Source organism: Hakea prostrata, chromosome 9 (assembly GCF_041222555.1).
Source record: "Hakea prostrata isolate BN-2017 chromosome 9, UWA_Hpros_2, whole genome shotgun sequence".
Classification (NCBI taxonomy): Eukaryota; Viridiplantae; Streptophyta; class Magnoliopsida; order Proteales; family Proteaceae; genus Hakea; species Hakea prostrata.
The window spans coordinates 52,300,057-52,372,145 of record NC_142608.1 but is presented as its reverse complement, the minus strand read 5'-3'; the positions used below and the strand labels follow the sequence as shown (position 1 = coordinate 52,372,145).

Sequence of the window (72,089 nt, the reverse complement as noted above, 5' to 3'; positions counted from 1 at the left end):
TGGGAACCGAGCTCCAACAACCATGCCCATAGGTGGAAATGTAGTCGATGAGTTTCTCGTCTTCCTCAGGTGACCACAGTCCCCTTCTAACCTTCTGTTTGTTGCAGCATGAATGATGGCCCATTCTCTCTCTCTCCCCAAACTAAAGACAAAGAGGGGAATTATATTAGAAAAATGATCATTAGAAGTATGAGCAGATCAACAAAGGAAGACAAGTCATGGCGAAGGGGGCTTGGAGAAGAGGCGTGAGAGATTCCAGAGAGAGTGTGGGATGACGGAGGGTAGTACACAGTAGTTGTGAATTTAATATGGGTGGTGTACCACCACCTCCATGATTACTCTGAACTTGTTTTATGAAAGGAACTGCAGAGCTTTTACACCAAGAAAGGAAGATCAGTCGAGACTATCTGAAGTCCAAGGCTCTTATTGATTACTAGATCCGGTAGGATTGGAGATACTTATAAACACATGGTGCAAACCAGAAGGACAGGCCCCACCTAGATTTTTTTTGGAAGGGGGGATTTTTAAATATTGGGACGGGAATATTAAATAGAAAAAATTGCACTGGCAAATAGAGGCCTCTTAAAGCATTGGACCCCATTTTATGTTTAAAAACACAAAGACCCCAAAATTGAATTTTCATTGAATATATTTGTCAAACTTATCACTAAAAATAGTTAAATTATTATTTATTTTAAAAAATAACCCTAAAATAAATAGTGTCTGAAAGGTTTTTAGTGATAAATTGAACAAATATATCCAATGAAAATCTAATTTTGGGGTCTCTGTGCTTTTTAAAAATAAAGTGGGGTGTCAGTGCTTTAAGGCTTCCATTTTGGGGTGCCAGGGCAGTTTGCTCTATTAAATAATATACCATCAAGCACAGTTTAACTAGCGGCCTCTTCACTAAGAGGTGTTTGTCTTACCAATTAAACAACCATAATGGTAAGATATTCTGGAATTCAGATTCTCTCCATCCCGAGTTGTCCTCTATCTTGTCAATCCAACCATCAAATGGTCAACCCGTGGACGGGTAAAATTTGAACCTTAGATGGATAGCCTGAAACGAAATCAGTCCTCCTAGAAATGACTAACACGAAATTAGTCTGTTTTCAAAAGATGTGATCCTCTCCATCCAACGGTTGTAGTTTTATTTTTCCACACGTCGCGAATCTAACGATTGTACTCACAAACAAAGGCAACTTCAGATAGAAAGGATCAAAATCTGATATCTTGCAACACCAAAAAGCTTATCAATGAAGATGCATATAAAACTTTGATCATATCATTATTATTATAGCAAAATAGATTTTCACCCCTTGTGTTTATAAACAATTATATTTATATCCATAGAATTTATTCTTTATACTATGTTTACAGCCCTTATGTCTTGAATTATATAACAACAATACCCCTACTCTTAGAATAATAAGGTAAAGTGATGAGCTAGCATACATTGTATTTTCAAAATTTTCAACATTATCCTTCTTTGTTTCAAAACCTATTAAAAAGAGAGGAAAAAAAAAAAAGTAGAAGAAGAAGAAGAAAAGAAAGAGGAAGAAAGAAAAATTAAAGAAATGAAAACGACTAAGTTTTTTTTTTTTTCCCCCCTTTCTGAAGCAGTTCACTAAAGATCTCCTAAAAAAGATGGATTCACCATAACAATTTGAGTTGTTGCAATTAATTAGATCTTGTCTGGAAACGGATCCTTGTATATGGATAAACGATAGATCTAATCGAAGGAGATAATTGGAATAATGAATCATTAGAATTTGAGGGTTTTATTTCGAGTTTGTGTTGTAAGCTCCTTAAGGATGAAATTCGAATTTAAATCTCCTCAAAATTGAATTAAAATTGGGAGATCAAAAGTCGGAATTTCGGACTTAGAAGTAGTCTGGAACATGGGCGATCACTTGACCCAACCAACTGCCCCAAGCGACCGACTGGGTCACAGTAGCTCTGTGAAGTTGGTCTTTGCTCTGATTTGACTCAATGTTGTTAATGATGTACTTTGTTAATTTGTGATATAGAATGAATGATTATGTTATAGTGGTTGGTGATGTGATGTAATTGTGATGAAAGGTTATCCATTTGGGTATCCGTTGCTCGGGATATCAGGAGGTTGTGGTATGGGACACATGCTTACTGATGCCCCCAGCACAATCATGATTGTTGAATGACATACCTAGGGAGTGTAGATTGCATGGCTAGGTACCCATACATGCTACTACTCTTTCAGTAGGAGAATTGAAGCCGAATGACCAGTGATAATAGTGATGTGACTTTGTTTCATCCTACAACGGTAACTAGTCCGTGAGGAGATTCAGTGGTCCATTATTGATTATGCATTGGTATGGTTGCATATATTAGGGTTTGGGCTCATGGACATTCAAGGAGCGGCCGGGTGTCATGAGGGGGTCATGAGAGCATCCACCCCAACAATATGTGGATGACCATAGGGTTAGGGAATAGAGTCCAACAATGGTAGCCAGTCCGTGAGGGTTCTCATTCCTAGGTAGATAAAGATACTGAATCGAGTTGGTTGGTGCCATAGGGAAAGTATCTAAACTACATGTAGTATGTTATTGTATGACCTTACATTGGATTATAAACCCTAACATGCGCCAGTACTCATGCTAATGGTCGTGGTAAGAGAATGTTGACCTAAACCCCAACCATGGATGATTGACGAGGACTTAACCCCTTTGCCCGGGATCCCAACAGAGATAACCAGTCCGTGAGGGATTAGAGTGACTAGACCTACCCAAAGGAGGGCTGGTGTTAATCTTAAAGCATGTCAACCATGTAGAGACTTGCATAGTTAAATTCTAGCTGCGTTCATATAATTGCATATCATTTTTTACATATGTGCTTACTTTGATATACTGTTGATATGTATGTGAGATGTGTTTTCCCTAATTGAGTTCGTCAAAACTCATGCCTCTCTTTGTATGTTAAATTATATTGTATAGATGGTATTCCAGAATCAGGAAAAGTTCTGTATGACTGGAGCAACTCTTGTGAAGAAGCTGTGGCGGTGTCAGTGGGAGACGAAGATGTATGTCATGAAGCCTCCTGCGGATGCTTGGAGTGTGCTTATAGTACCCATTGATGGCAGAAGGAGACAGATCACCCAGCACTTCGAGAGGTCGGTGGAGGAGAGTTGAATGGCTCCCCTCGTTGCTAGATTAGAAGAGAAGACTCTCGCTTAGGAGAGAAAAATAATAAAACTGAATTAGTTTAATATTGCTTCCACTGAACTTGATAAATTTTGGAACTTGGTTACTTTGATTCCTTTTCTTTGATTCATTTTGTATGGAGTATTTGGACTCATGTAATCCTTTTTAATTAATTATTCGAACTTTTTCTTGCTTATGATTATTATTACTTGCATTTATTATGATTGATGATAAAACCATGGATCTTGTGATGGATAGTACCCACGGGTTGTCAGGCGGGACTTATACGAGCGGGTGGGGTGTGACATCTTGTCTCTTGCTCCCTCATTTCCTACTTAGGATTTCTATTAGGAGAAGTATGATCTCATCCAACAACCTCATCAAAAAGGGGAAAGTCAGACACATTTACTTTTGACAAAATTTCTTAAGAGCAAACCATTGGAACTTCAGTCATTGGTAGAAGGATGAATGGAGGAAGGAAGAGTGGAGACTTCATGTCCGGAGGGCTGGACTGACTTAGTTACCCCTCTATATTTCTCTTCTTTTCCTCAAGATTCACCTTTGGGAAAGATGGAGTTCGAATGTTTTTACTCTTTTTAGAGGAAGTTAATTTCTGACTTGAGGAAGGTCCCATGGACCAAAGTTTTCTTTTCGAAGTCCTTGTCTTTTTTGGCCTTAGAGCAAGGTCCTCATTAACTTCAACTCTTGTGATTTCAACCTCAACATCATCACTAGTTTCTTCATCAGCTCCAGTCTCTTCACCAATTTTTTTCTCTTTTCCAACAAATTTTCTTCTCTTATTTCTGGCCCTCTCTTTCTTCAATTTGACATGATCATGCACTTCATTAGAGTCATCTTCGTCAGACTCTGTCTTTGGCACTCTTTCTTCTTTTTCTCTTCCCGAATGCAATTTCAGCTTCCCTCTCAGCATATACCTCTTGTTGAATGTTAGCAATACTAGGGGCTTTGCAAGTTTCAACCCCTGGATAAGGTGTGAGAGTCAATATGAGAAATTGAGAAAGATATATTGAAAAGAAAATAATAAATAATAAATAATTTAAAAAAATTAAAAAAAAAAAAAAAGAAAGAAAAGAAAGGAAATGTACCTAGCAGGAGGCCATAACAAGTTAACCCATCATCAATCCTGAACTCATTTACATCAATTTGAGTTCCAGAGGGAAACAAGTCTCATGTTTGCTGATCATATTCATCGAGAGGAGGCCTCTGTTTAAAAGGAATCAATGGTTCAAGGGAATGGAAACCCCATCAAGAACGGTAATTGGGGAAGTGGATAGCACAGAAGAAATATAAAGATAGATAGAATGGATGATTCAGCAAAAAACGATTGTCCCATTTGGCACTAATCCTAGTTCTCCTTGAGAAATGCAGAAAACCACACTCACTTCCAACTTTCAGAGTGTAATAATTCCTGAAGAGATTAACAGAAGGATTATGTCCCATTTTTTTAGCGAATGCCCAAAAATAGTTGACAAGTCTCCAACTATTTGGGGTCAGTTGGCAGGGACCAGATTTTGTAGTAGTCAATAAGAGATTTAACCCAGGGATTCAGAGGAATCCTAAACATGACCTCTAAAGATTTGATATAAACGGCGATGACACCAGGAGCAATCCGATGGGCACAGTCAGAGGGCTTAGGGAGCCCAAGCCTACTTCAAAAGGAAAACTATAATCTTGCAGATAGGACGATAGCTTGGGCTTTTTTTATTTTGGTAGGGAACCACTCAGGATCAGTGGTTGTTGGATTCTTTCTCTCTTTCTTACTATCCACAGCTTTATAAGGGACTATAACTTCGTCATGAGCATATGGAAAGGGTTCCCAATCCAAGCTAGGGGCTTGACTGGGGGAAGGACCAATAGAGTCTTCTTCTAGAACAGATTTAAAATGGGTCTCAGCCTCAGGAACAAAACTGGAACCAATAGGTTTATCAAGACGATCCATGAGGGAATGAAGGGAAAGAAGATGGAAAAGAGAGGTTCATAAAGTATTTAACAAAATAATGAAATAAGTTGCAGGCAAACAAGGAAAGGTAGAGGCAAAGCTGAGAAGAAGATGAAGAAGAAAAGGGGCAACAAAGGAGTAAATATAGGAGGTAGAACAATGTGATTGGAAGTTCTTAAATTTTGGAGGGAAAAATATATGATGGTTCAAAAATCAATGGTTGTAACTGATCCAAGTTGACATCTAAGTTGATCACTTGAGTTTTGGAACAACGCAATTGAACACGTGGAGAAGATGGATAAGTCAAGAAAAAGGTATTGAAAACGTACGCCAGAAGATCAACCATATTTGCTGAAAATGAAGGTTAGCATTTATGAGGAGATGGAAAAAGGCTAACAAGCTGAGGTCATCATTAGATATTCGAGAAGATTTTGGGGGACTAAACTTTATTTTTGAAATGATTACGAAGATTAAGTGTTTTCCCAAGGCAAGGAAAATCCATTTTCAAAGGAGTTCAAGCCGTAAACCAAAATTCTAGTGGTTTTGGAAACTCAAATGTTGATGAATCCAAATCTTGCCACATGGATAACACATTTTAGAATCAATGTTCAAGATTGAATGATTAATTCCAAAGACAAAAGATGGCTCTGATGAATCTAGTATATATTGATTGAACTCTCCAGCTCATAGAGGAATTTGACAATACTTGATGAACTCTGATGATCAAATGATGAGCTTAGGATACCTGATGAGCTCTATGAATCAATAGATTGAAATCAGGATTCCTGATGAACTCAGTTGATCAAAGGATGAGCTCAAAGTTTCTGATGAGCTCTATAGACTTAAAAATGAGGTCAGAATTTCTGATTGAACTTTTTCAATTGAAGGATGAACTCAATGTTTAAATAAACTCTCTTGACTAGAGATGACTTCAAATAATGAAGAATTCTCACAGCCCAGATCCGGTGAAGAAGTAAATTAAAGGTGATTAGACAAAGGCGGATAAAATGACCAGATAAAAGACTTGAAAACTTCCTAAGTAGAGTTTCAATTTGATTTCAACCTGGTCAACAGGCTTGGGGGCTTGTGTTATGAATAAATTGCGTAAGACCCTATTCGCGTTGGGTCGACCAATCTTAACCAACGGCTTGAGCCAGATACCGGGTCAACCCAAAAGCCACGCAAGGATCTAATCCTAACCATCAATTCTACAGCACTCAATCGACAGTTCAAAGAGAGTTAAGTTACTAAGGGAATCTATAAATTAGAATCCAAGACACTCAGATCCACTCAAAAACTATCTGCATTTTTCCTGCCCTGGAGCATTCAAACATTCCTGGCCTCTTAGGAGCTCTGCGATCCTAATTCATGTAGATCACTGACTTGATCATCAGAGATAGAGCGCCGATCCAGCTGATCGGCCCGTTTCTTAACAATTCTTTGTCAACTTTGCAGGTCTGGTTAGTTTGGTGTGATTAGCGGTTCATGGATCTGACGATTTCTGCACCAACATAAAGTGGTGCCGCTTGCAATGCACTAGTGTAAACCCCAGCTGAGGTGTTACACAATATTAATGTGGATGACATGCACCTCGATGAGCAAAGAGGCTAAATGTGAAGTACGGGGTGGAGTGTGGTTCTGCAAGAGTGGCGGTAATGTTTCATAGAAAGTTAATTTGATGGGCGTCTAAGCAAAGGTGGTGGAGTTCCGTAAGACAAATGTCATTGCAAATTGCTCGGTCACATCAGCAGCAAAGGATCCATGTGTGCACCAATGGCCTAGCATTATGATTGAGACAACACTTAAATTTAACCTGGTTTACACATAGGTGTGATGTGTTATGTTCATAGGTGAAGTTGAAGAACTTTCAAGTACAAGCTTACAAGGAAGATCTCTCACAAACATCAAGATCAGTATCACTCACCCAAAACCCTAAGTGTATGTTTCATAGCCCCAAAAGGAAATGATAGGAGAAAACCAAATTATTATGAACATAGGCACTATCACAATGCCTCAGGCAAGAAGGGAGGAAAGTACAAGAAGCAAATGGACAAACACAAGTTAAGAGTTGCTCTGGAATGATTACAAGTTTGAAAATTCTCTCTCCCTTTGGATTCATAAATTGTCTTTACTTGTCGATGCCTGTCAACCCCATCACCTAACAGTGTCCATGGCGTTGGGAAGGTGCATGGGTATCAATGTTAACCCTGCAGATAGAGCTTTGTGTAATTCTTTCATTGATTTGATTATTAAAGGAATTCTGTATACACTATACAGGTTCAGCTAGCTTTCTCCCGTTGTCGCCTCTTTTAGCTAAAGCAATTAGTATTCATTAGCCTCCAATTTCCCTCTAGCAAGTGATGGTGATAGATAGGTGCACGCGTTCATTCACTCATGCTGATCGTAATTGTTAAGTTTTCTCCATTGTCTTCTTTGTCTTTTTGAATGTACGTCTCTATCTTTTTAGAAAGATAAGTATGAATTAGTTTGTTTCTAGTTGAATTTGTTAGTAATTATAGGTGTAGATTGTCAGGGTTGGCAACTACGCAATTGAGGCAATTTATGCTGTAAGCTGGAACTGTTCGTCAGTGATTTGTCAGCTTTGAAGAGGCCCCAGTGGCTCAATATAGCTTCACAAAGTTTTGGATATTTAATATTCAATTTGGGGGTGATTACTAGTATTTCAAAGTTTTTGATTGCTTCTGTGAAGTTTTGAGATCATTGCGCAAGGAAAAGGTTCTGTTGTATGGCTGATATCATAGGTCACCACACATACTTCATGTTCAACAAATTTTTTTAACTACACAGTTGTACTCAAGGTCCAACTTGAATTGGAAAACGTTATTAGCTCGTGAAGTCTTCTTTCCTATGCACTTTGGATGGTGATTCTGACATCGGATGAAAGAGTTATGATATTTCTCGTGAGAGTGTGCAAAGTAGAGCAAATTTGAGCAGCTTGAGTTTATAAAGAATCTCAATTTTGCTATTTATGATTCACCGTGGTTGTCTTGGTCACAGGGGTTAATCTTTAAATTTGAAGAGTTAGGGTGGTCTTTCTTGAGAAGTGATTATTGCCAAAGCTCACGGTAAAGTCTTCTATAGAGGTTCTATTTTGATTTAATCGGAAGGTCCCCGCACTCTCTCCTTCCCATCTCTTATAAAACACTTTGCCAATGGAGGAGTAGTAGGATGGTTAGGAACATGCTTATCAAGGCCTGGATTTGCAATATCCTTCCCCTTTAAAAGCGCCTTCCAAAAAACACCTTTTTTTTTTCTTTTTCTTTTCTTTTTTTTTTTTTTTTTTTTTTTTTTTTTTTTTGCCAATCCCGGTTTTCAAGGCTTTGCCCTGACTAATCTGGTGTTCGATCCGGGTCGCACACCTGGCTGTGGTGGGTGAGTCTCCCAACGGGGATTTTTTGCATCCACAAGGTTTCGATACCGAAACCTTGCTTAAGCGGACCAAGCTGCTTACCACTTGGACCAACCTCCATTGGTTTATAAAACACTTTTTTATTGCAAAGAAATAGGTTTTGGGGGTTTTGGCTTGTGAAACCACAAAAAAATATGGAGAAAAAAAGGTCAAAGGTATGATTAGGTGAAAAGTTGAAGCAGTGAATGATATCTTCTTTTAGAGAACTAGCAATCAAGGTTGTTGAGTTTGTCTTTGAGATTTTCTTTATTCAATATATAATCAAGTAGGTGCTTGTTTAGTATAAACTAGTAGAGGATGTCGACTCATTCTCTTGTGGGTGCTCCATGTCTTGATCGTATTGGGAATGGATGCTCTCTGATCATTACACTGATCAAACTTCAGTAAAAGTATTAATAAATATGAAGCTCTATTTGGGCTTACTCTATGGAGGTAGATAGCCATGTGAAAACTCTATAGAATTCTAATAGTTATCTACGTTTTTGGGCCAAGGGGAGGAGTTTATTTATGATTGTATATTCGTATAAGAGCAATACAATTTTGGTTACATGCGGACTCTTTCTCATCCACAAAGTCTTAATTTTCTCTACGAGCTCAAAGTAGGAGTAATAACAATTTTGAACTCACAAACAAATATAAAATTTGAAAGGTTGCTACTGATTTGAAACTAACAAGAGTTAAGGTCTACTATTGGTTTTGAATTTGAAAAATCAAATTCATAAACATTGGATAGTAGATACCTCTAATAGGTCACTCTTTGTGTTGTTGAACCACCACATAAACCTGTCTCTTGCGTGGTTATTTTTGTTGTGGATTTTTGTGAGTGCTTTTGTTTTGTGGAGTGGGTGTGAACTGTAGGGGAAGGAATGCACAACCGAAAAGAAGAACAAGAAAAATACATTCAAAAATTTTATCATAGTTTGGCAAAATTGCCTATTTTCACCGAAGAGAAAAAGAAATTCCACTATATCTTAAAACTTAACCACTCTCGCACCTTACAAATGCAACCATTTGCTTTCCTTTTTCTAAGTTATCCATAGGATATTTATAAAAGAACCTAAAATCCTAATCTTCGTACAATTATAATTTTACCTCTATACTAGTAATTGATTCAAAAAACCCGTAACAATTACAAATAGGTCTGAACTCTATTTATACCACAGAATACGAGACACTCCGAAATCCAATGTGAACACTAGGAAGACTTTGTTGTACGTGTCTTTCCATTTTGCACATAGCTGAGAAGCATGGTGTTCCACACAATTGTGCAATTAGTTCCACGAATTGAAAATTATCTCGTGGGCTCACTCATTACACTCCCCCTCCCCTCTTTTCTCTTAGGGATGCCTAAACTTGAATTTATGGATGTGCTTCTAACACAGTAGTAACAATATGTCCAGGAGGTCATAGACTCATAGGTTTGAAATTTTACCCCACCCACAACTTCCTCCCTCCTCCCTAGACCTCTGGGCCACAATCGCTATGACTAATTGATGATAACAAAAAAAGAAAAGAGAAAAAAGTGACTCCCTTTTAGGATCTTTTCCTATAGTACAAAAGGCCCAAGAAACAATGAGATTCTTCAAACTTATGTACCCTTTTGTTTTTCTTGTTGTGGTTGGATCCTTTTTCTTTTCTTGTCCAAAGAAAATAGTCGGTGTAAAGTTAGTTACTTTCTTGTAATAATTGGATCCTCAACTGTAAAGCTAATTACTTTCTAAAAGCTGGTAGGTTATCAAATCAAATTAGAGGCTTGATGAAATTCTGACGGAATAGTAATAAATCAACATTTCCCAACTGATTTGATTTGACTGCGTGAAATACGCATTGGTTCTTGGGAGTCATCCATTTCAGGCCAACTCCAAGAGGACACTAGGAAGCAGATGGCTGGTTGGAATAATATTCGATTTCTCCATCGTTTAATTTGGAATTTGGAATCTGGAGTTTGAATTATGAACACTTAAAGAAGACACTTAAGAGAATCTGGAGTTTGAAATATGAACACTTAAAAGAAGACACTTAGAGAATCTTACCCTGCAACATGGTCGAAGGGCTTTTGTGGATTTTGTTTCATCCGGAGAGAAAAAGTTGAAGAATGCAGGGAAACAAACAGCTGTTAATTACTTTATCTCACCTCGTTTTTTTCGTAGAACTTTATGTCACCTTGAAGGTATGAGAGATTGATTTATTTGGTTTTTTCTTGTCTTTTATTTTTTGGCCAAAGTCTTCTTCAGTCACTTCATGTTCATTCCTTTTATTGGAACCACTTCATATACTTTCTTTCTGATCTCTTTACCCTTCTCCGGTTGCTACCGAGTAGAGCTATTCCAAAGCCAAAGCCAGGTAGCTGTGCCCTCTTCACCCCCACCTCAACGAAAAAAAAGGAAAAAAAAACAATTTTTAGTAGTTTCTTTCCTCTCATAATTAAAAAAAAAAATTCTACTTTTTTTTTTTTTTTGTGTGTGAAATATAGTACTTGATTTTCAGATTAAAAACAAATTTTAATAATTAAAACAGAATAAAAGTCATTGTATTTTGTGTGAAGTCTCAATATTTGATATTGTTGTTAAATCTGGCTCCAACCTGATGGTTATGAATCAAATCATACACTGTTAACATTTGTCGTACTGCTACTTTTAGGACATAGGTGTGTTTATCCACTAGATTACTCTTAAAGCCTCTCTCTCTTCATTTTCAACTTCAACTTTGATTGAGAAGATTGATGATTAGAAGAATGTTACGTTTTTTTTTAACAGTCAATCGTTTCCACTTTAGTGGAGAAGCAACAAGAGAGCTTCTTTAACTGGCGCAGAATTTTTTTTTTCCCACAAATCTGGATTATAGCAGAACCTTCCAAAGAAGATGCTAAACCTTCAGGGCCTTAAGCTGGTGCCACAGCCTTCTCTAGAAGCCCTGCATGAGTTCGTTAACCGAAGGAATTGATTACTAAACTATAAGCTGAGGCCACAGAGAATTCCCATTTGATGTGGCAGACCAAACGTACCAATCATCTGTGAGAAAGATAGTAAGTGGAACACCATGGTCACTCTTTGTGCATGGCAAGCTTGCCAAGTGTATATATGAAAGTGGAGCAGCGCTAGAGATATTTGGCCATGCTTTCTAAAAATATAGAGTATACATGAAGTCCAGATCCTTTCAATCTAGTCTGTTCCTCTACTTACATAGTTACACTCACATGAATGTGAAGTCTATATTCAAAATATTTATCTGTATCAAATAGAAATAATGTGATCCCACACTTATGTAAGTGTGACTATATAAATAAAGGAGCAAACGAAATGGAGAGGATCTCCAATAGTGTATGTATGGTATGGCAAGGTCTGCTAGAGCTGGAAGGCTTCAATACTTTTTTTTTTTTTTTTTTTTTTTGGTGAAAGGAGGTTTTATTCAACAGAAGAAACAACAGCAGAGCAAAAGCCCGGTTCTAAAGCAAGCAAAGCTTGCAACCAGGGGGAGCTCATAGACCAGAAGTATCTGGAGCCGAGAGAGATGCCACGCAGAGCCAAAGAGTCTGCAACAATGTTGCCAAAACGAGGTAAAAAAGAGAAAATTACAGTTGCAGAGCCAACAAGTTCCAAAATATCATCCACCAATGGAACAGCCATTAGAGGAGCAACTGATTCTTTGTTGAGAGCTCGGACAACAACTTGGCAATCCAATTCAATGATCAAGTGACTTAAACCAGCTCCCAATGCAAATAGAAGACCAACTTTTATAGCTTCCAATAAGATTGCAACTCATAATCAGGCCCTCAGAGAAAACAAACTTGATGCCACGGTTGCTTGAACGACCAATAATACCAATGCCTTCGCAAGAAGCAGAATCTGGAAGGGCAGCATCAACATTTATTTAATCCATCCTTCCTCCGAAGGAAGCCAAATGCAAGGCTGTGGAGAAACCGCAAGAGAGGAGGGAGTGTTCCACACAGAGGAGAATTGTGCCCAAGCTAAATTGGCCTTATCAATCACCATTTGAGGATTAATGTCAACACCATTAAATAAGAAATTGTTCCTAGACAGCCATATAGACCACAAATAGAATGAAGCTCGACCGAAGAGTTCTCTGCCAAGCCGTTTATCTTTCTTTGTAAGATCACACCAATCTGAAAGCATTGCAGCTAAAAACAAATCTGATGTAGTGTTGATTCTAGGAGAAATGTGAAACCCAAACCAGATTGCCTTGGCATAGGGGCAATCGAAGAAGAGATGATCTATAGATTCATGAGCATTTCCACATCTAGAACAGGTTATATCAAGTGGGATTTGCCTATGCAATAGAGCAATGGTCATGGGAAGGCCATTGGAGCACATTCTCCACATAAAAAAAATTGATCTATGGGAGTGTAGCAGAGTTCCAAATCAGTTTCCACCTAAAGGGAGGGAGCCTCAAATGAGAATGATGGTTGGATGAGGATGGCCGATTGTTCAACTGTTGATGTTGTTCAGTGCATAACAAGTGGTATGAGCTTTTAACTGAGTGAATACCATTCGAAGAAGGTCCCCAAACTCGAATATCAACACCTCTTCTTCGATCAAGCCTGATCTGCATGATAGATTTTATATCCTAGGTATTGAAGAGCATATGAAGAAGTGGTAAATTCCAACTGCCATCAGAATTAAACAATTGTTGGACTTTGGGAAAGTGGCAATCAATTGGTTTACTAGATATAATGCGATAACCGGGATTATCCGGAATGCATGCATCTATTGAAGATCCATCACCCACATTCCAAATCAGCCCTTGGATCAGCACCTCACGATCAGCTAACACACTTTTCCATAGATGAGAAGGATTATGTCCCTTCAAAGCCTGCAAAAAAGGTATTCTAGGAAAGTAGATGGCTTTAAGAGTTTGAACCCACCACAGATCAAGTTCAGCCCTAATTTTCCAAGCCAGCTTTGACAATAGGGCTTTGTTGTCTAATGAGGAATCTTTAAATCCTAGACCTCCATGAAATTTAGATTGACATAATCTTGCCCAGGCGATCCAATGGATATGAGCACCATTACTATTAGAACCCCAGAAAAAATTGGCCGAGGCTTTCCTAATAGCATCATAATGTTTTTGGTGCAGAACAGATGAAGACCAGCATAGTTTGAAATAGTGGATGCTACCGATTTAATCAGGACTGATTTTCCTGCAGGTGTAAGTAATTCTCCTTTCCAACCTGTGATTCTTGTATGCAATATATCTTGTATTTCAGCTAAGAATTCATTCTTTTGAGAAGCATAGTCCATTGGAAGGCCAAGATATTTCTTAGGAATTGGACCCAGTGCATCTTTAGAACTTTTGTGAACCAGCGCCTCCATCTGCTTGGGGTGCTAGGACTAAAATAAAGTGATGATTTGGATCTGTTGATATGTTGTCTTGATCCATTACAAAACCTGTCCAAGCATTCCTTTAAGCCATGGATTGATTGCACCGAGACTTCAGAAAAAAGAACTATATCGTCAGTAAACATCAAGTATGAAAGTCTAGGTGCTCTATTTTTAATCCTAATTCCAGGAATCAAGCCCTCATTTGCTGCTCTATCAAATAAGTGACATAAAGCCATCGAGCACAGAGAAAATATAGCTGGGGATAAAGATCACCTTGCCGAATACCCCTTGAGGGAGATATGGAGCCCTGCACAGTTCCATTAATAAGAATAGAGAAGGACATAGAGATGATATTTGCCATGATGAGCTCAACCCAATGAGAATGAAAACCAAGCCTAAGCAGCACCTATTGAATAAATTGCCATTCAAGTCTATCATAGGCTTTTTTAATGTCCACTTTGGCTGCCATAAAATGTGTCTTACCCTTACACCTCTTTTTTATGTAATGGAACATTTCATTTGCAACAATAATATTCTCAGAAATAGATCTTCCTGGGGTAAATGATGTTTGGTGAGGATCAATGATATTAGGAAGGAAAAGTAGAGAGTCTTATTGCAATTACCTTGGAGAAGACCTTAGCAGCTACCCCACAAAGACTGATAGGCCAAAATTCCTCCATTGTTTGGGCATTATTGTTGTTGGGAATAAGACAAATGAGAGTCTTATTGAAATGCTTAGGAAATTGCCTGGAATAGAAGACTTCTCTCACAAACTCAAATAGATTAGCCTTGATTAGATCCCAAAATCGTTGAAAGAAAGCTGGAGGCAAGCCATCCCAACCTGGAGATTTATTTGGCTCCATCGCAAAGAGGGCATTCTTGATTTCTTCCATAGTCGGGGGGTTTAGTGAAAGATCATTCATTTTCAAGGAAACAACAAGTCTAATATAGCATAACAGATAATCAAGAGCAGATGGATCAATACCTTCTGAAGTGTAGTAGCTCTGAAAATAAGATACAGCTTCATGGATAATTCCTTGTAGAGTAGTGATCCACGTACCATTCTGTTTTTTCAATTTGATGATGCGATTGGAACGCCGTCTTTGAAGAGTAGTAGCATGAAAAAAGAAGTATTCAGATCTCCGCATTTTAGCCATTGTATACGAGATTTTTGACTCCATAAAGTTTCTTCTTGAGCAATCTCTTCCCTTAATTTAGCAGATAGAAAATTCATATGTTCCTGAGAGAAATTAGAACTTGATTCATCCATGAGACCAACCATTTCAAATTTAAGAGACTTGATGTTATCTTGTACTTTGCCAAATACCTCCTTATTCCATTTCTGAAATATCACCTTTGTATTTCTTTGTCTTTTTTTCAATCGGCTACCAACATTGCCATTACCAGTAGGAGACCAAGCTTGTTGAGCAATCAGATGGACATCAGGGTTCCTAAGCCACATGCTTTCGAATCGAAAAGGACGAGGGCCTCGCATCCGGCCACCTTCAGTATCAACTAGAATTGGATAATGGTCTGAAGCATGGTTTGGTGATACTAGAGATGTTGAATCTGGAAATTGAATTTGCCACTGATTATTGATGAAAGCTCTATCCATGTGGATTGGAATATTATTGGCTCCCAATCGACGGTTAGTCCAAGTAAAACGAGGACCTTGACATCCCAAATCCAAAAGGGAACAAGCATCTACAATATTACGAAAACTAGCAGAGTCATGGGACTATGTTCTTGATCCACCTATTATTTTCTCTCTAGTGTAATGTTGAATTGAAGTCTCCCACCACAAGCCAATTATCAAATTTCGTAGTTGCTATCTCAAATAAACTAGCCCAGGCCGATGCTCTATCTTCACGTCTAGGAGCCCCATAGAAACCAGTAATGTTATAAGAAATTTGGTCAGAAGATATACATTTGAAATCTAGAAAATTTTGTGATGATTTCAGCACATCAATCGAATAACCATTTCTCCATAGTAAAGCTAGACCCCCTGTAGCACCACTAACATTAACATTAAACCAACCGTCCATCCTGAGGTATTGAGCCAGTCTTCTTATACGGCTGCTATTGCATTTTGATTCCATTAGAAAAAGAATATCAGGGTTTAGCACTTTCAAGAGGCTTTTCAAAGACAAGAACTTAGAGGATACTCCCAAATCTCTAATGTTCCAACTCAACATCTTCATGGCTCCCCATGGGGCTGATCTCCAGCACCCATGGGGTTGTCGGATAAAAAAGAGGGCATGTGGATAGCTTTCGTAAGAAGTTCCGGTTAAGGTCTCATTCTTCTAGCTTTCTTTTGTTCAGGGGAAGTAGATGAAGAGAACAGAGCAAGCCTTGTCTGGGACAATGACTCTTATTGGAGGTGTGTGGGTCTAATGTATTTGAGTGGGCCAATTATGGGTTTGAAATAATATCAGAAGGTAAGCAAGAGGTTGCAGGTAGAATAGCTAGTGGGCTTGCACTTAATGGGCCTAGCAGTATACAAGATTGGTAAGGGTTTGAAAGGTGTATTTGGGGTGGGCCAACCCAGTTGCAAGTTAGGTTGTCCAAGGGTAATATTTTCCAATGAAGGAACCAAGCTTTTGAAATTGTTTGAATTTTTAAATGGAGAGCTGGTTTGTTGGGTTTGGTAGGATGATGATTGATTGGTTTCTTTTAAAAGCCTATGAGGTGCAAGTGTGGGAGCAGGGAGTTGTACGAGCGCCTGAGAATGAGGGGGCATGATCTGCAATGGGGCCGATGCTAGGGGCATGTCAGAAGCCGTTGAGGATGAAGGGTGGGTAATGGCTGAACAAAGGAAGTAGGAGGAGGAATTGCAAAATCACTCGCATGTCTTATAGTGGAGACAGGATTGGGTGGTTGCAAGGTACTAGTGATGTCAGTGTCAGGAGAACGAAGAGGTTGCTCAGGAAAGGTAGTGCAGAAAGACCTTTCGTCTTCCTCGTCTCCGGGGATGTGAACTTCCGGCGAATTCACATTAATGTGGGAATCCGGCAAGGAAATAATCTCATGGAAAGGGTGAGGGGCAAACACTAGCATTCCATTGTGAGCAGCCTCAACCAGATGGAAGGGAGCTGGGAATGCTCGGATTCAGATGGGAGGGCCTTTAGAATATTGGTATTAGGAACTGCAGGAGCAGAAGGACAACGAGCATCTTCATGTCCCAGAAATCCACAGATAAAACAAACTAAAGGAAGGCGTTCATATCTCACCTGAATTGTATTAACAGCCCCACTTCTGCGACTTACCTTAATAGAAGATTTCAGCAATTTATTAGCTTCCAGAACAACTCTTCCTCTTAAAAAATGGTGATGATGGCCTCCAGCCATGCCATTGATGATCATCATAGTTTGAACGACCCCCAGTTTCTTAAAAAATTGCTCACCCATCTAGACGTCAAGAAGCTCGAGATTAGTGGTAAACAATTGTACCCAGATTGAGAATTTGTTGAAAGGCCAATGCTGATTTTCTTTCCATGGTTCCAAGAGAAACAAGTTTCCATTAACAGACCACGGTTCTTCAGTGAGGACATTAATCAAATCACGCTGGTTTTCAAATTTGAATAAATAACAATGTTCCTCCAAATGGGTTATCTGCACAGCATTTCTGGGATTCCACGCCTGAATCAACGCAGACGACACCGCTTGGTTCCGATATCTTCTACCAACCAATATCTTGCCAACCAAAGATGCCGCCCAAGCAGAGGCAAGCCGATCTTCAGAACTATCATCTAAGCAGACAACCTCCTCGCTATCATCAGAATCATATTCTAGCAAGTGAACAGGATCTAGAGGTAAAATGGGAGGGCTATTAGTGTGTGTAAGGAGAAGACCCGAAGTAGAAGTGAAAGTCAACTATGGGCCATATTGGTAGATGATATAGTGTTCGACTCCGAACCTATGGAGATTGAAGATGATGCCCCATACTGAAGTCGGGGATATAGAGAAGAGCGCACCGATGAAGAGAAGATTAGTTGATGACCTTAGAGCTTGGTGGGATATGATTTAAAGCCATTTTTCCATGCTAGGTATGTTATAGAATATGTGTTTAAAGTTTCGTTTGATTCCGAGTAGTGGAAGACCCTCAAATCCCTATTTTTGGCTTTGCCGTCAGCCTAGGTCGAGTGCTTGGATCGAGTGCTCAATGCTACCCACCCAACCGCCGAACCGTGAGAATCTGCATATATACCCCATGACTCGTGATTTTAGTATCCCTAGCCTCCATAACACCAGAGAACGAAGGAAACCATCCCAAGCCTCCAAGAGTGAAGAAGAAGACCTAATCGCAACGCAAACCTCTCTCTGTTCTTCAATTAAAGGTTAGTAATATATCTTATGTTAATGATTTATTCTTTCTATGATCACCTCACGAGATATGATGAAGATGCAACCGTAGTCAATCACAACTTTCATTCTCTTGTACTATGATCATCTCATTCATTCTTAACATGATTCTTATGATTTCTTCTTAAACATGATAATATTTCTATTTGATTCATTCTAGCATTATAGATGCTTCTCATGATTATCATACCCGATCTCGGCGTACTAGAATGAGATCTAACATCTCTAGTCACTCTCATTCATAGCAGTCAGTGAAAACTATGAACCAAAATAGAAACATGGTCTAAATTAAGAAGTAATAAATGGTGGTTGATGTCTAAAATGCCAGGCAGACACGGAGACAATCCCTCCAAGTGGCATCGGTTGGTAGCATAGGTTCGGATCAAGACTACCGGATGCCCAGAGCAGCCAGGCGAGCCAAGCTACCACCAATCAACAAAAAGCGCCGAGACGAACAGCAAGGACACCCTAAGAAAGGGAAGCTAACGGATCATCCTCTTGTTAGGAAACCGGACAAAGGTAAGGAAAGTGTACCAATAACATAGATTGCATAGATTAGTCAAGGGAACACTTAGAGCACGATGTAGCAAGAAGAATGCTACAAGACAAGGACACAACAGACGAAGAGAAACACTCAGAGCCAAAACGAAACCCAAGAGGAAGGGGCGAAGAGAAAGAGGAGAGGAGAGGGAGGGGAAGCCGACAGGGGACCCAGGGAGAGAGGGAACCAAGGCGCGCCGGAAGGCAACCAGGACGAGGGGGCAGGAACCGAACAACCCGAACGGAAGGGAGAGACCGAACGACCCGGGAGCAAGGGGACAGGGGCCAAGACCGGGAGAACCGGAGGGGACAGAACACAGGGGGACCAGTGGGAGAAGCAAGGAAGACGGGCCAGGGGAAGACCGGAACCAACCCGGAGAGGACAGAGAGCCGACAAGGGAGACCAAGGGGAGAGTCGAGAGAGAGGGAAGCAACCAGGGAAGGAACCGGAAAGGACCCGAGAGGGGAGGAAGACGATCCGGATCGAGGAAGACAAGAGAAGACGCAGGGCAGGCACCGACAGCGCAAACAGACCAAACGGGAGGAGAGAGAGGGACAACCCCAACAGGAGCCAAGAGGAGAAGGACCACACCAACGGCGGGGATGAGACCTACCCAAAGAAGAGGTGCAGACAAAGCATAAGAGAAGCAACAAGAGAGACCAACAGCAGGCCAATCATACACAGCGGGATACAGAAGCAAGGAAAACGCCGGAGCGAAACCACGACAAAGAGAACCGAGGGAGGAAGAAGCGCAAAGAGGAAGCGAAGAGAAGGACAAGAAAGAGGAAGAAGAGGAGGACCCGAGGGCGACCAAGAAGGGGAGGGGAGGAGCACACGGAAGCAGAGAGGACACCAAAAGAGAAAAGACCAGAGAAAGCAGAACAGGAACCCAGAGAAACAGAGGGAGGAGAAGCACACGAAAACAAGAGAGGAGAGACACCGATCAGAAAAAGAACAGAAGTCGGAAAGGGAAGGGGAGGGATCCAACAGGACTGGAGGATACACACCGAGCGAGGGCCGGGGGGGATGGAACTGGTTCCGTTTCACAAACCGAAGAGAGGCAGCGGGCAGCCGTTTAATATCATGACGACTCCCTGTGATCGAATCATATCGGCAAGTGAACAAGATCTGGAGGTAAAATGGGAGGGCTATTAGTGTGTGTAAGGAGAAAAGGGGCCTCCATCGTCTATGGGGTTACAGAACAGTAAGAGGAGAAAGAAAAACAGTCAGGGACTGGAGATGGCCACGGAAAATAACACAGTTGGAGCCGGAGAGAACCTTACCCACCAATGCGTGACATCCAACACCGAATTAATTTGGTGCCAAGTGCCACCTTACCAAATTTATCACATTATAAGATGAGTCCAACAAAGTATGCCAAGTTACAAAGGCGAATTGAAGAGATATTAAAAAAGGGGTTTATTCAAGAAAGTTTAAGCCCATGTGCCATTCCCGCTCTTCAAGTACTTGACAATACATATGGTGAAGGGGTAATTTTGCTTGGGTCATGCGCCTTAAATGCGCATGACCATCAAGCCAAAATTTCGACCGAAATTCCGATCTGACCTCTTGAAATGCTTGGCTTGATGGTCATGCGCATGACCCAAGCAAGGTCCGTGAAAGGGACACTGTTAACACTACTGTTGGCAGTGATGCACAAGCATCCAAGGGTAAATGGACTTGGTTGCCTGAGTGGGAGCGAGGAAAGATACACATGAGGGTAAATATGTCATATCAAGTCCAAATTATCTTCTATCTCATCACGTTGCAATTTTTTCTCTTTTCCAATCCATTATATTATGATTCATCATATGATAATTTGATAAAAAACATAAAACTTTCTGGATAGGAATACCCCAAAGTCTATGTTCACATGTCTAAGTTTGAACTAAATGAAATGTAGTTAATTAATTGAAAATAAATGATAAAATGAAGCTTTTGTAGTAAGAAATGGATGGATTGGAAATTTATAGGGATAATTACTATTGTCCCTTGTACTATTACTTGATTACTAAAAAGACTATATTCTTCATAAAATTATTGTTACCCCCAACCCATAGTCCTATGGTGTTAAGAGACAGTTATAGTTGAATGTTTAATATCTATTTTGCCCTTCTAGAATTAAGAAACTAAAATGTGCTTTATATATAGGGAAATTGGGGATGGGAATATTACATATGCCGCCAATAAGGATTAAACCACAATCTCTCCACTGACTCAACCACTCTAATATCCTTCCATTGGACCAAAAGGACTTTATTCCCATCATTTATAAAAAAAAAAATTTATGAAATGCCAATTTTACACTTATATTCTTATCATTTTGAATTTCCAAAAAAAATGAATAAATAAATTCTATCAATAATAAAAAATAAAAATAAAAAGTTTCTGATAATCCTTCCACCAAGAAAGTTTTTATTTCTCTTGATGTTTCCTTTAATGAAACTCATATGTTTTATCCTGGCAGGAGTCAAATTCAGGGGGAGAATATGGATCATTATAATGATTAGTTGTGCAGGAATTTGCTCCTATCCCGTTACCAAGTATGTCAGAGAGCTCATCAATCAACATTGAACAACAAAACAATCTTGATACTCAAGAAGAACCACAAATATTGGTTCCACATGAGAATGGGCAGACATCATCTATACAAGTTCGAAGGTCAACTCGAGTCTCTAAACCTTCCATTAGATTGCATGACTTCTCAACATATCATGCAGTAAAATATCCCATTCAATCTCATATTTGTTACGATCGTATTTCTCCTCAATTCATTGCCTTTTTAACTGCCATTGAGGATCATAAGGAACCAATTAATTATTTTGAAGCCAAGAATTCACCAGTATGGATGAAGGCTATGGAAGATGAACTAAAGGCCCTTGATAAGAATCATACATGGGATATTGTTCCACTTCCAAATGGTGTACACCCAGTTGGTTGTCGATGGGTCTATAAGACCAAATACAACAGTGATGATACAATCGAAAATACAAGGCTAGGCTTGTTGCTAAAGGATATACCCAAACATATGGAGTTGACTATAAGGAAACGTTTGCACCTGTAGTGAAGATGAACATTGTAAGAGTGTTAATGTCAATAGTCATCAGTTGTGAATGGCCTCTCTTTCAAATGGACGTAAAGAATGCATTCTTACAAGGAGATTTGCTAGAAGAAGTATACATGGAAGTTCCTCCAGGTCATCCATTGAAACATCAAGATGGTATTGCTTGTAAGTTGAAGAAGGCAATATATGGTCTTAAGCAATCACCACGAGCGTGGTATGAGAAGTTAAGTACAACTCTTCTAGTTTTTGGATTCAAAAGAAGTGGATCAGACTCTTCAATGTTTGTCAAGGAAAATACTGAGGGTACAGTTTTCGTCTTAGTCTATGTCGATGACTTAGTTATCACTGGAGATAATCATCAGGAAATTACTACCCTCAAGCAATATTTGGGTAAAACTTTTGACATCAAGGATTTGGGAAAACTTCGATATTTTCTTGGTATTGAAGTTGCAAGCTCTAATAAGGGATTGTTCATTTGTCAAAGGAAGTATACTCTTGATCTTCTAAAAAAAATTGAAAAAATGGGTGTGAAACCAGCTAATTCTCCCATGGACTATAATAGCAAAGTGGTCAATGATTCTACTCCTCTGCAAGATATTGGTTGTTTCCAACGATTAATAGGACGGCTAATTTATCTTACTATTACTAGACCTGATATTGCATATTCAGTGAGTTATGTGAGCCAATTCATGCATGCTCCTACCAAATGACATATGGAGTTGGTAGACCATATTCTATGTTACTTGAAGTCATCTCTAGGACGAGGTATATGGATGAAGAAAAATGGGAACACTATTATTGAAGGATTCTCTGATGCTGATTGGGTGGGTAATCCTATTGATCGAAAATCAACTATTGGCTTCTGCATATTTGTTGGAGGAAATCTAGTCACTTGGAAAAGTAAAAAACAAAGTGTGGTTGCACGTTCCAGTGCTGAAGCTAAGTATAGAGCAATGGCATATGCAACTAGTGAATTGGTATGGATCAGATCTCTTCTTCAAGAATTAGGATTTGACAATTTTAGTCAACCTATGAAGCTCTTCTGTGATAATCAAGCAGCTCTCACATTGCTTCCAACCCATTATTTCATGAAAGAACCAAACACATTGAGATTGATTGTCATTTTATTTGTGAGAAAGTCCAAGATGGAACTATTGAAACTCATTTCATAAGAAGTGAAGAGCAGCTTGCAGATATTTTCACAAAAGCTTTATCCAAGGGAACATTCCAAAAACTATTGTCCAAGTTGACCTTAGATGTTATCTTCGATCCAACTTGAGGGGGAGTGTTATCGGATATTAGTCTTTCAGTATAACATAAAGACTAATAGCCTCATTCATTGTAAAGTTCCCTTACTTGTAGAACTCTATTCATTGTAAAATACCACATCATGTACACTACCATCTCTATTTAAAGATAATGAAAGCTCTCCCCATAATATAGTTGATTGGGGATTTCATCGTAGACGTAAACTTCACATTGAAGATCGAACCACGTTAAAATCGTGTATCTAAATTTTTATAACATCAAATTAAACAGTAAACAAATAAAACCAATTGGAAGTAAGAAATATCTAAGATTTGATAATGTCAAATTCAAAAGTAAATAAATAAAAGATAAAATATAAGGAATTACCATTTTTTATTTCTTTATATTTTTTAAAATAAGAATTTTTTTTTCTTTCATTCTTTGCTCTCTTTATTTTGATTAGACAATAAGATTATTAATTATGGTAATTTTTCCTAATTACTAAAGTAGTAATACAATTTAATATAAAGTAATAAGTAAAATTTTAGGGTTATTTTTGAATTTTTAAATAAATCAAAGATGTCACATCATCACTTAACTAACTGAACTTAATGACAAGAGAGCATCAATAATTACAAGAAAAGTCTAAGATTAGATCAGTAATTTTAAAAAGTATAGGGGATAAAGTAATAATTAAACAATAGTGCAAGCGGGCAACAATAATTATCCCAAATTTATATTCCAATAATAATTTAATTTATAATATAAAATTCAATTATTAACATAATTTAGAGTCTTTTATATTTTCGTGACAAGTTTTTGTTTTCTTAATCAATTGTTTCTAACTTCTTCAAAGTTAGCTTGATGCAAAGAAAATGCAACTATTCTCATGTAAAGTGAAATTTATTTATGAAGGAAAACTAATTCAGTTGTTTGGTTGTTAATATATTATTTTTTCCATGCTGAATAATTTTGAGATTGCAAATGAGAATGTAATTTTAACTTACTTATCAAAACCCCGAAGGGTGTCCGAGTGACAAAAGACCAACGCTTTTGTGTAGAAGGTTAAAGTTGGAATCTCCTTTGATATTAATTATATAAAACTTCTTTGGGGATGTAGACAAGATATGCGTGAGCTCAGATCCAAAAAGATAAAAACTTACTTATCAAAAATAAAGATAAATTAAAGACCTGGGAATCTTGACTCTCTATCTTTAATGAATGTTGTTAGCCGAAAGTAAATTAACCTATTCATGTCTCTGCCTTGCTCCTTACAAACTCGAAGCTACAAATGTCAAAGGATGAGACCATCCATGTGTTCGTGTCGGGTGAGTAGACGAACATGAAAGAGCTGTTTGCATTGCAATCATCAATATGTGCGTAAAGTGTGTGTCCATTGACAAGGCATGTGATTTTAGTGTAATATGCTATCTAGGAGTCTAATGTCATGGGATTTCATAATCATGCCACTTACAATAAAATTGATTGATTTGTAACTTTTAAAGTTACATTAATTTTACACCAATTTTACAACCAACCAAACAACTTGGTAAAGTTAATTTCATTTGCTCAATTTTGCAACCAAACGACATAAAAGAAAAAAGTTCCTTTCACTTTAGTTCACTTTCCTTCAATTTCTTTCCCTTCACTTCCCTTTTCTATTCTCATACGACATAAAAGGAAAAAAGGTTCCTTTCACTTTAGTTTACTTTCCTTCAATTTCTTTCCCTTCTCTTCCCTTTTCTATTCCCTTGCAACCAAACATATTCTTAGTTCAAGAATAGAAAAGTCTTAAGCTCCATTTTTGGAGTTGTTGTGGGCCTAATTACCGGAGCTAAATTATGTAGCAATGGATTGGGCTGGATTAAGACTAAGGCCCAGTTAAGTAGCAATGTTTGAAATGGGCTTGGGCTGAGCTGACAATAGCACTACTATTATAATCACCCTTCAATATGGTAGTTGTTAGACCATTTGGAAGTTGCAGCAAATATTAGTTTCTTCAAATTTGAGAATAATAAGTACATAGTTCCGTTTGTGACAAATTTTTCATTACACAAAATTCTCATATTTTTCAATTAGAAACACTTCTCATACAGTTATTAGAACAATGTATTCTAATTATTTTAAGAGACAAAATTATCAATTAAAGTTACTTATACAATTAAATAGGCAATCGTAGGTGAACGTGTATCTCATTTCTCTCTCCCATTTATTCAGCCACATCTAGATGTTGTAACATTCATCAAGGGCTGAAATAGGGCACCTCTTCATATTCTTCAATCAAACTATCCATATAAACCTGGGGGGGGGGGGACAACTTGTCTAGGCATTTTGCCCTCTTAAAGGGCAATAGTTGTCCAGATGAAATGATGATTTCTTTTCTAGTTAATGTTTCAATTGTGCAGCTTCCATGATCTTTAGGGGCAACCTTTCCACAATTTATAGCATTTAACAGAACTGTTAGAGTTCTCTAAGTCTGTAGAAGCTGGGAGATGGAGTCGATATTGTCTTGAGTTTCGGAGCATATGCTCAAGTACTAGTTAAAGTCCTTCTTCAAAGATCAATTCAAGTTATATGGTGGAACTATTTAGCTTTCACCCTAGATTTTCACGTGTCATTCAATTGTCATAGACTTTAGACATACTTTCTTTCTGAAATAAAAGCCTTGTAGCCTTCAAAAGTTTTCCACCCTTGATTTCAAATCAAAAATTTTAGATAAACTTCTTTTTAATATTAAAGGTATAAACAAACTTCTTTTTAACATTAAAGGTATAAACAATTATAATTAAACTATACCTTTAAACCCCCACCCCACCCACAAAAAAGGAAAAGAAAAAAGGAAAGAATGAAAGAAGAAGAAAAGAGGGGGGGGGGGAATCCTCTGTTGTGCACATGTATCTGTTGTGCACAATAGTAAAACACCACAATTTGACACACGGCATATTCTTAATAAACAGCTTAGATTAGAAGGCAGGGTTTTAAGTGAAAGTGACCCATCTTATGACCCATTTTAACAAAAAAAAACCCATTTTGGGACCCGGTTCTAAATATGGTTGCTGAAGATTTCTTTTTCCATTTTTCTCCCATCGTGTTCCTCTCATGCAATCCCTTTCCTCCATCTCTCTCGCTCCATCTCCCTTTTCTGAATCAAGAAACACTATCAGGAGTAGTTGCAGGTAGAAGAAGAGGCTTAGTGGAGAAGAGGAGACTTCTATGTTTTTAGGTTTAGAGAAATCGATATGTTGTGTTTCTTGGTTCATCTTCGAGCGATCGATTTTCTAGGTTCATCCTCAAAACGATTTGGCATCTTGGAGCATAGGATCTTTAACTAGTAAGAGCTTAGAATTGATAGATGTTATGAGGAGAAGAAGGATTAATGTGGCTTGCATTCAAGAGACTAGATGGAAGGGTAAAAAAACAAATAGTTGGATGACTTTAAACTTTGGTATACTAGGGAAAAAACAAATAAAAATGGAGTGATATAGCCAAAGGATCCAATATTGAAAGACAATGCAAAATGATGATCTTCTCTATTAATCTTGAATGATAATACATGGAAATTGTAAAATTTGGGAACTCTCTCAATCCAAGGTGGGGACCCACTCAACCCTAGAGAATTCACTCAACTCTTATACAAGTGTGCACAAGAAAATCTATATATGTTCAAAGATTGTCCCTTTCCCCCGCTTGAGAAGAACTCATCCTTGAGTTTGGATCGCCATAATATGGGTAGAGATCTGAGATATTAGAATGGGACTAATATTCATGCCTTCGGCTAGCTCAATATGATAGGCATTATGTCCTATTTTCTTTAGGATGCAACAAGGACCAATCTTCTTTTTCTTGAGTTTGTTGTATGTTCCACTTGGAAACCTCTCTTTCACAAATATACCATCACTAAGTCATCCTCTTCAAATTCCACATGGCGTCGACAAATATCGGCATCTTCTTTGTATCGTTCATTAGTCCTTTGAAGTTGTGCTTGAACTTGTGCTTGAATTTCATGAATATGATTTGCAAGCTCTTCCGTTTCTAGATTTCTCTTATTAGGATTTGGAATCGGAAAACGATCTAAGATGTGACTTGGGCTTCTTCCATACACTATCTCGAGTGAATATTTTTGAGTGGACACACTTCAAACTATTGTAGGAAAACTCCGCTTGTGGTAGAATCAAGTCACATTGACGATGATGGTCACCTATAAGACAACGAAGCAAGTCACCAAGTGATCTATTCACAACCTCGGTTTGACCATCCGTTTGTGAATGATAAGCACTTGAAAATTGTAGCTTAGTGCCCATAAGTCTCTACAAAGTAATTCAAAAGTGGCTCACAAACCAAGTGTCACAATCCGAGATAATTGTCTTAGGAACACCATGTAATCTCATTATTTCTTTGAAAAATAATCTTGCCACATTTGAGGCATCGGAGGTATTCTTGCAAGGAAAAAAATGAGACATTTTTGGAAGCCTATCTACCGCTACAAAAATAGAATCAAAACTTCTTTGAGTTCTTGGGAGTCCTACAATGAAGTCCATGCTTAAGTCTTCCCAAGGGTGATTTGATATAGTTAGTGGTTGATAAAGCCCATGATTTTGAATATTCTCTTTGGCCCTTTGGCAAACTATACATTGCTTAACATATCTTTCCACGTCATGCTTTAATTAGGGCAAAAAATAACGGTCTTTAACTAATGCTAAAGTTTTAGAGATGACATAAAGTTAGAGATGACATAAAGTATTAGAGACCCATTTGGTAGACAAAGTTGATTTCCCTTAAACAAGTATCCACAAAAAATGTTAAAATTATCACTCCTATTATTTTCACATTCTTCCCAAACCTTTGCAAAATATGGATCACTTTTGTAACTTTCCGGTAAAATATCAAACCCAACAATTTCATAAGACAATATCTTGAGAAGACAATGTTTTCGACTAAGAGCATCGGCAACCTTATTCTCGATACCGGATTTATGGTAAAGAAATGAAATCCTTGAATGTATGAAACCCATTTTGCATGCCTTGAATTCAATTTCTTTTGAGAATTCAAGAACTTTAGAGCCTCGTGGTTGGTATACAAGACAAATTCTTTGTAAATCAAATAATGATGCCAAAACCGCAAAGCTTGCACAATGGCATAAAATTCAAGGTCATAAGTAGAGTAACGTCTTTTGGCTTTATTAAGTTTTTCACTAAAGTAAACTATGGGGTGACCTTTTTGGCTTAAAATAGCTCCAATGCCTATATGTGAAGCATCACATTAAACTTCAAATACTTCACCAAAGTTAGGCAAAGCAAGAATTGGAGCCTCGGTTAATTTTTGCTTGATTAATTCAAAACTCTTTTTAGCATATTGGGTCCAAATAAAATATTTAGGTTTGAGGCAATCAGTTATCGGAGAATTAATAGTACTAAATTTTTTCGCAAACCGTAGGTAGAACGTAGCCAAACTGTGAAAGCTACTCACTTCGGTTAAGGAACAAGGAATTGGGCAATCCACAATTGCCTTAATCTTTGCTTCATACGCTTTAACCCCTTGTGAAGTATAATAAAACCTATAAATAAATAAATAAATAAATAATAAAATAAACACTTTCAACTACAAAAGAAGATTTAATGAGGTTTAAATATAATCTTTCTTTTGTAAAACATCAACATCTTGATGCACATGACTAATATGTTCATCACAAAAAAGAACTAAATATGAAAATATCAACAAAATAAAAAACAAAAAAATTTCAATAAAAGGTCTAAGCACTTGAGTCATCAATCTCATAAAGGTACTTGGTGCGCATTTAATAAGCCCAATGGCATTACAAGCCATTCATAAAGTCCTTCCCGAGTCTTGAACGCAGTTTTCCATTCATCACCCGGTTGGATGCGAATTTGATGATAACCACTTTTAAGATCAAGTTTAGAAAATATTTTTGCACCATGCAACATATCAAGTATGTCATCTAATCGGGGAATGGGAAACCTATATTTAACCATAATTTTATTTATTGCTCTACTATCAACACACATCCTCTAAGATTCATCTTTCTTTGGAGTAGGAAGAGCGGGAACGGCACATGGGCTTAAACTTTCTTGAATAAACCCCTTTTTTAATATCTCTTCAATTTGCCTTTGTAACTTGGCATACTCGGTTGGACTCATCTTATAATGTGATAAATTTGGTAAGGTGGCACCTGGCACCAAATTAATTTGGTGTTGGATGTCACGCATTGGTGGTAATTTGTCTGGAAGTTCTTCTGGTGCTACATCGGAGAACTAATTTAAGAGTCATTTATATACACTTAGGAATCTCTATTTTCTTATCTATCTCACATGTTTGTCTTCCAACAAGAGCATACGTGTGAAACCCAGCCCTAACCTAACCCTGACCTTGACCCGGTAACCCGGTTGTTTGTAGGTCCAAAGACCCGGAGTAAAGGAAGAAGCCAACTATGGGCCATCTCAGGAGAAGACATGGTGTTTGACTCTGAACCCATGGATGTTGATGATGGAGTTCCATACTTGGAAGTCTGTGCAGATTTGGAAAGGAAGCTGCACTTGTCGAAGATGAGATTAGTTGAAGGACTTGGAGTATTATCTGACTTGATTTGAAGGTATTTCTACACACTAGATATGTGACTTGATGTGTGTGCAAAAGCCCTTAAGGTTTAGAGCCCATTTGATCCTCCAATTCCCTGATTGTTCCTTACTATCGCCGAGATTGGTCGATGGACCACCGACCAAGCACCGACCAAAGGATTGTTAAATCCGAGAAAATGTAATTTAGGGTTTTCACTTTATTTAAACCCTACTGTGTTTCTTAGTTACGGCAGCCTCCTAAACACTTTTGAACGTGAGAAGACCTCTCGAAACCTCTCCGGTGACTTTGAAGATTCCTCGCGATCTGAAGCTTCTCATCTCGATCTACCAATTCAAGGTTAGTAATCACGACATCGAATTTCTTTTTTCGATCTTGTTCTTGATTGAGATCAGGAAGAAGATGCTGCATTCTTGCAACCATCTATTCCATAATCTCATTTTATTCTTTGAGATCTATGATCATCGTCATGATCTTAACCCTAGCCTGATTAATTTCTTGAAACCCCGAACCTGTATGATCTTTCTGGAAACCTTTAGTAACCTCCCATGCGAGGGAAACCTCATGGGTAATATTTATGTTAATCTAAATTTGATCTTTCAATGATTTTCTTTTTATTTTCTTGATAGCAATCATTCCCTCTCATTCCGTGATCATAACCTTTTCATGGGAACCATAAAGGTTGAAACCCTAGTTTCTTGGGTCAAATCAAGAACCCATATTTTGACCATTACTTGATGATTTTACCTTCCCATATGATTCTAATACATTCTAGGAAGTTTCCCTTCGAATTTCGGATCAATCCGACTTCAAATGAAGAAGTTATGACCAAATCGTTTTCGTCGACTGATTGGTCGCCGATTGGTCGACTAGACCACTCGACCAAGCACTTGACCAAAGGAGGCAGTAGCTTCGTTTTTCGTCCGATTCGATTCGTTTGCTCTCCGATCTTTTAGGTATCTTTCCTAATGTTGTATCTATGCTTGTTAGGGGTCTATTTGCTAAGTTTGGAGTTACTCTCTTTGATCTTTGGATTATCTTCGACGATAATCAAGGTAAGGACAGTTATTTTATAATAACATAGATCGCATACTCTCTGGTTTCTACTTTATGAAACTATGAGTTTGTTTATTGTTCTTGTACTTTATACTTCTGATGTACTACTGTAAGTACAGTAGCACTTGTTTATGTATTCTTTTTCATTATTCAAGCTTATATGAAATGTTTATTACTGCTTGATCGAATTATGCTTTTACATTCTCTTTTATATGATGAATTGTTGGTTGTGTATGTCATGACTGATCTGAAAATGTGTTTGATTAGGTATGGTTTGGGATTGGGAAGTGTCATGTTGACGCTTCTGTCCTTGGACATCGGAGGGAATAGTATGGGATGTTCTTCGAAGATGCCCATCAACGCTTTCCCGAATCATTGGTTGTCATACCTAGGGCTGTCTAGCCGTGTTTGGCTAGGATGTCACCGTTATATCAGACCCGAATCGGAAGGGAATTGAGACCGAACGACCCGTGGTAGCAATGTGATTCACGGGCGCTCAAGGCCGGTGAGTTATATCCGTGAGAGGACGGGAATCATATTTTGGGGGCCATTTATTGGAGGGTTGCATATGATTAGACTTGGGCTCATGGGCGCTCGAGACCGGTGAGTTATATACATGAGACGACATGAGAGCTCCAGCTTACCATATGTGGATAACCAATAGGGTTGATGAGTCCGATTGAGAGAGTCGGATACCGACTCAGTGTGAAGGATACCGGAAAGGACCCGAGAGGGGAGGAATGAAGTATCCGGATCCGAGTTGATGAACCGAGTAGACCTGCATTGGGCAGGCTTTACCCTGATATGCGCTAGTACTTAGACCAATGGTAATGTGAGAGAGCAGTGACTTAACCCCCAGCCATGGATTGTCCGAGAGGGATGCCGGACCCACTACCAACCGGAGCCGAGTGATCCGAGACCTCCCAAAGAAGTATGGTGCTATGACTTAAAGCATGTCGCCAATAGAACCACATACATAGAGTTTAGATGCAACATATATATGTCATACGCAACATCTGTTATGTTCGATATATTATTATGTTGTTTAAGTTAACTTGCCATGAGCTCAAAACTCACCGACAACGATAGATCAAGGAACCGACCACTATGACGGACAATACGATGAAGAGCAAGTCGATGAAGCGACTACACACAAGGTGTGGCGACAATCAAGATTACACAATGATCCCCAAGTGACAAGTGCACATGATTAGACGAATGTAGAGCGAGCAGTTGGATTGACGAAGTCCACTATTTTGAAGATGTCATCTATAGGATAGAAAACTCTAAGTTTAGTTAGTCCATTTTTGTTCGTGTATTCCAGACACAACACGCCGAGGGAGTGAGTTGCACCACCTTGATATCTGGAACGTATCACCACTCGATTATATTGATTATTCATTTCTTGATTTAAATCTTTTGTTATAATATTAAAACCCCGATATTCCGTTTATAATTATGTTATGATATGTGGGAGGATGATTCTCGATACTTGATCTTCGGGGCTGTGGATCACACTCTCGGGTATGCCAGTTAGGGTACCGACTGGGGGGATGTGACAATACGCCATAGAACTACTTTCTTTGCAAGCTTGTTCAAAGAGTTTCAAAGATAAAATAATAATAATAATTATAATAATAATAATAATAATAATAATAATAATAATAATAATAATAATAATAATATTATTATTATTATTATTATTATTATTATTATTATTATTATTATTATTATTATAATAAATTGTTTTTCATCTTCTGAAGTACCATGAGGAGGAACATTTTTCAATAGAGTCAACAAATATTTCTTACCATTTAAGACAAATGAATATGTATTCTTTTCCCCATTATGATTAACTTTCCTATAAAATTGCCAAGGTCTACCAAGTAAAACATGACAAGCATCCATAGGCAATACATCACACCAAATTTCATCAAAATAAGTACCAATAGAGAATTTAATTAAACACATTTTTCTAACGGGGACTTCACCTCCCTTTTAAACCAAGAGATGCGATAAGGCTTGGGATGTTTATCACAAGTCATTTAATTTCTCAACTATTTCTTTAGAAACCATATTTTCACAACTTCTGAAATCAATTAATACTAGACATTTCTTTCCATAAGCAGCACAATAAGTGTGAAAAATGTTGTTTATTAGCCATTGATCATCTTCTAAACACTTAGATGCGGTCAAAACATGTCTAATGACAAGGCTTTTGACCTCACTATCGGAATCACAATACTCTTGAGGGATTGTGTCTTCTTGGTCATTTTCTTAGGTAATTTCATCACCATCACCCTCAATCAAATTGATTCAATTTTCTTTCTTTTTAGTAAGACAAGAAAATGACAAATCACCAACATCCCCACATCGATAGCACACATTAGGATTTTCTTTACCCTTATTTTGGTCTTTGGTCATGGGTTTTGATTTTTCGTCACTTCTAGGCCTTGAATAGTCCTTAGCAATAATTTTATCTCTCATAATAGTATTGGGAGCCCTCTCAAAATGCATAGAAGAATTTCTCTTCAATTTTTCTTTGGCTTTGATGGCTAATTGGTGAGCTTCATCAAGGGTGTTCAAATGATGTAAAGCAATCTCATCTTGAATAGAAAGCTTTAGACCACTAACATATCTAGCCACCAATTGGTCATCATTTTCTTGTAAATCAAGATGACATAAATATTTAAAAAATTCTTTGGTGTAGTCATTCTCACTTTGATCATTTCCTTGCCGAAGATGGTGAAAAGTTTTATATAAAATTTGAGATAAATCAAGAGGGAGAAATTTTTCGTCTAATCTTTCTCTCATATCCTCCCAATTGTTAATTGTGCGGAGTCCTCTCCCTTCTTGGCTTTGTTGAAATTGTCACCACCAAATCAAGGCATGACCCTTAAGTTTTGTGGCTACAAAATCAACTTTTTTCTCTTCCGATAATTCTTTCCATTTGAAAAAAGTTTCAATAGAAGCAATCCAATCAACATAGAGTTCGGGATCGAGTTTACCATCAAAGTCATTTACGTCTACCTATATGCTTTTTATCGGATTGCTCCAAGGCTTGTGCTAGCCGCACAATTGCCCAAGGTGTTTGTGGATGCGCTTGTTGGGATTGAATGGATGTAGAACTTGAATAGCCATCACAATCCTCACTTCAGCGCTCCTATGGAATGTGAAAAGTTTGGTCCACATATAGAAGTTGTTTGATGAGTGTTAGAAGCCATTGTAGAAAGTAGGCGCAAAACCTCGTACATCATTTGTTGGAGGTTTTGACTTACTTCCTTCAATTGATTCACCTCATCTCGTAAAGCAATTTCTTGCATTTTTGGCATACGAAAATTTGCCCTTCTTGGCACGATCCTTCCAAATCTAACAATGCTCTGTTGCCAATTGATGTAGCTAAAGGATCCAATATTGAAAGACAACTCAAAATGATGATCTTCTTTATTAATCTTGAATGATAATACAAGAGAATTGTAAAATTTGGGGACTCTCTCAACCCAAGGTGGGGACTCACTCAACCCTAGAGGATTCACTCTAACTCTTATACAAGTGCGCACAAGAAAATCTATGTTCAAAGATTGTCCATTTCCATGAAGACTACCCATTTATACCCATATATATAGGAGAGAGAGAGAGAGAACGTTAGAGAAACGTTAGAGAAACATTAGAGAGGGAGAGAGAACCGTTGAGAGAAGAGGGGGGGTTAAACGGTTGACCGTTGTGACTTCATCATCTTCCTTGGTGGTGGGTTAAAGAGTGGATTCCAATTCCAACAAAACCCACCCACCTAATCGTTGAATTCTACTGCTTTATCAATCGCAAGGCCCTATGTTTAAAACCTAATATATCAATCGAAATGCCACAGCCGAGGAATAATTCATCATCTGATTTAATCAGCTCTCTAGCCCATAACCAAGCCAGTAATTCAAATACCAAAGTCAACCTTATCATACCCGTCGTTGATCCCAGCGCAACAATACCTAGCATTCAAATATACGGTCCTTCTATAACTGGAACCACCATCAATAACACTAGCACCAAGTAACCCAACCCCAAGTAGGCAGTACATAAGTCAATAGTGTTGCCTCTATCTGTCTTCTCCATTGCCGCAGCTTTTGCTGCCTTATCCCCTCTAATACTCCCAAATTCATACACACACCTTAAGGAGTAGTGGGTCTTCGAGGATCCGCAAATAAAATCCCACAAATAACAACTCCCACACCATACCACTCTTTGATACCACCACAAACCACACCATACCAGTCTTTTGATACCACCACACCCCAAACAAGGCACCCCCGACTACTATAACTTTAAGGAGAAGAAGATCTTCAAAGATCCACTAACCATTTGGATTCAATGCCCCAATGGATCAAAATTCCTTTTCATTTTGAATTACATCAAACAGTTGAATCTCCACATGTCGAGTGTCGACTTGTAAGTTAAGAGGAAAATTCCTGGATATTTAGAAATAGTGATGGGGAAGCCTACGTAGGCTCTTCCTATAAATACTAAATAGAGGCTAAGCAAAGCAAAGACGAGAGAAGAGAGGAGAGAAGAAGAAGAAGAAAGCAAGAAGTGAGAAGAAGAAGAAGAAGAATCATAACATACCCATCAAAATGCCTTACCCAACTAGTGATTCAAATGCCAAAATCAACCGTGTCATACCCAGCGACCCCCACCACCATACCATCAATCCCAACTCGCCGGTTGGATATAAAACACACTCTCCTATAACCACCTACCATAACCCAACCGCCGATTCTAGGACAGGAATTAACGGTTTTGCTTCAAATGGATGAACTCTCCCTTTCGGTACAACCGACCTCCACCATATTGTAGACCCAATCGCTAGTAGTTTGGCATAGGAGTAAGCAATAATGCTTCAAATTGAAGAACTCTCCCTTGTCGGAACCACCAACCTTCACCATACCGTCAATCCCAACTCACTAGACCTAGTTGTTGATGCTCAAAAAGATGATCACACGACCACCGGTAATCCAACTGCAAGTACTACCGCACAAGTGCTTCTAACTATCTTCTCCATTGCCCTAACTTTCCAAACTTATACCATCAAACACCCCCAAATGTCCAGTGATGTAGCCAAAGGATCCAATAGTGAAAGACAATGCAAAATGATCATCTTCTCTATTAATCTTGAATGATAATACAAGGAAATTATAAAATTTGGGGACTCACACAAACCTAGAGGATTCACTCTAACTCTCATACAAGTGTGCACAAGAAAATCTATGTTCAAAGATTGTCCATTTCCATGAAGACTACCCATAGATATATAGAAGAGAGAGAGAACGTTAGAGTAACGTTAAAGAGGAAGAGAGAACCGTTGAGAGAAGTGGGGGTTGAACGGTTGACCGTTGTGACTTCATCATCTTCCTTGGTGGTGGGTTATCAAAGAGCATATTCCAATTCCAACAAAACCCACCACCTAATCGTTGAATTCTACTGCTTTATCAATCTCAGGGCCCCAAGTTTAAACCCTAATATATCAATTGAAATGCCACAGCAGAGGAATAATTCATCATCTTATTTAATTAGCTCTCTAGTCCATAACCAAGCCAGTAATTCAACTGCCAAAGTCAACCATATCATACCCGTTGTCGATCCCGACGCAGTGATACGTGTCATTCAAATATACGCTTCTTTTGTAACTGGAAACACCATCAATAACACTACCACCGGTAACCCAACCCCAAGTAGGCAGGTACATAAGTCAGTAGTGTTGCTTCTATCTATCTACTCCATTACCACAACTTTTGCTGCCTTATCCCCTCTAATACTCCCAAATTCACACACACACCTTAAGGAGTAGAGGGTCTTCGAGGATCTGCAAATAAAAATCCCACAAATGACAACTCCCACACCATACCACTCTTTGATACCACCACAAACCACACCATACCAGTCTTTTGATACCACCTTACCCCAAATAAGGCACCCCCGACTACTATAACTTTAAGGAAAAGAAGATCTTCAAAGATCCACTAACCGTTTGGATTCAGTGCCACAAAGGATCAAGATTCTTTTTCGTTTTGAGTTACATCAAACAGTTGAACCTCCACGTGTCGAGTGTCGACTTGTAAGTTAAAAGGAAAGTTCATGGATATTCAGAAATAGCAAGGAAGCCTACGTAGGCTCTTCCTATAAATACTACATAGAGTCTAAGCAAAGCAAAGACAAGAGAGGAGAGGAGAGAAGAAAAAGAAGAAAGCGAGAGGTGAGAAGAAGAAGAAGAAGAATCATAACATACCCATCAAGATGTCTTCCCCAACCAGTGATTCAAACATCATAATTAACCTTGTCATACCCGGTGACCTCCACCACCATACCGTCAATCCCAGCTCGCCGGTTGGATATCAGACACACTCTCCTGTAACCATCTTCCATAACACAACCACCAGTATTCTAGGATAGGAATCAACAGTTTTGCTTCAAATGGATGAAATCTCCCTTGCCAATACTACTGACCTCCACCATACTGTAGATCCAACTGCCAGTAGTTCGGCATAGCAATCCGCAGTAATGCTTCAAATTGATGAACTCTCTCTTGCCGAAACCACCGACCTCCACCATGCCGTTGATCCTAGCTCACTAGACCTGGTTGTTGAAGCTCCAACAGATGATAACACAACCACCGGTAACCCAACCACAAGTACCGTCGCACAGGTGCTTCTAACTATCTACTCCATTGCCCTAACTTTTGCAGACTTATACCATCAAACACCCCCAAATGTCCAGTGATGTAGCCAACGGATCCACTATTGAAAGACAATGCAAAATGATGATCTTCTCTATTAATCTTGAATGCAAATACAAGGAAATTGTAAATTTTGGGGACTCTCTCAACCCAAGGTGGGGACTCACTCAAACCTAGAGGATTCACTCTAACTCTCATACAAGAGTGCACAAGAAAATCTATGTTCAAAGATTGACAATTTCCATATAGACTACCCATAGATATATAGAAGGAAGAGAGAGAGAGAGAGAGAGAGAGAGAGAGAGAGAGAGAGAGAGTAACGTTAGAGAAACGTTGGAGAGGGAGAGAGAACCGTTGAGATAAGGGGGGTGAACATTTGACCGTTGTGACTTTATCATCTTCCTTAGTGGTGGGTTATCAAAGAGTAGATTCCAATTCCAGCAAAACCCACCCACCTAATCGTTGAATTCTACTACTTTATCAATCGCATGGCCCCATAAACCCTAATACATCAATCGAAATGCCACAGCCGAGGAATAATTCATTATCTGATTTAATCAGTTCTCTAGTCCATAACCAAGCCAGTAATTCAACTGCCGAAATCAACCTTGTCATACCCGTCGCCAATCCTGGCGGAACGATATCTGTCATTCAAATATACACTCCTTCTATAACTTGAAACACAGTCAATAACACTACCACTAGTAACCCAACCCCAAGTAGGCTGGTACATAAGTCAACAGTGTTGCTTCTATCTGTCTTCTCCATTGCTGTAGCTTTTGCTACCTTATCCCCTCTAATACTCCCAAATTTCCGTCCATGGCTTCGCAATAGTCTAGTCGGATTAGTGGTGTCACCACACTGTTCTTGGTTGGTAAATATTTGCGTCGCCACAAGCTTCCGGCTTTTGCCTCCATAGCTACATTCTTGTTGATTGTCGGGGCTGTCTTAGTAGTAACATTTCTCTTTCTATCACTTGCTCTTGCGCTTTCCTGGCCAGAAGCAACGTTATTTTCGGGTCGACTGAGATGATGAGTTCTTGTGATAGCCTAAGCAACTACCATTCACAAGTTATAATCACGCCAAGTGTATGAAAAAAAATCATGAATCTATATGAAAACCATTTTTACACTTTGTAAATATAGAGTTGGCAAAGTGATAATTATTGTTGAGGTATTTGAGTCATACTCAAATATGGTTGAGGTATGTGAGCTATACCCAACGTATGTTCTAATATAAGCCATCGGATTAGTTACGATCCAACGGTGTAATGGGCCTTTGTGAGAGAGTCCAACTACCCGTAGAACCTAGTGTTGGTCTATAAATACTAGTTGGAACCAACGGTTTGGGTATTCCAATGTAGATACTTAGAGTGTAATGCTTTAAGCAACATTTCGCTTAAATCCTAACCCTAACAACTATTTCTATCATTTTTCAATATAGGGTTGGTTACGTTGGAGAATTGTAAAAGACTCATATTTCTAATGAAAAAATTATGGATTTGCGTTGGTATTTCTCCTTCCTTCAAAACTTTGTGTTTGGATGCTTTTAATTAATGAAAATTTAGGATTGTTGACAAAAAAAAATTTTAAAAAAAATACCCCTGTATTTCCAAAGGCTCTTCCAAACCCAGTGTTGCTACAAAATGCGCTCCAGTTTTGAGAAATGGTGGTGTTGTCCAGCAAAGCTTCGAAGGGCTATGACCATGGCTTATCTCTGCAATTTGCCAAATTGGTCTTTTCGTCACATCAGTAGTCATCAGTGCAATATAAAGCCTCTAATTTCTTGCTCTCTCAAGTTCAGTTCTGAGGAGTGAAACCTTTTTTTCTTCTATAGAGCGTCTTTATCATTTAAGTTTGGCACTATGTGAAGCAGCTCCTTGTTTCCTGGCATTTAATCCGTTTTTATTTTAAATGCTAGGGTTTTTGCTCCAGAAATGGCGATTTTGAATGCTGTTTTGGATCTTTAAGTACTTATAGGCCATCTCAGTTTGCAACTATTTATGTGTTTTTCTTTTTCCTTTTTCGTTGTAGAGCGAGAAGGAGCTTTTGATTCTAATCGCTTCATGTCAACGTGTGCTTCTTATGACTAGAATTATTACTGGTTTTTAACTCTTAAGCTTGATTTGGGAGAGAAAAGATGGTGGATTTGTTGGGTTTAGTGATGAAATCATTTTATCTTTTGTTTGAATTCAAATTTGAATTTGGTGGGTCCCACTTAGTGTTTAACATGGGTAGGTGTTTGGTATCATTAAGAGGGCCTTAAGAGAGGTAAATGGAGTGAGAAAAAGTGAGTTTCTAGTGACTTCTAAAGGGGGTTTTGTCCAAAAACGGGATTGAGTCTTTTGAGTCTTCTTCTTCTTGTGGTTTTGCAAGAAAAGGGTTCTCTTCTCTCTTGTATTCTCTCCATTGCAACTCCATTAAAGCTTGAGCTTGGATTGAAGGGTTTCTTCAAGAGTTTAAGGTGGAAGGGTATTCTAAGGAGGTTTGAGAGGTTATGTGACCGGTTGAGGTAACATTGTATCACACTCAAATCTTGTACTATTTTGAAGATTAAAATAGTGAAATCCCTCCCCGTGGATGTAGCTAATCTCGAATATTTCGGGTTAGTGAACCACGTAAAATTCTTGTTTGTTGTTTGCATTTCCTTTTCATTCTTGTGGTGGTTTGTTGTTTATTTGCTTCGTGATTGTCTTTCAATTTATATTGCACAAGATCCTTGGTTTATTTGTTCATTTGGGTGATTTGTTTAATCATCTGGTTCTGTGGATTGGGTCTTGTCTTTTACAATTGGTTCCAAAGCATAGGTTTTGTGCATTTAATTTGAAGACAATGAGTGCTCATACATTTAGGGTGGAGCCATTTGATGGAAAGACAAATTTTGAGCTTTGGAAAATGAAGATGAAAGACTTGTTAATTCAAAATGGTTGTCACAAAGCATTGTTGGAAAAAGATAAGAAACCGGACGGAATGAAAGATGATGATTGGGAAGAGATGGATCTCAAAGCCATGTCTACTATTCAGTTGAGCTTGTCCAATGAAGTTTTATTTAATATTGCACATGAAAAATCGGCGGCGAATTTGTGGTCAAAATTGGAAAGCATCTACCAAACAAAATCTCTCACAAATAAAATTTTCTCGAAGAGAAAATTATTTTCTTTAAGAATGAAGGATGGTTCAAATATTTCTAATCATTTGAATGAGTTCAACAATATACTTTGTTAATTGAAAAGTGTTGAAAAAAAGATGAAGGATGAAGACAAGGCGGTGATTTTACTTTGCCCTCTACCGGAATCTTATGATCATTTAGTAACGACCCTAAGTTGTAGTAAGGGGGATTCTCTTGACCTTGATTCGGTTTGTAGTACATTACTTGTCGAGGAACTCCGAAAAAAGGCTTCGTTGGGAAGTTCTATGGAGGTGGGTTCGGAAGCTAATATGACAAGGGGAAGAAGCAAAGAACGTCATGATTCTTCAAAGGGTTCTTCAAGAAGCAAGTCAAGACATCGATCTAAATCCAAGGGGCATGATGGCAAGTAATTGTTGGTTTTGTGGAGAGAGTGGACATCTTAAAAAAAATTGTTTCAAAAGAAAGAAAAATGGTTTTAATTCGAGAAATGAAAAAAGGTAAAGAAATTGTTGGTGAACATTCTAAAGAGGCAAATCAAGTTGTGGCTACTACATCTAGTGTTATCGAAAATGAAGTGTTGATAACAGGTTGCAATTCGGAATTTCACCAAAATTGGGTTCTTGACACCGGTGCTACACATCATATGTGCCCACATAAATCTTGGTTTAGCACATATGAGCCATGTGAAGGAAGATTGGTGAAGATGGGGAATAACTCATCTAATAGAACACTTGGCATTGGATCGGTACACTTGAAGATGTTTGATGGTATTGTTCGCACACTTGAAAATGTTAGACATGTTCCGGATATGACAAAATGTTTGATTTCTTTATCTACTTTGGAGAAGGAAGGTTGTAAATTTTCCGAAGGAAATGGAGCTCAAAGTTTCAAGAGGTGCTCTTGTTATCATGAAGGGAATCCGGGTTGGTCTCTTATACAAGTTATTGGGTAGTTCCATTGTTGATGATGTTGCAAATGTGGCGGTTGACAAAGGAGATGTTCCTCTTAGGTTGTGGCATCGAAGACTTGGGCACATGAGTGAAAAATGTATGAAAATTTTGATGGAAAAGAAACTTATTCCAAATCTGAATTTTTTAGAGAAAGAATTTTGTGAGCATTGTATCTATGGGAAGCATCATAGAAGGGCTTTTAAAGAGGGTATGCACACAAGTAAAGGGATTGTTGATTATATTCACTCGGATGTTTGGGGTCCATCACCGGATGTGTCTTATGGTGGTGCTCAATACTTTGTTACTTTCATTGATGATTTTTCAAGGAAAGTATGGGTGACAATTCTCAAGTCAAAGAGTGATGTGTTAATGGCATTCAAGAACTTCAAGGTTGAGGTAGAGAAAACAACCGGTAAAAGCATCAAAGTTTTGAAGACGGATAATGGAATGGAATATGCAAAGAATGAATTTGATAATTTTTGCAAGGAAGTAGGAATTGTATGGCATCATACGGTTGTGTGATAAGTTGATTTCATGCATATTATTTTATATGATTAATTAACTATATTTCCATGTATTTACAATTGTTTATATCAATTTACCCTAATATGATATGAAAATGAATATGTTGCACCCTTTCCTTTAATTTCTATAATTTTGGTGATTTTATATATTTCCTAACAAATTCTAATAAAAATTTATTATTTTTACATGTAGGAAATTATCAATCAAATCTGGGTATTATCGCAAGAGTCCTACCTCAAGTCAAAAACATAAAGAGAATGAGTCCTTGCATGATTCTACGTTTTATTTCCTATTTAGGATTTGATCAAAGAAGGGAAAAGAGGAAGAAGAATCCAATTCAAATAAGAAGGATAGAAGAATCCCGATTTTGAGTGTCTCTGTCCAGTTTTGATCAAGATCTTTATCGGATGGTCATATGGTGTCCGATCGAGCTGATTTTTGGAGGAGAGCTTCACGACGTCTTGGTCTTCATTTTTTTTTTTTTTTTTTTTTTTTTTTTTTCAAGGTGATAACACATCTCCCAAGAAGCAGTCCAAGACATATCCTACACCCGTAACATGGCTCTCAAATAACTATCTATCCAAGCGTTGCGGTGGCCTTTGTCCCTAAGCTCCAATTGTGCAATGTTAACCCAGTGAGAATCCAAAAGGCTCACTCAGTGGTATTAACTACAGAGACCCGCAACTACAAAGAAGATCTACTCACAATGCTTTTAACCCTCACCATGCTTTTAACAATCCATATCACCTTCGGTCTATTCAAGGGATCACACGACTTGGGAGAGTCACCAATGAGATCTAACATATAAACCATATACATCTCCACGAAGTGAAACATTGTATAGTAGAAGTGGAACAGATTAGAAGAGAATATATATATTTTCAAAAATTTAAATGAAAGAAGAATGGCCTCTATCATATCCCTAAACAAGTGGCACTCATGAATTTCGCCTCAAGAGGAAATCATGGTGGATTCTAATATGTTGACTGAACAAGAAAAATTGTAGTCTTACTTGAAAATCTCTAAATACAATAACTCAATAGCAAGGTTTAGTGCTCAAAGGGTGGGTCGCATAATCAAGGTTAAAGTGATTCACATACTCATCTGATATTTAGCAAACTCATCATTTCAAAGAATTATAGATGAACACAACTAAAACATGAAATACTAAATAAGATCTAGAGATTTAATGTCATAACTTCCTTCTATTTTACTCTACTAACTAGACAAATAAGCTTCAACCACTGATAAAAAGTTTTGAAATGATTTGAAAAATTCTGGTTTTGAAAAGATTTCAGCATAGCGAGTCTTATCCTATAGAGAGTTTGTCTGATCCTGATAATCATACGGTTGTGCATACTCCACAACAAAATGGAGTGGCGGAACGCATGAATAGAACATTGATGAAGAGAGTTTGGGCTATGCTTAGCAATGCAAACTTGGAGAAAGAATTGTGGGCCGAAGCGGTGTTGACGGCATGCTATCTTGTGAGTAGGTCTCCTTCAATGACTTTGGATGAAAAAACTCCAAATGAGGTATGGCATGGAACTCCTTGTGACTATTCGGATTTGAAAATTTTTGGATGTGATGCATATGCTTTGATTCCAAGTTGTCAAATGAGCAAACTTGATCCAAAATCCAAGAAGTGCATTTTTGTAGGATATGCTAAGAATGTGAAGGGGTATCATTTATGGGATCCAAGTACCCATAAGATCATCATAAGTCGTGATGTACATTTTGATGAATCCTCTATGTTGATTAAGGGGATGGAAAAGAAATGTGATGAAGAAAAATCAATTGTTGAGGATACCCATGAATTTCACATGCAACCTACAAGTTCTTCAAATGAGGATGCTCATGATGAAGATGTTATAGATCTTGATAATCAAGATGTAGAAGGAGAAATTCAAGAAGAAACACCGGTTGACGTTGAAGAAGAAATTGTGGTACATTTGGGAGGAAGGCCAACAAGACAAACTCGTTTGCCGGAAAGATACAAAGATTGTGTTGATCCAAATACTCTTAGAGCTTTGGTGGCTTTAAATGAAGAACCAAGTACATTTCTTGACGCCATCAATGTGGATGATGCAAAGCATTGAAAGGATGCAATGAATGAAGAGTGTCAAGCACTTCAAAAGAACAATACATGGGATTTGGTGGAATTGCCAAAGGGAAGAAAAGCCATTGGTTGTAAATGGGTGTACAAACTCAAGAGAGGGGTGAATGGCAAGGTGGAAAGGTATAGGGCAAGGCTTGTTGCCCAAGGCTTTGCACAAAAGGAAGGTATAGATTTCTTTGAAGTTTTTTCCCTGGTTGTGAAGTTGGTGACTATTAGATTGGTGCTTGGACTTGTTGCTATACATGACTTGGAGCTTGAACAAATGGATGTAAAAACAGTGTTTTTACATGGTGATCTTCTTGAAGAGGTGTACATGAGGAAACCGGAAGGATTTGTTGAGAAAGGCAAAGGGAAGCTCGTGTGCAAGTTGAAGAAGTCATTATATGGACTTAAACAAGCTTTAAGACATTGGTACAAAACTTTTGACTCCTTTATTTTAAGTCTTGGTTATAAAAGAAGTGAATATGACCATTGTTTATACATTAAATTCTTTGATGATGGTTCATATGTGATTTTAGTTTTATATGTGAATAACATGCTCTTGGTGTCCAAGGATAAAGCTAAAATTGAAGAACTCAAAGGATGTTTGAGCAAAAGGTTTGAAATGAAGGATCTTGGTCAAGCCAAACAAATTCTTGGAGTTAAGATTCAAAGAGATAGAATGAATGGGACTTTATCACTTTCACAAAAGTCTTTTGTGAAGAAAATTCTTGAGAAGTTTGGCAAGTGTAAAGAAAATGCAGTTTCAACTCCATTGGGATCACATTTCAAATTATCTTCCAATAATAGCCCAAATACGGAAGATGAAAAGACCAAGATGTCAAGATACCCTTATGCAAGTTTAGTTGGGAGCTTGATATTTCTAATAGTGTGCACTAGGCCGGATATTGCTCATGCGGTTGGTGTGTTGAGTAGGTTTATGGCAAATCCCTGAAAGAAGCATTGGGAGGCGGCAAAATGGGTACTTAGATATTTGAGAAGCACAAGTGACTACTTTATCACATTTAGCAAAGGTGGAGAGCAAATTCAAGGCTATGTAGATACTAGTTATTGTGATGATCGTGACAAGGGGCGATCTACAATTGAGTATGTTTTCAAGTATGGAAATGGTCCAATAAGTTGGATGTCTAAGCTTCAAACAATGGTGGCATTATCAACTACCGAAGCGGAATACATGGCGGCAACCGAAGCTTGTAAAGAAGCGGTGTGGCTTCAAGGTTTGATGGGTGAGATTGGCATTGAATCAAAAGGTATGCATTTGTTTTGTGATAATATGAGTGCAATTTACTTGGCCAAGAACCCGGTACATCACAAAAGGACAAAGCATATATTGGTACAATATCATTACATTCGAGAAGTCATTGAAGACGAAAGGATCCAATTGTTAAAAGTTGGAACAAATGAGAATGTGGCGGATATGCTTTCCAAGGTTGTCCGCGGATATGCTTTCCAAGGTTGTCCAAGGAGAGAAGTTGAATTGATGTCTATCTTCTCTTGGTTTCAAGAAACATGATTTGACAAGTAAGTGATTTCCATCAAGGTGGAGATTGTTGGGTTTAGTGATGAAAATCATTTTATCTTTTGTTTGAATTCAAATTTGAATTTGGTGGGTCCCACTTAGTGTTTAACATGAGTAGGTGTTTGGTATCATTAAGAGGGCCTTGGGAGAGGTAAATGGAGTAAGAAAAAGTGAGTTTCTAGTGACTTCTAAAGGGGGTTTTGTCCAAAAACGGGATTGAGTCTTTTGAGTCTTCTTCTTCTTGTGGTTTTGCAAGAAAAGGATTCTCTTCTCTTTTGTATTCTCTCCATTGCAACTCCATTGAAGCTTGAGCTTGGATTGAAGGGTTTCTTCAAGAGCTTAAGGTGGAAGGGTATTCTAAGGAGGTTTGAAAGGTTATGTGACTGGTTGAGGTAACATTGTATCACACTCAAATCTTGTACTATTTTGAAGATTAAAATAGTGAAATCCCTCCCCGTGGATGTAGCTAATCTCGAATATTTCGGGTTAGTGAACTACGTAAAATTCTTGTGTGTTGTTTGCATTTCCTTTTCATTCTTGTGGTGATTTGTTGTTTATTTGCTTCGTGATTGTCTTTCAATTTATATTGCACAAGATCATTGGTTTATTTGTTCATTTGGGTGATTTGTTTAATCATCCGGTTCCGTGGATTGGGTCTTGTCTTTTACAGGATTTGTTGCAGAATGGAATATTATAATATTATCAAAAGAGGATAGCTTTTATTATAATTAAGTTTCTTCGAGGCACCTTCAACTGAGAATGCAATATTCGTCTTTTTTTCACCTTATTTCCTGTGCCTTAATATTATATTTGTAGGGAATGTAGTTTTGGAGTTCCGTCGACTCACTATAGTTTCTAGGGCTATATTTTCGTGGGGTTATTCGATGGAAACTGCACCCATGAGAACAATCTCCATTTAAGATTAATTTTTACAAATAAAATTTAAGCTAAGCGGTAATTGAGTAGTCATTTTAACATATAAGGGTATTTTGGTTATATTTTAAATTTTATTTGAATTCCAAGACTTTTCATAATTTTTTGACTAAAAGGGGAGTGTGTAAGTAAAAAAATTTAAATTAAAAAAAAATAAAAATAAAAACAAATTGGTCATAAAAGTGATAATTTATCATAAAAAGCAAATTGGTTATAAAGGTGAAAATTTATCCTTAAATCGATTTTTTCTATTGCACAGAAGAGGCAAATGCAAAGTCTCAGTTTTTTTGGACTAAAAATGACATAAACCAAACCTCAGAGGGTCTAGATGAAAATTACCAATAAAAAGAATAAAGGCTAATTGATCACTGAAACGATAATCTGTCCTTAAATTGATTTTTTTTTCTATAGCACAGGAGAGGTTGATGCAAAGTCTTAGTTTTTGTGGACTAAATAGGACATAGACCAAACCTCTAGAGGTCCAGATGAAAATTACCCACCTATTAATTACCTCAAAGTGGTTAGCAAAACCAAGATAAAAAAATGTTTACAAACTAGCTTACGTGAACTGTTTACCAAATTATTTGATTCGGTTTCTATCCATTACACTTTGGAGTTTGAACACAACCAATCCAGCTAATATTGAATTTAAATCATCCTAGTCTTCTATCGATGTGGATGTACTTATGGAAAAATTGTGGTAGCCTCCTATTTAGAAATAGTAAGTCTAACGAAATCTTGAATTTGAACCTTCATTCATCCACACCTTTTCTTTTCCCCCCCGTTCCCCATACCCCAGGCCTATAGACCAAAAGAACACCCTTTCCTTTTTTTTTTTTTCTTTTGATAAATTTTTCTGGATAAGTTAAAAAAGTACTTTGGATGAGTTTTGCTTTTAAAAAGGCGCATTAGTTAGTTCACCAAGAATTGGACGAAGCTCTTGGTGTTTGAGCTGCTATGTTAAACGCAATACAAGAAGACAAGAGGAAGGTTACTTTTGAAAGTGATAATGTAGAGGTGGGTGCATTGCTGTCTTGGGAAATCCTCCTTCCCCTTCGCCGTGTATTGCTGCTATCATTGGGATATTTTACATTTATCTCCATACTTGTAAGAATGTAAATTCTCCTTTGTTACCATAACCCACAATTCTCTTGTAGATGTTCTAATTAGAAAGGTCTAGATGATAGAGGATCCAAATCTTCTACTTCCTAGCTTGATGATGTTAACTCTTCAGCTGGATTGTTCCTCAATAAATAAGTTTGCTATAAAAAAATTTAAAAATAAGTTAAATTTTTTTTTTTAGTTTTGGTAAGAATAGCATGAAATCACATCTTTGGCTCAAAAATAAGTTGAAAATATTTTCTTTTTTTTTTTCAAAAATAATAGACGTTTAGTTTTCTTTATTTCTTTTCGGTTAACCAAATAAAAACACGTACATGACTAAATGCAAGTTTTGCCTTACTTCTGGAATAAGCTAGTAGGATATGCATACCCGGAGATATATAATATATTATCAACACAGGTATTCCCCAAATTACCCCTATTTCTAGGCTACTAAACTTGGGTCGGAGATCATAAGGCCATGGTATAGTAGGACTTGGGATAACTTGGGGTAACAAAACAGAGTTTGTGACGATGGATAGAGGAGTAGTCAATTCCAAAACAGCCAGATTGGAAGATGTCTCATTGCTATCGCGTGACAAATCCTGTCGTTGATTACTTTGCAAAGTCAGCAGCCAAAGATAGATCTTCAAGAGAATTTCAGCATGGCCTACCATGTTGCACTCTGAAAATGGGTGCAATGCAATGCAACAGCCAAGATTTTGCTTGTAGTTTAGTTGTTTTTGGGTATTTTTTGAGTTATGCTTGTGGACCAGTTTTGTTAAAGAGAGTCCCTAGTAGGGAGATACTCTCTCGACAAAATCTACCACTCGGTAAAGAATTGGAGAGCGATGGGTGTACTGGGGCAACTATTGTTGTGGATTTGTGTTTTATGTTCCTTTTAACTCTTTTTTCCTTCTTTTATAAATCTGATTCTTTTTAGTTTAAAAAAATGAAACAAATAAACAAACGCTCGCACACTTAGTATGTTAGTTGCATTTGATGCAATCAGGCCCATCTATCCTTGCCCAGTTCGAGGTTGGGTTGGGATATTTTCACAAAGGCCTCACTCTGCTTGGGCCCATTATATCAATTTCTAACTTTTATATAGAAAAAAATAGGTAAACAATCATACACAAAATTTTTATGTCTCATACATTAACTCAACAGGGTGAGTATTGAAAACATAAATTAGGACAATTATCCCATTATATTTGTCTTGAATAACCCATGCATAATCATCAGGAGCTAGTTATCAACTAGGTGTGAGTGTGTGATTAGACTAATTGCAAGGTATATTTCAGCCTTGGATGTTCCGAAGGAAAGAATACTGCCTGATCATGTGTTGTGGTGTACACCCTATATTACATTCACATTGAAGCTAGATGATGCTATCCTAGGATTACTTAACTTACATTTGGTTAGTGCATGTCTTGATTACATTTTCCAACTACGGGAGCTTGGCCCTACGCCAGTGGTTGGATCAGGCTAAATATCATTCGATCAAATGGCTCTCGAAGGAATTAAATGGGGGTTCGAACTTGTGGTCATGGACAAGCTCAAAAAGGCATGCAATGTTCTATGGGAATTGGTTTGGATGGCTCAACCTTGGACCTTGGGAAGTAGTTTGGGTTGTAGTGGACAAAGACTAAGGTGCACAACAAATGAGATAAAGGATCAATGCTCGGAAATGAGCGTTTCGACCTCCGAAGAATCATCCATTGAAGATCATAACTTCACCGGAGCGGCACTGCAATAAAATACTAGTGTAACCTTCACGAATGTATATTCATTCGAAGATTTTGATTTCGACTTCATGTTAGATCTATTCTTAGGATATTGTTTGACCATGATCTATTGTTCCCTCTTTCCTAGAGTGAATTCCCATTCACTCTAGCATGTCTGTGAAATCCATGGACTGATTTCGGTAAAAGCCTATTTTATGATTCGATCGAATTTCTTTTCCATTGACCATATAAGATGCTTAGATCATGCTAGACAGTCTTCTTTTACTATTATTGATCTTCCCTTTTAATTTTGTAGTGTTTCAAATTCCGGACCATGAGTTTTTTACCAAATTAGGGCTTACTGTCCGTACACAGCAAGGTTGGTCGCTTGACCCTAGGTCGCTTTAAGCGACCAACCATAAGCGATCAACAGAGTCAGTGACAGCATCTCTCACTGCTTTGGTCAGGTTTCACCTCCAATCCTATGTTTGCTTAGGGTTTCTTTGGTAACTTTGGACCAGCCTTCTGATCTTTTCTCCAGAGTTCTCTAATCAAGTTAAGGTAAGGACGTTCATTTGCTAATAACCTAGTTTACTTTCTTACTTATGTTGGAATTGATATGCATGATCTTACTACTGTTTTTAAAACTTGTTTATTAGTGAAACACTATTGTAACTACAATTGGATATTACTTATGTGAATTGCTTATCCATTATGAATATAATTGATTGAATTGCGATGTGATTGCCTAAGTTGTGACCGAGGAATGGGGAATGCCCTTTTGGCGTTTTTGTCTTTGGACACTAGTGGAAGTGGTATGAGGCGCTTTCTCATTGTGCCCCTTGGCACTTTCCCTGATTATTGGTTGACATACTTGGGGCATGTTTAGCAGTGTTTGGCTAGAAAAGCCTGTCATATCTGACCCTATCGGAGGGGAATTGAGACCGAGTGACTCGTAGGCCGTAGTAGCAATGGGGATTTGTGGCCGCTCAAGATTGGTAATCAACCCGTGAGAGGACACAAATTACATTGTGGGGTCGGGCATTCATTGCTAAGGTCGCATTTAATAAACTTGGGCTCATGGGCGCTTAATACCGGTAATCTACCAATAAGTGGACATGAGGGCATCCCATTTATTATTTGTGGATGACCAATAGGGTTAAGAGTCTGTAGTATGAGTTGGTCAAAGCCATATGATATAATGACTCTAGGGGAGAGGTACTGGAACGGACTGCCTAGTCATGGAAGGAGGTTATGATACCGGAACGGACTGTCTAGTGCAAGGAAGGGAAGTATCCAACCCTAAGTTGATATGACTCAGTAGATGACTTGCGTTGGGCTAAGTTTAATTTTGACATGCGACAATACTCATACCAATGGTGGTGAGCAATAGTGTTGACCATAACCCCAGCCACGAAATGTCCAAGAAGGATGCCCCGACCCTAATTACCACAGGGAACCCAAGATACCGAGATGGTTGAGGGAAGAGTGACTAGACTACCCAGGGCTTTTCAAGAGAAGCACAAGTTGTGATTTCCACAATAAGAAATTTGTCTCATTAAGCTTGATAGAAATGAAGCCATTGAGGTTAGGGAAGGACTGGGTGGGGGCTGAAACCTAGGCCTCTGATGCAATGTTAAGTTTTGGATTTGAGAAGAAGATAAAAGAGAAGAAGATGAGGAAGACAACACAAATTTAGAGTGGTTCGGATGTAGTGTGCAACATGTGTCATCTATTGAATGGATTCTCTCAATTATTTATTGATTGAGGTGGTATGCCTTGGATAGAAGTTTTACAGAGAGTCCTAGACTTATCAACCTCCATATCCATAATTCACTTTACATTTGAATTCACCGAATCCTTATCGACAATAAGATACAATTGGTACACAACTCTCTTGAATTTGAAATTTGAAATAGTCATCATCCTTATCCTTCCCCCATCTTGAGTTTTCTTGATGTAAAACTCTTGATGGATTCGAATTCAAATTCAAATTCAAATTATTGATTTGGTTGTTGAGGTCAAACAATTTGTGACATGGTCCTTTTCCTTTCTTGAGTTTTCTTGATATAGAATTCTTGATGAATTCAAAATAAAATCAATTCAAATTACCAATTCGGTTGATGAAGAGTCCATGTGCAAATGGTACTCTAACACAACTAAATCTCAAAAGGGATCCAACCACCATGTGGCTAGGTTACTTTTCAACCGGAATTTTTCTTTCCTTTGTGGTACCATTAATGTGTCCACATCATCATGTTCGCATCTAATGGCAGAAGTGTTTTGTTTGTGGTAATGATTGGCACCTCTTAGTAAAGAGGTCACAGGATCAACGCTCCCTTTGGTATATGTAATAGTCCACACTCCCTAATATAAAGCTACCAATTTGGACTCAAGTTCAATTCTATGTTAAAAGTTAACTAATTCATTATAGTATTTGCAACAAATGTTTCTCGGTTGGTAAGACCAATACCTCTTAGTTAAAAGGTTGTGGGTTCAACGCTTACGGATGGCATATGTATGTAATATTTTCATCCTCTATGTATGGAAAGCACCCTTGTACCAAAGTCAAATCAAAAGTGAATTAAGAGAGGGTATAAGAAGGTATATGGTTTTGAATGCAAGCTTGGATAGGGGTCAATTAGGTACCACGTATTGTTAATTACATATAAAACTAGGTTGTGATGAAGAGCAATTTTCACCATGGAAAAATGTTGAGGAACCTTTTTGGGGGCCATCACAAATGGTTATGAAGGTCTTGTCTTGCTGCATCCAAATGGTTTTTCTTTATTGGGCCTTAAATTATTTGAAGGTCTTGTCTTGCTAGCTGTTCTGCATTTATATATTGGATAAAGAGGATTTTAAGTCTTTTTGTCCTTGAAGGAAGTAGGGTCTGTTCATCTATAATTATTTACAATCTCTCAACAGATTGAGAAGGGTAGAAAAACAGTTAGGATTTGTATTTGTTCTTCTTCTTTTTCTTCATAGAAAAACTTCATCTATGTTTAGCCGTGGATATAGCCTTCAAGTGAACCACATAAATCTCAACATTAGAGTCCTCATGAATCCCTCTTGAGATAAGGTATCCTCAATGCAAATTCCATTAGCAATAAACTCTTTCTGTGTGAGTGATCTCTTAGGGTAAAATCGAACTCAAAACCTCACCCTTCCTATAGAAAGGTGATGTCTTACCAATTCAACTACCCCTTCGGGATTTGGACTTCTCCACACCTCCACACAATTAGTTATATTATCTAAACCACCAAAACTCGGCTAAACTGCATGTTATTGCTTCAATTTTCCACACTGAAACTAGATGAACATGTAATTACCTATCTTATGGATTATGTTTTGATTATCTTCTGCTTTAATTGTATACTGAGAGCAACCAGATTGGTGTTGAGAAGATTAATGGTTGCTAACTCTCCTCGCATATTATTGTATAGGCACAAGATAATCCCAATTACATGTTGGTATCTCTTTTTCTTTTCTCGTCTTGGGTAAATAACTAAATTTCATTCTAAAATAATTGCAAGGCATGAGGTTGAAGCATTTCAAGATATTACCATCAAGGAGTGGAATGTAGTCATATTGTCATATACTACATAAACAGGGTCTTCCTCTTCTTTTACTTTTACTTTTTTTCAATAATCAAGAAAATATATTAAACTTAAAGCTTATCAGTCATACAAAGAGAAGTAGGTTTGGTCAAGAGGTTAGAGTTACGGTTACCCCTATTAATAGTGGTAGTAGTAGCACTAGTTGCCAAATTAGAGAAAGTTTCAAGGAGTGTTGGGGACTTAAAGTTACAAAGGAGGCATTAAAGAGCATAGACTTGACATCTACCAAAACCGGAATCAAATTGATAGGCCACTACTTTTTTTTTTTTTTTTTTTGGGGGGGGGGGCCATGTAGGAAAAGAACTGCCTCTTTATCATTGAGCCAAACATGTTGAATTTGAGTTGTTTCTGATTTGAAGTATTGTAAACCTTCCTTAATTGTCCACAACAAAGCATACAGTGTACTACTTTTCTCCAAACTCCCTGCCTTAGAAAAGATGAATTTGACATCTATAAGTCCCGTGCTCCAACCTTATGGTTTTAGGCATTTATTTTATACCCCTGCACACAATAAAGTAAGAGTATGAATAACATAGGTAGAAAGGGAATTATGGGAATTTATATTTTTTTGTAAGTGGTTGTTTTGGTAGTTAATTATCACAAGCAGGTGTTATGCTTAGCTCCATGAGTCAACTGTTGATAGTTGTTAATATATTAATAAGATTGGGTTCCAGTTTGCCCATTATTACATTATTTCTTTTAACTCATATAAAGTAACATGCGATTACAAATATAGAAAAAAATAATAAATAAAAATAAAACTAAAAAAAAAAAACCATTGGCTTTTGTGCTTGTTGAGTTGGAAATCAACTAGAATTGCAAAGATGCAATATAGTTTATTGGGCTAGGTGTTTCATTTGCAATCCAAGAGGTCCCGCCGCCCAAATTCTCTTAGTCCATTTGCAAGAGATGAAGACATGTCAGAGAGTCTTTGTCTTATCTCCGCACAATTCCCAAAGATCGTACATCTCCATCCATTGAGATAATGCAGATCTAATAGGTAGCCATGCATTCAAGAGACGCTAAAAGAAATATTTTCCACCATTGCATGAATTCATTGAACACTGTAGGATGCTTCTATGTCAATAAAGCCCTAGCTGCCAACTTAGCGGAGAAGTCACCATTGGTAGAAATACGTGAGATCTAGATATCATTTGAGAGAGTGAGTTTAAAATAAAATAAAGGGAAATTTGAAAGGTTAAACTTTTAGACAGATACTCCTTGTTCACAGATAAGTACTCTGAAATTTGGCCAATAGTAGTATCATGTGACCAAATGTTAGAGAAAGGGTACTTCTCAGACACACTTAGTGCTTCAAGAAGCCAAGGATCATACCAGAAAGAAGAGTGAAGTCCACTTTCCACCTACTGATGAACCATATTTTTCAGATTCGGGAGAATACTGCATAGACTTTGCTAAGGCCTTGGAGCCCTTCTATGCTTGACCTTAGGATTGAAAATAGTAGAGTTGGGGAAGTATTTTTCCCTTTAGAATAGAGTACCAGAGGGAGGGAGGTTCACAGAGGACCTTCCAACCTTGTTTTAGAAGCAAGGCTTTATTAATTATTTTCCATTTTTTGGAACCCCAGTCCCCCTAAGTCTTTTGGTTTGCAACATATATCCCAAGAAAAGCAGGACAAGCACTATTGAAATTACAAAACCATGAATCCACAAGTAACTTATGGTGGAAATTTTTATGAAAATTGTTTATCCATCTTTGTTTTGCATCTATTGAATGCAGGACTACCAGTCAAGATGGCTTGCTCCAAATAGACAATAGGAAGCACAACATGTCAACTATGTTGTAACACTAATGAATCAATCTGGCACCTTTTCCTTTCATGTAATTGGACGAAGAGGATCTAGGTAGTACGACCACTTGGACTAAGGACAAAACATCTCATACATAACTCTTTCTTAGAGTTATGCAATGCCTTATTAATATTAGTTTGGATATAGAATCAAAGAAATGGTGTTTCTATGTTTTCATAATAACTTGCTATTCCATATGGATTAAGATAAATTCTACACTCCATAACAATAAGGAACCAAATCCATTTAGGGTCTTAGCTTTCATAAATAAATGGAGAAGAGATCTTAAATTAGAACCATCATTAATCACCAACAATATAGGGAAACAATCACTAACAAATGACGATCATGATCATAATATTTGCAAACATCTCATCTCCAAATTCTTGTGCTTACCTATTTATGAATTACATCAACTAGAGGATGAGACTTTTTTTGAATGACAAAATCCAGACTACCACAGTGTCACCTAAATAATGCAACTCCGTTAGAACCTCAAGCGAAGGGAATTCTCCAAATAATCAAGACAGTAGGAAACTATGGAATCAAACTAAAAGTAATATGGTGTGATGAACAAGCTATCAACTCCATCTCGGAAGGAAATTGAAACCAAATTTGGCCTCTCAAACTACTCTCCACTTTAGCGGATATCTCAATGTATACTAAAGCCATTGAAATTTTTGCTTTCAAAGGTGGTATGTTAAAGCGGACCCACCCGGATGAACCTCAGTTCCAAAAATTAATAATAATATTTCTGCTTTTAAATCACACCAAATCATAAAAACGATCGCGATGGGACTCGAACCCACAATCTCCCGCTCCGGAGGCGAGCGCCTTATCCATTAGGCCACGCGATCACGTTATGTTAATAAATACACAAAATGTATAATTATAACAATCCATTTTATAATGTGTTCCTAAGCATGATACCGTTCATTTGATCAATTTTGGCATATCAATATGTAAATATGAATAGGGATTAGACAGTCATTTCATCCCAATGTATTTGAGGGCATTTTATACTTCTCACCGAAAATACTTTTCCCAATTTTTTTTTCTTTTATATTAATTTAGAAATCTTCAAAAAACAGTCTCTTGAGGATCTGGATAAAGCTTCATTATTGTGCAGTTAATGCGCAGAAGTCAACTACATACCATGAGAACGGAATGAGTAATCAACGTCGAATTCTCGACCACTGGGTTTTTTTTCTTCTTTTTTTTTAAATGTTTTCAACAATAAAATTTAATAATGTGTTCATAAACATTGTGAGTCCATATTTATGGTGGTAAAGCCGTTAATGAGCACAAAGTGCTCCCCTAGTGGGGTGATGATCCGGATTCAAACATGATACCGTTCATTTGATCAATTTTTGTTGCATCAATATGCACATGTTGGCGATTGACGTTGAATCATCATTGTCTTTCATAGGGATCAGATGGTCATTTCATCCAATGTGTTTGAGAGCACTTTATACTTTTCACCGGAAATATTTTCCCCAAATTTTCTTCTTTTATATTAATTTCCCAAGCGCAAAGATGAAAGTTTTCAAAAAGTCTCTTGAGGATCTTCATGTCGGATAGAGCTTAAATATTGTGCAATTAATGCGCAATAGTCAACTACGTGAGAATGAAATGAGTGATCAAAGTTGAAATCTTGACCACTCATTTCGTGTATTGTTTATGTGTGTGTGTGCGCGCGTGTGTCAGTGTTTGATTCTTGATTTGTTCTCAAATTTCAAGAAAGTGAAGTTATTAAGTGCATTGATAAAATTATACTTTTACAATATGACTTGTGTGTGTGCGTGCGTGTATGTGTGTGTGCACACGCACGCCAATGCTTGATTCTTGATTTGTCCTCAGATTTCAAGAAGTGAAGTTATTTAGTGCATTGATAAATATGTTTTTACAATATGACTTCCTTCATTTTATTGTAATTCTTTGAAGAAAAAAAAAAAGAAAGAAGATTAATTAGTGGAATTAGTATAGTTAATCAGTAATATAGAACTAATATAGTAGAACCCAAAAAAAAAAATTAAAGGATCAGTTACATAAATAAATAGAATTAATTCAATTAATCATATGTAAAGATCTTACAACAAGAAACTCTCGGAGCTCCACAAACCAAATAAATAAGATCATAGGGGAAAATGTAATAAAGAACAAACAAATGTAATTAATTACGTAACCACGATTCTCAGCAGCTCTTCTGGGTCTTGTGTCGGTACAGAATCTTCTTCTTCTTGTATGAAGTATTCTCAATGGTGAGAACAACTTTCCCAGGTTCATTATTCCTGAAGGAGTTGCGAACTGGTTCTTCATTTGCAGCTATCTTCTTTGATTTCTGAATGATGACAGTGTAAGATCCTTGGTCTTCTGGGACAAATTCTTCCTTGTAGATAACCTCCCAACCCAACACACTCAGGTCCCAGAGAGCAGTGCTTCCAACCTGTTCATATTAATGGAGAATTAATTGAACTACAAAACCCAGAAAACGAAAACAGAGACTTGCTAGAGAACTTGTCTAATGGCAATACCTCTTGTACAGGGATTTCAATGGTTTCTGTTCCTCCACTCTTGACAGTAAGTTCAAAAACACTTCCATTTTCGGTATCGAACTCAGAATCATTTTCACGTTTTAGACCACCATACTGGACTGGGATATTCTCAGCAGGAATATACCTGTAAATAGAGAATGGAATCATCTCATTGGCTTCCATTGGAACATTAATTTGATGATCAAGATCACAGAAGAAGAAGAAGAATTACTTACTTGAGAAGGGTTTCTGCAACCTTGGATGGGCGAACAAAGACAAACTTGCTCTTTGTTCTTTGTGTGAAGAAAGGAGATAATATTGCATTGAAGGCACAGTACCAGAAAGGCACATTGATGAAGATCTGCAATCAAGTAAAGTGATTTACTTTATCAACAAATTCAATACTGAAAACAAAATCCAAACTTGGGCTTTGTCTATTTATGTTGATAACCCTGAATTCCATTTTTTAAAAGATAGGAAGAAAAGGGGCTTGGCAGATCGATATACTTACATTTTTTGCAACAAATTCAGGATAGTTATCTTGAAGGAGACCAACAGCTTGCTTCGTGGCAATCTTAAGCTCCTTCTTTGAGGGTCCAGGGGAGTTCTTGAGATCGGTGATTTGAAGCAGGGAAGAGACACCATTTGGCTTGAAATCAAGTTTCTGAATGCCCTTCTCCATCAACTGGAACCTCCATCTCAGGAACTGATTTCGCTTCTCCTCAGTTCCAAATGTCTTCTGGTAAAGCTCCTCATTCTGAAAGACACCATAAATGTTGTAGCAGATAGGGTGTCCTTCACGATCAACACCATTCATATAGGCTACTGAGTTGAGATCCAAACCCAAATCCTCATCCAATATGAAATCAATGTTGAGATCTTTCCTCCATTGAAGGGTGTTCTTCAACATCACAAAGGCATCATTAACCTTGAAATCCCGAGCTCTCAAGAACTTCAAAAGGATCACATCAGTGCCTTCTGCTCCTTTGCTTGATAATAGAGGGACTCCCCATAGAGAGATGTCCTTGTCCACTTCGACGGCTTTTTCTTCAGTTCCCACATCAGGTTTCTTCTCTTCCTTTGCTTCTGCTACAGATTTCTCTTTTTCTGGAGTTTCTTCTTGTGCAGCTTGCGCTTTTTCCTCACTTTCTGCAGGTTTCTCGTCCACTTTCTTCTCTTCCTTCTTGGATTCTTCCTTCTTGAAGAGCTTGTTTTCGAGGATTGCTTCTTCAAGCTTAGATCTCAGCTCGAACAATGCCTTCTTCTCAGACTCCTTCAAATCAGAGAGGAAATTGCTCTCCTCCTTGAATGAAGAATTCTTAGTAACAACAGGAACGACTTGTTCAGCTTCTGCACCAACTTCTCCATCTGCAACTTTGACAGTGTCGAGCTCTACCTTGGTGGTCTCTGCCACTTGGGTCTTCTCAGCAGTCATGATTGATGGGTATTGGGATCAAAATGAGAGTCTGGAGAACGGAATAATGAAAGAAAGCAGAGAAGAAACAAAAAGCCTCACCTCTGTTCTGGCTTCACCGTTTCTCCTCTCTCTTCCTCCTCTGGTTTGAGAATTTGTGAAGAGAGGTAGGGTTTTTAACGGTTGCATCAGTGGAATGGATTTTAAAAGTGGAAAAATCCGAGACCCACCCAACGCCAACGGTCACTGATCTGGAGCCACCGCATAGGATTCTCTGGGATTCTCTCACAAGGTTTCTACTTGGCTGGATGGAAGGAACAAGATGGTCCCCACTCATCATCTAAATTTTAAGCCGTTTTTGCGTAGAATTCGTCTCCAACAGCTATATCCTCGCACTTTTCGTGGCAAAAATTGATTTATTTATTTATTTATTATTTGTTGGGTAGAATTTATTGTTTTTGGTATATGAGGTTTATCGGACAGCTTATGCGCACCTCGATTATATCTTTAAAGGGGTTTTGTCGCCCGTAAAGGTCAAACTTATGTGATTCCGTGTTCCAAAGGCCTAGGCTTGGGCTCAATTACTCTTGACCCATAATTAAGGTTCACTATAACAATGGGATTCAATTCGGATAAACCACAATTTATATTCGAATTCTATGAGCAAAACTAATATCTGAATCCAATCCGATATTGGGGGTGACATTTATAAAAAGTATTCAGATTCAAATTGAAAACTTTATTGGATGTCCGATATTTCAATCTTTTATTTCAATTTTTCAGTTACCAATCTGATTTATCAACCTTTTATTTTTGGGTTGATCTAATTGCATTTTCATAGCTAACCAATTGGTTATGGATATTCACCCAAAAAAAAAAAAAGGTAATTTTCATCTGGATAATTATTGAGATTAGCATTATATATTAAATCTTAAAAATGTGGTTTGTTTGATTGTTGGGGGTAGAAAAATTAGAGACAAGTTTCTTTAAATTAAAAAGATGTGTTTGACTAACGGAGGTTGGTCCAAGTGGTAAGCAGTTTGGTCCGCTCAAGCAAGGTTCCGGAATCGAAACCTTGTGGACGTAAAAAATCTCCGCTAGGAGACTCACCCACCACAGCCAGGTGTGTGAGCCCCAGTTAGTCAAGGCAAAGCCTTGGAAATTGGGGTTGGCAAACCAAAAAAAAAGAAGATGTGTCTGGTTGGATAACATGCTAACTTTTACATCTCATATCTTTTCAAAACAAAAATTGGACTACAGTGGCCTTGAGGAAGTTCAAGCAGACAAATAACACGTAGTTATCCTTCTCCACTAACGTCGCCAATGCCCTCCTCCACCACGCCACCATCTCCATCGCTGCAACCCTCCGCAACTGCCCATCCAACCCCTGCAATTTCTTGGCTTTTGGGCTCACCCACGAAACCCTCCTCTGGAAAGCCCTAAATCAAATGGCCGCATTGTTTTCCTTGACGAGAAGAGTACAAAATCGCCAAGTTTGAGCAGAGCAACCGACATGGAAGCTTACTTGGGATCGACGATCATCTCTGCAAAGGAGTAGATTTGGAAGGAGTATCGATCTATACAAAATCTGCTATTCTCCGACTGCAAACTTGGGATTGACGTTCTTCCCAATCACTTGTACGAGGTGCCTGGGGATTTAATCTTGGTTGATGGACCCAGAGGTTATAGTCCGTCAAAGCCGGAGAGGATGTTGTTCATCCCTACCGTCGATCACACTGTTGAAACTTGAAAGCAAGTTCGAAATATCGATCGTTGACGATATATCACCGATTTCCGGCGATATATCATCGATGTTTAGTATTTATTGAGTCGTTGGGGGTGTCGTGTGGCCCCCAGTGACACCTCGACATATCGCCCGTGTGGACGATTTATTGCGGACACGAGGTACCATGCTCCTTCGTTGTCTCATGTGTACATGTTTTTTTCCTCTATTTTACTTTTCCGCCTTAGGATTTAATCAGTTAAAACTTTATCGAGTATCAAATGTGACTTGATAAGATGCCACTTAAAATTTAAGCATGCCCTTTTTTTTCCGTAAAGAGAATTTCAGATTCCTACATCCTTAAAAATGAATAGAACATCTTACCAAAAAAAAAAAAATGAATAGAACACGAATCTAAATGCGAATTTCGGCATCATTTACAGCTCCACCAAAGCTTAACTGGTTTGAGAAATCCTAAATTGAGACGATAAAATGGATCGATTTGTCGAATAAATGTGAATGATTGATTGGTTTAGCATGTGAATTGTGAAGGTGGTGGTTCTTGGAGACCGTGTTGTTTGCTGTTTGTCGGTCGTTAATTATGGTTGTTGGGACCCACTCCCTCCATGTTGCGTTGTAGATTTTGACCAAGACCGTTGTTGGTGGACCCACCTTGTTGTCTTCTTTCGTTTGCAAAGATGTTTCTTTTGTTGTACTTAACGAAGGATTCGAACTCGTTTCCCACCTTAATAGCTGCTTTCTCAGTGGGTGCCAGCATTAATCCCCTATTTTAAGGTAGATTAATTAGTTTGGCCAAGCTGCCATCACATGGTGGTTGAGGAGAATTCGAATCCTCTATTAGGTGGAAATTGGTATAGGAAAAGAAAAAATATATAGATGAAGAAAAAGGGTTATCCTACTTGGAAACTAAAGAACTTTATCAGGTCTAGACCATCTATTTTATTTTGTCTCTTGATATGAAATCCTGCTCATCTTTTCGGAACTTGCAAAATACGTGATCGATCTTGGGTGGTCGAGGTACATCTTCGACAAGCAAGTCAGTACCAATGAGATATGATCACAACTACTTAATAAAGAATTTAAGTAATTGATCACACAGAATATGAATACTTATTTTATTATGTTAGCTTGTGGTGTTTATAGTGTAAGATATTAGAAATTGATTTTGAATATAACTCTAAGAAGAGTTGTTTACCTAATTCCTTTCTTTAGGTAGTGAAAGTATAATAGAAGTTCACTTTGATTGGGTACTCTTAGGTTTGTGGTCGGTTCGCCTATAGAACATATGGTCGAACCAATTTACATAGAACTACTAGTCGGACCATACAAACCTGTGGTTAGGCCGGGATGTATAGAATGACCATTTTAGTCATTAACAATGTCCATCAATCGCATTCAAAGGTTGAGATAATATTTAGAAGATATATATTTTTTTTAATTTGAACCTTTTGATGTAACTGATGGACATGTGTTCTTCATCTAGAGAGAGATGAACGGTCCATTTCTGTACCAGAAATAAACCTGATAAAATTTCAGTAAACTAGCACCTGAATTGCTTAAATACATTACATTTTTGGAAGAAACCTTGTCAATACCCCAGAGGAAAGCTACCAATCTCTTCCCCCAACATATTTCTAGCAACAAACAGTAAAATTGGGATGAGTAGAATGGGCCAAACTTACCACTTAAGTCTAGGAATGAGATTAAGAAGTTTCATATAATTAGTCCAGACTTCATAGATTGAATACCCTGATGTACACCAAATTTCCAACCAATAAGTCTTTCGGCCGTTTCCACTGAGAAGTATGAGTTTTTACCACTGAACCAACCCTGCATTATATTTCTAGTATTAAAAAGACCACGTCAAGAAAAAAAAAAAAAAAAAAAAACAATTTATGGTATGAATTACTACCAATGGTAAAAATAAATTTATCTTCATGTTATTGTCCTATCATATTTATTCACTAAAAAACAATTCCAATACTTAATATAATATTAGAATGGTATGGTTCATTTGTATCATTTTTGTCTGTATCATCGGTGTATATTTATTAAACCATGTCATATCAATAAAATATCCTATTTGTTTGGGATAAATGACATGGTTTTGATTTGATAAACGGCATATGATATAAATTGATAACCTCACCTCTAATAGCTCTCCCTTGATATCTCATCTAATCACACATTTGAAAAAGGAATCAATTCTGAAGATTGATATGATGAACTTTCATAAATATACCATGATACAGAATCAAGGGAGGGTTATCTTGGAGTTGAACTCAGCCATCGATAAATAGTTATTGGATCAAATCAATATCTAAGCCCTCATTGTCTTCTCCAGCAATGCCCCCACAATTGGAAATAAAATTATAAGTTTTTAAATGAAAAAAACAGATTTTATGAAGAAGTTAATAATATCATATGAAAAAGAACAAGAAAACTAATTTTATGCCCTCAAACAGTCATATTAGTCAACCGTAGACCATAAAAGACAATGCTTCCCGGCCGTTTGTCAGAAAGATTCTACTCAAAAGGAACAAATAATAAGAAAGTATTTTTGATAAAAAAAAAAAATAAAAGAGTATTTAAAAAAAAAAAAAAACAAAAAATCTGTTTTGTAAGAGAAAAATATGAAAGTTAGAAAGGAAAAAGATGTATTTTGGATAGTTGGTCGGTAATAAGTTCATTGTTAGATATGCTTTCTATTTTGTGCAAATTGTTATATGCATTATATTTAGAGTTTTTTTACATGTTGCACAGTATAAGGTGAAATTTTCGATACTTTATAGTGGCTTAAATTACATGAGACTCACTTGCTAAATTACAAGTTGTACACTACTATAGATTCTTCCTAAGATTCTGTCAAGTCACATAGAAAATGACCATAGTATCCTCAATAGATTAAATGACATAACTATCCCTATTTAGATCTTCCAGACCAAATCCACCCATTTTCTACCTACATCTCACTAAAAACCATCTACGCCTTCCCCTACCGGCGACCATCCTCACCTTCCCTTCCCGGGGAGGTGGTTGATAAACAAAAAGTGATATAATTTGTGAGATTTAAAAGATGAAGGGTACCTTACCTTGCTCTTGGTAACAAAATTGTTGACATTGAAGGGTAGGAAGAGCAATGTGCCATTAGTCTACATTCGTTTGATCTACAAGTAATCCAGCCTTGACGAGGATAGTCACAAATTTTATGTGAAGAAACTAGGGTTTTGAGGAGTCTGTGTGAACAATTTGAAATGTTGTAGAAAGAGAGGGCTCAAAATATTCAAAATATTATCATCTGAAACTGCCATTGTTGTAAATATGTTAAAAACTTAATTAATATTATTATATATAAATATATATTTTAATCGTGTCTTTTATCCTATGGTTTTATTTAGTCTTACATTGGGTTGAGAGGAGTTGATTATATCGTCTATATATAGTAAGGGTCTATGTAATATTAATTTGGGTTAAGGATAGATCGGATCCTGTATGATGTGAACCGAGCCTAAACCCTGTTGTGACCCTCCCATGGTTATATAGATATATATTAATCAATATTAATAATTCTATATGACTTGGGTCATGGGTCATAGGCTTTGATCCAAAAGGCCCATATTGTCATGGGCCTTATTCCGGAAAGCCCACTGTTGGGTGAAAACATGGAGATGCCATTAGAGATGCACTTTCCTTTAGGGAGGTCAGCTGGATAGGTACATTCCTGAAGGGAGTTGAACTGAAAGGTACCCTCACAATGAGAGGTGACCTTATCCTTTCATTTATAGCCTTGTGAGGGTACCTTATGCTTTCATCTATAGCCTTTGAGGCTCTATATAAACCTATTTTCGAGTTCATTCTGGATACTGAATTTCCTCCTCTTCTTTCTCTCTTTCTCTTCCTGTTGTTATTCTGTTAAACAGTGAACATAACCTGATTACACTTTTAGTAACATTTCTGGGGTGCAACCTTAAATGTTTGGGCTAACTGATCTTGGGGTGAAGACACTTTTAGAACCTGAATTGCACAAATTGGGGTATATAAATACCTTAAAGAAAATACCTCTGGTACGTTTCAGCTCTGAAGAAGTATTGTGAGAAGAACCATTCAAGTGCAATTGTAGATCTTCAACAAGTTTGCAGTTTTTACGTTATTTACAAAAACGGGTTCGAAGATCTTGTTTGAGGTATTAAATTGGTATAGAAAAACGGTTTAAACACGATATCTAAAGCGGTACAATTTTGGTACGAATGAACTTATGCCACTTTTGTTATTATTTCATTAAGATCCTAATGAAATTGTGATCAACCAATCGATAGAATTTGAAATTAATAGAGATGAAGCAAGTAAATCTAATTAATAGAGACAAAACAAGTAAATATAAGAAAAGGACTAAAGGAGTGAATGATGAAACGAAAAACTGAAATAGGAAACTAGGGATAAAGTAAGGGTAAAGTGTTCTAATTGTAAAATTACAATTTATATCTCTTAATTTGGTACGGTACCAATTCAGTACAGTTTTGGTACGTACCAATGGTATGAGTACCTAAATCCGAATTTAGTGCGCGCACTGCGAGCGAATTTTGAACGAGTGCAAGATCGGTGAGGTTTTAGATGGCATGGTTTGGTACGGTTAAACGGATTTCGGTACGCAATTGACACCCTTACTCGAGACATAGAGCCAAGTGGCTATTCAAGTATGATGCTTTGAATTTAACTTATCTTGTGACAAAACAGTAAATTATATTAGCAACAATATTTCTAATATAATTCTGTGTGTTTGAAAATATTCTAGGCTATTTAGGTCCGCCATATTGATAATAGGAAAAATTTTAAATCATTACATAATACAAGAAAGACTTCTTTTGGTTGTAATTGAAGGAGAGGGTGTTATTTGAAACTATAAATGTTGTTTATGGAAGTTCACATGTTATAATATTTTATTGTTTCCTAATTGTTTAGCATCAGGAGCACCCGAATAAAGAACCTCTCATTCATATGAAAATGTTCAAGATTACACGTGATCCTACAGACGAGATTGCTAACGTGATCATTGTAAGTTATAAAATCATAAATGAGGTACTACCATTTTATAGCTTCAATTAATATATCTTTTAACTGATTTTTGTGTTTCAAATGTAGGCCAATATGGAATAAAAGATCAACAAACTGCTAGAAGAAATGTGAGGGACCTTGCCACGCTTGTAAGACAAAGTTTTTAGAGATTGTATAGGTGAGGATATCCATGGTCGAATACGAATGTTTGAAGTTGGAATAACTCCAACACAAGTACATGAAACAATAAGAGAGCTCAATAAGTCATATGCTAAAGAAAATGCACAATTGCTGGCTAAGATACACACAATAGAGACAACAACATCTGCGTAGGCTGAAGAGTAGCTAGTCAGGCTGAAAAGATATCTGCGTAGGATGAAAAGATATCTTCGCTCATGATTGACATAGAGCTCCTAATGCAATGACCATGTACTTGAGGTGAGTATGATTCTTGCTTTCAATATCTTGCTTGATCCATTCAATCATAAAGTTGGGAGGAGCCCCTCTTAAGGATTCTGTAGTCATGTGCTATCTTATTTGCAAATTTGTTTCAGAGAACCTGATTTGGAATTTGGAAGCTTTGTTGTTACATTTGGACTAGCATCTAATCCCAAATCTATTGTCATACTAAGAATCATGTTTAGTGGACTTTGGAAGAAAGAACAATAAGGATCAAAGCCTGACTGACAGCATTTTAACACTTCAATGAGTTATTTGTAGAAGCTTCAATCACATTTTAGTTAACACTAGCAGCATCATATCATTGACATGGTGGAGTACCTTGTTTGCCCGATTATCATTATTCCTGTTTCTAATTTTTTTTTTGGATGGCCAAGATGAAAGATTCCATAATGGATAGATCAAACAAAAAAATTTCTGCTTATGATATTTTACTTTCATATCAGTGACATGGTGGAGTCCGAAATGTAAGCATATGCTCCTTACTTTTTGTGTGTTTCTGATTTTTTGGGAAATACGTTGCATGTTGTCTTCTAGCCATTGTATATGATTCGCATTCTACATTTTAACAAAGTGGCTCTATTTTTCTTCTAGAGTTGCAAACCATTTATTGGGGTACCATCCATGGAGGAAAGTATCTCTATCCAGCCAACGACCACATTTGCGCACCTCAACAATTGACCTGCTGCTCCCACCCAAAGCATCATCGTCACAGCAGCTAGTGATGCAACTATATATAAAACCCTTTCCACTTGTTCTGTAGCCTGTAATGAACAAACAAGCATGGTTTCTGTTTCCATATTAGTTTGTGCTACAGTTCTGTTGGTGATGATATAAGTATATGATTTGGTTTGTGTTGCAACTTCTTGATCATAAGATTTTGTACTTCCTTGACTAGGTTTTAGCACATTTTCTTGCAGAGGAATGGTGCAAATCCTTGACTAGATCTGGTGCATCTAATTTGTTATTGTTAGATGTTGGTTACATCTGCTTCACTAACTGTTCTTATTTATTCCTTAACCAATTTTTCTGTTGTTGATGGGGGGCATTATCATCTAGTGCTAATTAACCAAGTGAAATTTAGGCAATTTAAATGCTTGCCCAGATTAGCTTCTGAATGTGTCATGCAACAGCTAGGAAGAAATATTAACAAACTTACATATGTGCAATGTTAATTAAAATGAAGTTTTATTTATCATGAAAAAAATTCCTTGAAGGGTGTGTGCGGACATTAGCAAGTGGGCCACCACAGATTGATGAGACGAAAATATGGTGTCTTTGGGCTGGTCCATGACTGTTAGTGCAAAAGCTTACCCAGTGAGAAAGTGGGCTGAGTAAACGAGGCCCAAGGTTGCTCTTTTTTTATTTGCCCAATATCACAGCCCAATCAATTGAAGTTCTCTCCTCTTTCTTATTTTTCTCCTTTATGTTTTGCTGGAAGTATATTATTATTATTAAAAAAAAAGTCTTTTTTTGCGATGGTAGAAAAATTTGTAACTCAAAGTATTTACAACGGTAGGAAATTTTTGTAGCGAAAGACAAAGTCTATGGGTTTCGTAATTTGCATATATAATTAAGTATTTGTCACGGGTACCAATTACCGTCGCTAAAGAAAATAGAACCGTCACTCACCAATTTTCGTTGTAAACCTTTATGACAGAAGTGCGACAGAAAGTTACCATCGGGTCAAACTATTTGGGATGGTTTATGGACTTTTTACGGTGGCAAAATCACTTAATTGTTGTAGTGATGTGTAAAAAATTCATATATTTATATACAAATGAATTTATTTAATTTAATAATATATCAACTATTTAGTTTATGAAAAATATAATATTAAGTTACCAGGATTAAATCGGATGGGTTGGAAAGTCACATAACTCCAACGGGAGCAACACCTTGCGTCCAAAAAGTAAAGTCAATTGATTTGGCAAATATGTCCGGTTTGGATTAGCCATCCAAGTAATTATCGATATTAAACCAATAAAAGAATCCTTGTATAAGGATGCATAATTATTATTACCCGTTAGGGAGACTCTACTTGTCTCACCTTTTTTTTTTTTAAAAAAAAAAAAAAAAAAAAAAAAAAAAAAAAAAAAAAAAAATTACATATTTGAAGACAGTATTTTTCAGTGTTACTTAAAGGGTTTATATAAACCGGGATTGGCAAACAAAAAATAAAAAATAAAAAAAAATCATGTGTGGGTGAAAGTCAAATGTAAACCATCCAATGGGTGCAGCAACACGGCAAATTATTACAAAAAATAAAGTCAATAGATTTGGCAAATATGTCATTGTCCAGTTTCGATTAGCCATCCGAGTAATTAAATTAAAGGAGAGCACACTTTTCATTAAACATACAGGTAAAAAAATAATAAGAAATTAATACAATCACTCTTTTAATGATGTTACTGAATGTAAAAATATCAATTAGAACTAGGGATAGCAATAGCAAAGGCTATTCCTGCAAATTTCTTTTTAAATTATTTTTTATAACTATCTTGAAAGAATGAAATTTTTATTTCAGTTTCTCTGAAAATGAAAACCCAAGAAAAACAAAAATGAATATTACACAAATTTATTGAGAATTTCATCTACTGAGGTGTATTTCACATCAGGATAAAGCTGAGAAGCTTCAACTCCAATGGATGGATCTATCTCAACTTTTATTCCACCCACAAATACTGCATGGTTAAGTGCTAGTTTTAAATTTAATGGATGTGGAGCAGCTGCAACAAGAGAAACACAAAAAGATTGTTAGTTTTCAAGATCAATTAGGTTTTCAATATAAAGTTTCATAACCATCAAGCTCTGGCTTAGTTTCTTATATATATTAACCTTGGATGTCTTTCAAAACTTGTTCCTCTGGAATGTAGACCCTTTCCAGGGTTTTGCCAATCTTCTTTTCCCAGAGAGAAACAACCTCATTGAATGAGAGAATGTTAGCAGGTGGACTGATATATAAGATCTTATTTAGAGTTCTTGGATCATCTGCAGCTTTAATTGTGTAAGTTCCAATGTCCTCCTCTAAGTTGTAAATTCCTGCAAATGCAAAGATATGAAGGAACATTAACAAGATTTAATAATGTAAACATCAGGACATTTGAAAAAATAAAACATATTCAAGCAAAACTGTTCATCCAGAGATTTAATGTTGATATTCCAATACGATGTGTCAAATTTGCAAGCAAAACCAACACGATATGATCCAGATCCTCTTCGTCCAGAAGGGGTGGAGGTACGATTTAATTTTGGGAGGGGTCAAATACCATTATTTCATAGAGAGTATAATGAATTTATCTCTATGCAAAAAAAAAAATTTTATCAAATCAACTGATCCCAGATTTAATGTTGATATTCAAATTTGCAAGCAAAACCAACACTATATAATCCAGATCCTTGTCCGAGAAGGGGTGGGTTGACAATTTAAAAGTGGGGGGGCCAACCCCAAGAAATTGTCTCGATGAAAAAATTCCACATCAAGGCCCAAAGATGGACTATCGTTGACATTTAAAAAAAAAAAAAAAAAAAGAAAGAAAGAAGAAGAAGAAAGGAAAAATGAAAACTTCAAAGGGGAGTGGGGTTGGCGGCATGGGCCTCGCCGCAGCATCAATGCAGCTCCGCCAATGTGTCCAAGTCTCCCGTTGGTCCTGTATGTCCAACAACCAGATGGATGACACGTTGATTGAGAGGGTGAGAATCCCTAGATGGAGAGGTATTACACCTTTTGAAAACGAATTGAGTATGTTTCAACCATTTCTAAAGAGTTCGGATCATCTTCTGTCAGGGGAGCACTCTGTGCTCTTCGACTGCTTTACAACCACAAATTACAGTGGGACCCACAAGTAAAAAAAATTAAAACATTAAAAAAAATTTCATCACCCTAATCGTGTGGGACTCCCTATAATTTGTGGTTGTAAAGTCGTCGGAGAGCAAATAGTGCTCCTTAACAGGGAGATGATCCGGACTCATTTCTAAATGGACTGCTTTCTCTTAACTATTCCATTCAATGATTGAAATTTTACGGTCCATGCGTCACGAAGCAAAAGGCATCGCAGGATGGAAAGGTTCCAAAATTCAACAACATATGATCTCAATTTTTTCTTAAGATCAAATCATGAAAAATCTGAAATTTGCAACAAAAAAAGAAATGAGAAGATAAAGGTCTTCATGAGTTACCTTTGGTATTTCCATCCCCCATTATGACAATTTTATCACGAGGAGGAGCAGTGGCTCCAGCTTGTCCAAAATTATGGAGAAAGTAATCACCAAAGTGGTTGTTAACAACAATGGTGTATGGTATTCCGGCAGCCTCGACTGCCCTGCGAATTGCAACCTTGATCTTGTATGTGGATAATGCTGGCTCAACAGCATTAACCCGATCAACATCATTTCCAAATTCTGAAGGGAAGAATCTCTGCATAATTCAGAGCAAATCATCATAGGAAAATTAGTTAATCTGGTACGTCACAGGAATAGAGCTTCAAGATTTCAATGAAAACTGAAAGAATTTGTTAAATTACCTTAACGTTTCCAGCTTCTTTAATGGCAGCTATGATCTTCACCTGTTCTTGTACCAATTGCTTCCCTACAGTTGCAATCACCACATCCACTTGCTTAATTGCCTTCACCAAACTCTGATGATCGTTGAGATCTCCCTATCAAGAACCCATAATCAAAATCTTCTCAGCAGCAAAACCCAGAATAGATAAGAAGGATTGGAGGGGGAAGGAGGAGAGATTTTGGATTTTCATACCTGAACAAAAGTGACACCAGAATTCTTGAAGCTCTGAAGGAGTTTACTTTTCTCATCAGTTCCGGAAACAGCTGATGTATCCCTCAACAGTGCAAAAGTTGGGTTGCCAGACTTGGCGCTTGCCTCTACGATGAACTTGCCGATGTAGCCTGTTCCTCCAATGATCAGAATCTTGCTCTTTGAAGCCATTAAAGATTGCTAGAAAGAGCTAGGGAAAAAAAATATAACTAGCTTGAATTCTTATGTATGAAGTGCAAGGTACAGAGAAAGGCCGTGTAAGTTTGCAAGGGAGACTGAAACTCTTCTCTATTTGCTATTATATTGTGTTTTAATTTCTTAGCAATTTATAATAGCTTTCATGATTTTGTATCGGTGGTCCAGCATTCCAATCCTCTACCCCTAGCGTGATTCTACACTCTTATATTTTTATCACACATTTAGGAAGGAAATCTACCTTATGGGTAGATGATCCCAATTTGTGATCCAGTATAAGTCATGAAAGCTTTTAGTACAATTCTATATTATGAATCTAACTCTTCTAGCCACAAGGGTACTAGAGGATTGCACAATCTTTACATCCTTTACCATACATTCAGGAAGATGGCCTAAGACGATCAGAGGTGAATCCCCCAAAATAACCTTGAAATCTGTTATTACTTATTTTGTCCCATACGTTAATCTCATCAAGATTCAACTCTTTGAAGTCTAAAATGACTAGAATACAAGAGCAAAATTAGTAATTTCATATGTTTTTTTCAACATGTAAGTTAAAATCTTAGCTGCCGGTAGGCCCAACTGGTCCATAATATCCCTATAAACCTTTGCAACCATATCGTTTCTTATGACCTAATATCGTCTTTTAGATTTTTATTCTAGCAAAGGGCAAAATAGACATTATACATCCAACCTTAGTAGTTTTTAAACATATTAAAAGGTGAGGAGGTGATAGTAATTTCATAAAGAATAGGATTTGATTAATAATTAAGCTATAGTCAAGGAGTATCAATAACTATATATCCTAAATAATAATAAATCTCAAAGCTATTTTAGGGTATTTAAAAATCACAAAGATGCCATGTCATTAGTTAGCTAACAAAACCTAATGACATGAAATATTAGTCATTTGAGACAAAATCTAAGGTTGAATTAAGACTTTTAAAAATTATAGAAAGTAAAATAATAATTAAATACAGAGACTCTTTTAAT

The 72,089-nt window shown here is 37.4% G+C and overlaps 2 protein-coding genes and 1 non-coding gene across 3 annotated transcripts; all 3 read right to left on the bottom strand.

The window, feature by feature from the left end:
- Positions 1–55,708: 55,708 nt before the first annotated feature.
- Positions 55,709–55,781, bottom strand: TRNAR-CCG (transfer RNA arginine (anticodon CCG)). The gene has a single exon. It is a non-coding gene; the product is annotated as a tRNA-Arg (tRNA).
- Positions 55,782–56,962: 1,181 nt separating this feature from the next.
- LOC149005505 (patellin-4-like) lies at positions 56,963–59,056 on the bottom strand. The gene is made up of 4 exons (XM_089135524.1): positions 57,970–59,056; positions 57,695–57,819; positions 57,459–57,603; positions 56,963–57,370 (listed from the first exon to the last, which is right to left on the bottom strand). The coding sequence occupies exons 1-4, from the start codon at positions 58,891–58,893 to the stop codon at positions 57,119–57,121; spliced, it is 1,446 nt and encodes a 481-aa protein (XP_088991650.1). The 5' UTR covers positions 58,894–59,056; the 3' UTR covers positions 56,963–57,118.
- A 9,463-nt stretch (positions 59,057–68,519) lies between these two features.
- Positions 68,520–71,160, bottom strand: LOC149005504 (eugenol synthase 1-like). The gene is made up of 5 exons (XM_089168599.1): positions 70,884–71,160; positions 70,651–70,785; positions 70,307–70,544; positions 68,966–69,169; positions 68,520–68,856 (listed from the first exon to the last, which is right to left on the bottom strand). Exons 1-5 carry the CDS (start codon positions 71,070–71,072, stop codon positions 68,696–68,698), a joined length of 927 nt encoding a protein of 308 aa, XP_089024725.1. The 5' UTR covers positions 71,073–71,160; the 3' UTR covers positions 68,520–68,695.
- Between the last annotated feature and the right edge of the window lie 929 nt (positions 71,161–72,089).

Excerpts from the sequence above, each read along its gene's own strand:
- LOC149005505 (XM_089135524.1), bottom strand. The coding sequence starts at position 58,893 with ATGACTGCTGAGAAGACCCAAGTGGCAGAGACCACCAAGGTAGAGCTC. Across the intron at positions 57,820-57,969 it reads CTGAATTTGTTGCAAAAAAT|ATCTTCATCAATGTGCCTTT; the intron begins GTAAGTATATCG and ends ACTTGATTGCAG. Across the intron at positions 57,604-57,694 it reads GTTGCAGAAACCCTTCTCAA|GTATATTCCTGCTGAGAATA; the intron begins GTAAGTAATTCT and ends CTCTATTTACAG.
- LOC149005504 (XM_089168599.1), bottom strand. The coding sequence starts at position 71,072 with ATGGCTTCAAAGAGCAAGATTCTGATCATTGGAGGAACAGGCTACATC. Across the intron at positions 70,786-70,883 it reads CTGGTGTCACTTTTGTTCAG|GGAGATCTCAACGATCATCA; the intron begins GTATGAAAATCC and ends GGTTCTTGATAG. Across the intron at positions 70,545-70,650 it reads AAGAAGCTGGAAACGTTAAG|AGATTCTTCCCTTCAGAATT; the intron begins GTAATTTAACAA and ends TGAATTATGCAG.